This window comes from Heterodontus francisci, chromosome 18, assembly GCF_036365525.1.
Source record: "Heterodontus francisci isolate sHetFra1 chromosome 18, sHetFra1.hap1, whole genome shotgun sequence".
In the NCBI taxonomy this organism is placed as follows: domain Eukaryota; kingdom Metazoa; phylum Chordata; class Chondrichthyes; order Heterodontiformes; family Heterodontidae; genus Heterodontus; species Heterodontus francisci.
The window spans coordinates 48,791,004-48,863,092 of NC_090388.1; the positions used below are offsets into that span (position 1 = coordinate 48,791,004).

Genomic DNA, 72,089 nt, shown 5'->3' on the forward strand with positions numbered 1-72,089 from the left:
CATTGCTGTTTGCTGTGTCTGAGAGAGAGGACAAAAGTATGTTCAGTGTTAGCTGCCTCTACGTTGGCAACATTCTCTCGCCTTTTTGCTATGGTATGCATACATAACACCCTTCTGCTGGTATTGGTCTTAGTAGTTGAGACAGCTGTTGTTGCTTTGCAGGTGGTTTCTTGGCACATGAGCGATGAATAGTGTTCACAGGAGTTGAACTTGGAGTGTGGTAGCTACCATTAGCAGCCTCAACTTCAATACCTTTGGACTCTGAGAGCGATAGTGATCTTGCTAACCCCAGCAGCTCTGACAGCTTTCTGTCTTTCTTGAGTGCTTTTTGGCATAGTTGACAGGAGAGACAGTCTTTGTGTTTTGATTTCCTGTTCACCATATTCAACATCACCGCAGTCACATTTGCTTGCTAGATGCCTCAATCGCATGCAATATTGGTCAATTGTCTCGTTTGGTTCTTGCTTAGTGCATTGGAAGACAATGGTTTTGTATATGGTATTTTCCGAGTGTAAAGTAGGTTGTCAGCACATTTTTGCTGAGTCGTAATCATTTTGCTCAGGCGTAAATATCTCAAAGATGTCTTCTAATTCTTCACCTCCAAGGTGAAGAAGTAAGGTCATTTTCTTTGCGTCATCTGTGATTGCAAAACCTGCCATCGTGCTTTCGAAACATCGCAGCCACTTTTGCCAACATGGGAATACAGATGATGGCTCTGAATGCACATCAAAAGGTGATAGATTGGGCATAGACAATGCTATATTGATCAGCAATGCAGTGATAATGCATGATCAAGGATCCGGGATTGCGTTCCTTTCAGTGGAAACTTATCTGCAATGATCTGAGATCATATACTTTTTTATTGGATGGGTATTTTGGAGAGATCAGTGTGTGCATATACACTGTACAAGCTTGTGTGTGTCTCTAACAGAGTCTCCAACTTAAATTGCTGTTTTCAGAAAAGGAGACGAAAAGCCTTCCAAAAAGTTTCATACCTGAAAGCAATGTTTCCAGTTTTTCACCATCCTTTTTCTATTTACTGTGTCATCATTGTGATGTTTCCGGGACTGGAGTGAGGTTTAGCCAAGTTTAGTAAGAAATATGAGGCAGAGACTGAGACAGCATGCTGCTGAAAAATGGAGTCTTTTATTCTGTTTTACTTTCACGTTTTCTTTTGGCTCCCTCTGCTGGCCCATGTGTGCATTGTAGCCTAAAGTGAACAATATGTACAATGCAATTCTCAAAACAGTACAGAAGGGATCATACGAAAATCTACACTCGTGTGTGTTAGCAAGGTGTTTTACCATATGGCCGTGTAAAAAGTAAATATTGCAAAAGCTGGAAACCAGAAATAAAACAAAATACTGAAAATACACAGCAGTTCAGCCAGCATGTGTATGGAGAAAGAAAGCAGATGAACGTTTCAGGTTCATGAACATTCCCTGATTCTGAGCAATATTTGCAGCACTTTTGCTTTTTCTCCAACATGTGTGCACTGCGTCGAAGCACAATCATGACCTCACTCTATATCCACAACATGTTAAATTAAACTGGATGGAAATATTCACAAAATCAATGCAGAATTCACTCAGCATGTTCAGGGGGAAATTTTAATCTGGAACAGTGCATGAGTTTGAGTTTGGGTGTGGGTGGGGGCGAGGGGATTAAAACTGGCAAAAATGCAACTACGTCGAAAAGCTAGCTCTAACCTGCCAACTTCCCCATGTAACTCGAGCACGCTAGGCTCATTGCGTGAAATTCCCTCGAGAGAGGCTGGTTGCCAAATAATATATGCTAACCACTCAATCAGAGCGATATGTCAACTCACTTTTAAATTTAATGATGCATCCAGCTTCCCAGGCTTCCTGAAACTCGCCAGTGAAAGCAAGGTAGCAACTGAGGGGCTGAATACAAACTCATTACTCACCAATGCTTTCTTATCTGCTTGTGAGAAAGGGTTTCTTCACAGTACTTTCACTGAGAGTTTGCTTTCTACACCGAAGGTTTTTCTGAATCATAGCAGGATGGGTGACGCTTTGGATGAGGACCAATGTGACCAGCACCAGCAGCCTGCTCTTGAGAGACCTGCAGCTGAACAGCAGAGAGGAGCAGCAGAGAGGTCAGCAGAAGCAGAGAGGGCAGCAGCAGTGAGGCAGAAAGGTCAGTAGCAGCAGAGAAGGGAGCAGCAGAGAGGGCAACAGCAGAGAGGGTAGCAACAGTGAGGGCAGCAGCAGAGAGGGCAGAGAGGTCAGCAGCAGCAGAGAAGGGAGCGGCAGAGAGGGTAGCAGTAGTGAAGGGAGCAGCAGTGAAGGCACAGAGGGCAGCAGCAGCAGAGAGGGCAGCAACTGAGAAGGGGGCAGCAGTGACTCCAGCAGCAGTAAGTGCAGCAGCAGAGAGGGTAGCAGAGAGAGGGCAGCAGCAATAAGGGCAAGAGGGCAGCAGAAGAGAGGGGAGGAGTAGGCAGGTGCAGCTGACAGGAGGCTTTACTCAGGACACAGGGTGTACAGGCACAGGCTGAGTTTCCTCAACATGTCCAAACAGCAGTGTTGCAGGGGGCTCAGGTTGTTGCATCAGGTGATGGCAGACAGCTGCAGCAGTCTAGAAGGAGAATTGTTCCCTGCTGGGCCTGGTGACCATGCTTAACCAGTAGCTGTCAAAGTCACCACCACGCTCAACTTTTTACCCTCTGGATCCTTCCAGGGCTCTCCTGGAAACATACAAGGATATCCCAGTCAACCACCACATAGGACTGATGGGTTGTTTGTCAGGGTCAGCTATTATGTGAAATTCACCAGTGATGACGCCAGTCAGAATGAGCAGGGACTTGGGTTTGCAGCTCTGGCTGGCTTCCCACAGATGCAGGGCATCATCAACTGCACATATGTGGTAATGCAGGCATCCCGGAGGAGGAGCAGATGAAAGAAGATGAGAAAGATGAGGAGGAGGAAGGTGATCCATTGCAATGCAATGCACTACCTGCTATGCACATTACTGCCTAGGATGCCAGGGCTGCCCTTATTAATGGGGCAGCACAGTGGCGCAGTGGTTAGCACCGCAGCCTCACAGCTCCAGCGACCCGGGTTCAATTCTGGGTACTGGCTGTGTGGAGTTTGCAAGTTCTCCCTGTGTCTGCGTGGGTTTTCTCCGGGTGCTCCGGTTTCCTCCCACAGCCAAAAGACTTGCAGGTTGGTAGGTAAATTGGCCATTATAAATTGCCCCTAGTATAGGTAGGTGGTAGGGAAATATATAGTGACAGGTGGGGATGTGGTAGGAATATGGGATTAGTGTAGGATTAGTATAAATAGGTGGTTGATGGTCGGCACAGACTCGGTGGGCCGAAGGGCCTGTTTCAGTACTGTATCTCTAAACTAAACTAATGCACCAGTGGATCGATGTCAGAAGCACAAGCAATAACAACTCTTCCAGAAGCCCCAAATCCTGCAGTCCTGCAAACAACTAACCATCCCTTGCACATCCCCCCATTGGTCCCCATCAATTCATGTCTTCCCATTCACCATCAAACAAATTAAAAATGAAGAATTGGCAAGACAGGAAAGTGGTACAACAGAACACAATTTAAGTGCTTTAACTAAACAACAGAAATTTAACAATATAATATTTTATCATACACCCATGTGAATACCCTTGTGCAACCATAAAGCATTTCTCTTCCTTTCTCTACTATTATGTGGTCCAGCCCCTGTGGCTTGAGCAGGGGTAGAGGCCAGCTGCTCAGATCCCTGCTCTTTGCTGAAGACCTCTGGGTTTTGGAGCCCATGAAGGCCCTGCAAAAGACTGCTCCACCTGTCCCTGTGCAGGAGCAGACTTGGCCAGTGGAAGAGGAGGCAGCATGTGATGTATCAACTGGTCGGGGTCAGTAGGGTGGCGCATGGCAGCAATGGGTGAGAAGTGGAAGCACTTTGGTGGAGTCCCCTTTTGCATAGTCCTTCTCATGGCCCAACTACATTTCTCTGCTACCACTCTGCTGTAAAGCACTTTGGTGCAGATCAATGTGTCATTACAAAGCCAAGGCTAAGGTATTTATCATCCTACTTAAGATGGCAGACATGTCGTCATCCAGAGTCTGCATGGCTGTGGTCAAGGCATGCATGGAATCATTTAATATTCCATGTAGCTGACTACGCTATCCAAGGGAGAGGACATAATTGAAATCCCCTGCAACATCAGCCCACTCATGCTTGAGGTGGACTCCTCCATTCTCTCTGCAATCATGGTCAGAGTGCTTGGAAGGCCTGTCAGTACATCATACATTCTCTGTTGCTGTTCAATGAAATCCATTTCATCAATGCCCCCCAGGATACAACAACTGTGTCCAACTGAGCAGAGCTAGAAGAGGGCTGAACTCTCCAACACAGACTCTCCACTGCTGTTCCTGCATTTGGTGTGGAGGACAATTAGGGAGAAGCATGAAATTGCTTAAGGATGAGGCTGGGTTGCATTGGTAGAAGCATAGATGGGGATTAGGAGTTGCATAGAAAGAGAAGGATGGGTGAGGCAAGATAATTGGGTGTGAGGAGTGATGTGATGGGTTAGGCTTGAGAAGGCAGAGTGAGTTGGTGAGGTGATGCACACAGCTGGATGTAGGTGAATGCGCAACTGTACTCATCTTTCTTGACCTGCTTATGTCACTCAAGCACTTGCTGCACTGAATCTATAACAGTGGCACATGTTTCTGCTCCTGACTCCCTTGGTCACCTCCAGCCATGCTTTTTTGATGTCACTGACAGGTTTCTTCCTGCCATTGCTAGGGCAGATTATCTCTCTGCACCTGCCCTCAGCCCACAGCAGCAGGTCAAGGGAGGCATCAGTGAAGCACGGCATAGTTTTTGCCCATTTGGAATCCATTCTTAAACTTCTTGGCCCTTTAAGTACTTGAGTTGAGATGTGCATCCCCATCACACTGCCACCCATTGAACGATAAACCCGGAAGTAAAACGCTGGTGATCTGACTGAGTTAAAAAGCCACTGACAGAGGTGATGATCTTTCTGCCAGGTTTCCCATGCGATATTCGACTATCCTGCTTCCAATGTATCTCCCTGGTAATATCAGGGCCTACATGTTCCCTTCCCTTTCCTTTTTGATGTGTATTTTTCCTGCCATTCTGCACATTATAGGTATGGTAGCATTGTGGTTATGTTACTGGACCAGTGATCCAGCAGCCTGGATGAATAATCTGGATATTTGAATTCAAATCCCATCACAGCATCTGGGGAATTTAAATTCAGATTAATTAAATAAATCTAGAATCAAAAAATGTTATCAGTAATGGTGACCATGTAGTTACTGGATTGCTGTAAAAACCCATCTCATTCACGAATATTCTGCAAGGAAGGAAACCTGCTGTCCTTATCTGGTCTAGCCTATAAGACTCCAGACCCACAGCAATATGGTTGGCTCTTAACTGCCCTCTATTGTAACAAAACTGCTATGAAAAGCTATAATCCACATAGACGATGGTGCTTCAAGAAGGTAGCTCAACACTGCCTTTCAAGGGCAATTAGGGGTGTTGCCAGCAACACCCACATCTTGTGAATGAATAAAAAAATCTGCACAATTCATCTTGGCTCTTCAGGTAGGTTTCTCAGTTATTGATAGTAGAAAACAACAACTCAAAATGCTGGAAACACAGCAAGTCAATCAGCATCAGATCGAGTATGTAATTGCAAATGAACTTCAACTATGACTTGTATTTATATAGCGCCTTTAACAAATAAAACATCCCAAGGCACTTCAATATACATATGTATGAGGTAATATATTCTGGTGGGAAAAATAAGATGGCCACATGCTTCTTTGAAAATAAGTGTCCAAATGGGTTAGAGGAACAAAGGGATCTGGGGTACAGATACACAAATCACTAAAACTACACTGGTTAATAAGACCATAAACAAAGTACTGGGGTTCATTTCTAGAGCGATAGAATTGAAAAGCAGAGAAGTTATGTTAAACTTATATAGAACTTTGGTTAGCCGTGTTACAATCAGGTGAGGAAGGGGTCTTGGGCTCCCCTCTTGTTTTATCTTTTAAAACACAGTGATTTTTAGCATACCACCTCAGTGAGTCTTTGCTCACTGCTCTCTAATTGTAATTGCAAATGAGCCAATCAGACAGGCTTTCTTTGGTTTGAACAAGAACAAAGTGACTCCTGACTATGCAGACCAGCGTCGACATCATCAGAGCGCGCCCAGCTTCACACATGCGCAGAATGGACCCTTGCTGTCAGTATGGTACTGTGCATGCGCAGCCTACTTGCCAGGACTAATTCACACATGCACGTGAAAACGTCATTCACGTATTTCAACGTCTGCTCGACACTCGCTCCCGGCCTCGCCACTTCTCCTCCCTCGGCCGCTCGCTCCCAACTTCACCCCCACCCCACTCCCCACCCCACGTACCTTTGGACCACTCGCTTGCAGCCTCAGTACTTCCTCCCCTCTGCCCTGCCTCTGCTCCTCGCTCCTAGTCCCCGCTCCCTCCCATGGTCGCCACCTTTCTTCCCTGCACGGGGGAAGAGGCAGAGAGAGAGTGACACGGTAAGCAGGGGTGTGATCGGGAGGGAGCGGGGAGTAGAAGCAGGAGGGAGCGGGGAGCAGAAGCAGGAGGGAGCGGGGAGGAAGCGGCGAGGCGAGTGGGGGAGAAGTGACAAGTGGCCGGGGGGGAGAAGTGGTACGGCGGGGAGGGAGCGGCGAGCAGACGGGTGCAGGAGGCAGCGGCAAAGAGAAACGCTGGAGCGGGGTACCGTTGGGAGCAGGATGGAAACGGCGTTCGCAGCCACTGTGGCCATTTGGGTTTCATTTGTTTTCATTTTTGTGATAAATTGAGCAGCGCCATCTTTAATCCTGGCAGCTGCCAAAAATGTTACAGTGATGTTTCAATGCATGAAGCTGCATTTGCACATGTGCAAGTACTGCGTCACCTAGTGCTTGTGTTGTCAGCAAACTCAGCCAAGCAAGAAAGATGTAAGTTTATTAGCCTGATCACCCTAACTCAATTAAAACTACTAAAGTATGCAATGCAACCATGCTAGCATACATACGAGAGAAACACACACACAAATAGATACAGAGGTGAGAAAGAATTCGGGAGGGGGGTTGAAGTAAAGTTGGAAACAAATGGAATACAGTTACTGTCTCTTATTTTTGATGTAAAGTCCTTGGTTGAAGTGGAGGTCTTGGCGTTCTTGCTGGGGCCCAGTGCACAATTTCAAGCTTGCTTCTCTGGTACCAGAAGGCTGAAGAGGTGCTCTGTCTTGAGGCTTAAGCTGCTACTGTGGGTCCCTGGGACTTTGCTTGAGAGAGAGACATAGAGAGGGAAGCCTTCCACCTTTGTTCTCAATTTGCAGTCTATCACCTTTCTGTGAGGCATAATTCAAACAGTCCCCAGTCTGGCCAGCAGGTAGGTCATGTGACCATCTCTTTGTTTGAGACAACATCTTCTGGGAGGGTTGTTGATTTCAAAACTTCCCAGAGACACACGGTGGTGTGTGGAGTTTTGGCTCTTACACAGACAAAGAATGTTGATTATCATAATTGCGCAGACCAATTTTGTTAATTGAGGTCCAACCAGTTCCCATCCACCACCACCCTCCTCCGCCTGGCTGAACTTCTTCTCACATTGAACAACCTCTCCTTCAACTCCACTCACTTCCTTCAAGTAAAAGCTGTTACTATGGGTACCCGCATGGGTCCTAGTTATGCCTGTCATTTTGTGGGATATGTCGAACATTCCTTGTTCCAGTCCTACTCAGGCCCCCTCCCCCAACTCTTTTTCCCATACATTGATAACAGTATCGGTGCTGTTTCCTGCTCCCGCCCCGAACTGGAAAACTTTATCAACTTTGCTTCTAATTTCCACCCTTCTCTCACCATGGTCCATCTCCGACACTTCCCTTCCCTTCCTCGACTTCTCTGTCTCCATCTCTGGGGATAGGCTATCTACTAATATCCATTATAAGCCCAGCGACTCCCACAGCTACCTCGACTACACTTCTTCACACCCTGCCTCCTGTAAGGACTCCATTCCATTCTCCCAGTTTCTCCGTCTCCGACGCATCTGCTCTGATGATGCTACCTTCCATGACAGCACTTCTGATATGTCTTCCTTTTTCCTCAGCCGAGGATTCCCCCCCACTGTTGTTGACAGGGCCCTCAACCGTCTCGCCCATTTCCCACACCTCTCACCTCACCCCTTCCCCTCCCTACCAGAACCGCGACAGGGTTCCCCTTGTCCTCACTTTTCACCCCATCAGCCTCCATATCCAAAGGATCATCCTCCGCCATTTCCGCCACCTCCAGCGTGATGTCACTACCAAATGCATCTTCCCCTCCCTTCCCCGTCAGCATTCTGAAGGGATTGTTCCCTCCTCGACACCCTGGTCCACTCCACCATTACCCCCACCACCTTGTCCCCTTGCCACGGCATCTTCCCCTGCAATCGCAGGAGGTGTAATACCTGCCCATTTACCTCTTCTCTCCTCACTATCCCAGGCCCCAAACACTCCTTTCAGGTGAAGCAGCGATTTACTTGTACTTCTTTCAATTTAGTATACTGTATTCGCTGTTCACAATGTGGTCTCCTCTACATTGGGGAGAACAAACACAGACTGGGTGACCGCTTTGCAGAACACCTCCGCTCAGTCCGAAACCATGACCCTGAGCTTCCGGTTGCTTGCCATTTCAACACTCCCCCCTGCTCTCATGCTCACATCTCTATCCTGGGATTGCTGCAGTGTTCCAGTGAACATCAATGCAAGCTCGAGGAGCAGCTTCTCATTTACCGATTAGGCACACTATAGCCTGCTGGACAGAACATTGAGTTCAATAATTTCAGAGCATGACGGGCCCCCATTTTACTTTTATTTTTAGTTATTTTTTCTTTTTTCTTTTTTATATATTTTTTGTTTTATTTTATTTCATCTTAGTTTGTTCAGTTTGCTTACCCACTGTTTTTTTCATGTTTGTACTTGTGGCTGTTCAATTTTCAGTCTGTTAACACCCTATTTGTACTAATGCTTTGTCTTTCAACATACCATTAACATATTGTTTGCCTTTGCTCCATGACCTTCTGGTCAGCTATTCTGTGACCTTGTCCTATCTACAACTTCTCCTTTGTTATCTCTTTTTCCACCCCGCTTTACTTGCTTAAAACCTTTCACATTTCTAATATTTGCCAGTTCTGAAGAAGGGTCACTGACCTGAAGCGTTAACTCTGCTTCTCTCTCCACAGATGCTGCCAGACCTGCTGAGTATTTCCAGCATTTCTTGTTTTTATTTCAGATTTCCAGCATCCGCAGTATTTTGCTTTTATTTTATTGTTAATTGAATCAGTGAGCACTCCCATTGTCTCTCTATTCAACTGTCTCTCAGAGTGCAAATGTGCAACCATGTTTTCAGCTGTTCAGCTCTGTGGTCTTTTTAAACAAGTTATGTGCAATGTTCAGTAATAAAGTTTCAGTAGTGTCCCACATGACGAAATTAATATGTTTCCATTTGGCAGGTGTGGTTTCCGTCACAGTCTGCTCTTGAAGTACGGTAAACAATACCAGTCTCCATATTATGAAGACATACTGCGGAAGGTGCAAAAAAGATTCAATAGAATGATACCAGAGCTAAGAGGTTAAACCTATCATAAAAGATTGGGACAGGTTGGGGCTCTTTTCTCACATGACTACGGCAAGCCAGGAGACACATTAGTGCAGTATTGCATTTCTATCCCAAACATCCCCCTTTTCATACAAAGAAAAATTTGCATGCATTATCATTTATACTGTGAGTTGCCCAAGTTACCACCATGCACTCAACTGTTCTCATGCATTAGTAGTTCGTCAGTCTCGTCAGTCTCTGCACATGCCTTGCACGCATAGTCATTAAATCGTGCCTGTCTCTTAATGGTGCGCGTGCGCGTTGTCATTAGTTGTTCATCTGGTTGATTTTCCTTTTCCGGCGAGTGTCGTTCCCTTGTCACTTCTTGCCGCGATAACTGTTGTCGTTCCATTTCCGTTGTTGGGGTGCTGTGGACCTCTGGGGCTGATGGTTGTTCTGAGGTCTGTGCAGTTGGTGAGTGCTTATCTTCCTGATTGCTACCTGCTTTGATGGAACAGCTTCTCCAGATGTGCGTATGTGCCTGCGGTTATAACGGTATATCTGGTCATTCACTTCCACCGCCTACAATTGAGGTGACAAGTGTTCTATGCAGGTCCCAAGTTGACATTTGGACTGACTCTTGTTGACAGCATTGAACATTTGTACCCTGACTGGCTCTCCAATGCTCAATTCTGGCAATGGTTTTGCAGTTTTGTCAAAGTGAAATTTGACTGTGATTTTGGCACTCATGCCTGTCACTGCTTCTGGCTTCAGTAGCTTTTTTGCTATTGGAAGAGTAGTTTGGGTGTGGCGTGACATTAGTCTTTGTACCAAACTACTTTCCATGCCCTCGGTAGGTGTGTTTCTCCGCTCGAGGAATGCCTTCCAAATGCCTGTGCCAGATTTGCTCAATTTCTTTATGATTCCTTTGGTGATTTTCACTGCTGGCTCAGCCTTTCCATTGGACTGGGGATAGTGTAGAGATGATGTACGGTGTTGAATTTCCGAATCCTTTATGAAGCGGTTGAATTTTTCACTCGAGTACCGAGGGCCATTGTCAGTCATCACAATGTCTGGAATGCCCTAATGACTCTAGTGTGCTTTCAGGCATTCTACAATCTCACTGGCAGTCATTGAGATCAGCTGGTCTACCTCCCAGTAGTCAGAATAGTAGTCTACGGTAACAAGATAATCAGTTCCTGTGAGTGTGAAGAGGTCTACTCCCAGCTTCATCCATGGTCTGTCTGGGACATCATGTGTCATCAGTGGCTCTTTAGCTTGCTTAGCTTGGTATTTGTTGCATGCACTGCACTGGCTGATGTGGTCCGTGATTTCATTGCTCATGGTTGGCCAGTGGAGCACTTCTCTTGCCTTCCTCAGACTTGGCTCAATTTCTTAATGGTTTGCACGGATGAGCTTTATTATCTCTCCTCTCAACTCTTTAGGGATGATGATTCTATTTCCTTTGTACAAGATGCCATCTTGGGCTGTCATTTCATCTCTATAAGCCCAATACGCTCTTGTGACCACAGGAGCGTCCTTGATGCTGTCAGGCCATCCTTTCATCACTACTTCTTACAACACTTCCAGAGTTGGATCTAGTTGGGTAGTTCGCTTGATTTGAGCAAGGCGTGTGTCTATCAGATTCAATGTCTCTGCTGGGATGATGACTTCCAGAGTAAAGGCCTGCTCAGGTCAGGAAAAAAAAAACCCGACCCGAACCCGGCAGAACCACATCGGACCTGAGCCTGACCCAGCCCAAGTCCTTCCATTTTTTTCCCACGCCCGACCCGAACCGAGCCCGAGCCCGACCTGACCTGACCGAGCCCGACCTGACCACCTGAATGTTCACTTTACCTACCTTCCAATTCCGAATCCGTTTTTCACTTTTTCAGTTTGTGCAGATAAGCAACAAAAACTGTAATTGAACGTGAAAGGTTGTTTAAAAATATGAAGATTAGAGCCACAAAGTCAGTGATTGTTTGGTCACGAGTTAAATAGAAACCCATGGAGTTGTGCCCAAACAGTATCTGTATTGCTTAAAATAAACACAGCAATTGCCCAAAGGCTCAGAAAATATCATTATACATTACCGAGACTCCTGCTTTACAGGTTTGAAATACTTGCTGCAAGTTTATCCAGTGAGCACCTGAGATGCAGAGACCAGGAAGGTCCTCAGTGATTATTATAAAATATACAGTATTTATATAAAATATATAAAATGATCACCGTCAGGACTCTAGTCTAGTACAGTACAGTATTGTATGTGTGTAGACTAGAGTCCTGACAGTAATCATTTTATATTTTTTATATAAATACCGTATATTTTATAATAATTATTCACTCAGGACCTTCCTGGGCTCTGCATCTCAGCTGCTCACTGGATAAACTTGCAGCAAGTATTTCAACCTGTAAAGCAGGAGTCTAGGTAATGTATAATGATATTTTCTGAGCCTTCGGGCAATTGCTGAGTTTATTTTAAGCAACACAGATACTGGTACAGTGTGGCACAACCTGTCTGGGCACAACTCCATGGGTTTCTGTTTAACTCGTGACCAAACAAGCACTGACTTCGTGGCTCCAATCTTCATCTTTTTAAACAACTTTTCAAGTCCAACTAATACTGTGTGTGTCCGACCCGACCCGACCCGACCCAAGCCCGAAAGCTGGACCCGGAGGAGCCACCCGACCCGACCCGACACATGTCTTCGGGTTCCATCGGGTTCGGGTCGGGTAGCAGGCCTTTATTCCAGAGCATGTCGAGCTGCAGCTTCATGTTGGATTTGGAAGATTTCACACTGTGTCGTAGCATCCTCTACTTTCTTCATAGTGAGTGCAGCTCGCAACAGCTTGTCAGTGATGTACATCTGTTTCCCTTGCTTGTATGTCACATTCAGACGATATCTCTGTAACCGGAGTAACATCCTTTGCAGACGCTTTGGAACAGATAGTTGCAGCTTGAGGAAAATATTTTGAGGTGGCTTGTGGTCAACTCGACTGTCACTTTGTCTCTTCCAAATAGGTATTGATGAAAATGTTCACGAGCAAAGACAATGGCCAGGCACTCTTTCTCGATCTGCGCATAGCATCGTTCCGTTTGCATTAACGCCCTGGATACAAATGCAACCAGTTGTTCTTGCTGCATTAGGGTTGCTCCATGTCCTATCTTGCTGGCATCACATTGCAGGGTAACTTCATCTTTTACGTCATAGTATGTCAGCACTCGTGTTGCAGTCACTAGTTGCTTGATTTTAGTGAACAATGCAAATTCTTCTGTGCCCCAATACCACTGCATGTCCTTGGCAGTGAGTTGGCGTAATGGTTCATACTCCGACAACAAATTGGGCAAGAATTTTGCTAAATAGTTGATGAATCCAAGAAATCGTTGCACTGCTTTTAAATTTGTTGGTCACTGCATCGCTGCTACTGCTCTCACCTTTTCAGGATCTGGGCGAAGACCTTTTGCTGTCAGTACATCACCTATGTAGTTGACTTCAGGCATCTTTAATTGCAATTTATTCTTGTTCGGCTTCAGGTTCATCTGGCGAGCTCTGTCCAACAGTCACAATAGATTTTGATCATCGTCAGTAAAGGCTTCTTCCATTGTGTCTTCACATCCATAAACTAGATAATCCACCATAGCTTCCACTCCGGGAAGATGCTCATGCTGCCTGTGTTGTTTCTCCTCTGGAGGCATGGAAATGCCAAACGGCATGCTCAACCATCTGTATCTCCCGAACGATGTCCAGAAAGTGGTTAGAAAGTTACTGCTTTCATCCAGCTTCACTTGCCAGTAACCATCCTTCACATCTAGGGTAGAGAAGATTTTTGCCTTTGCAAGTTGTGGCAAAATTCCTTTAATGGTTGGCATGGGGTAGTGAGATCTCTTCAGAGCTTTATTTAGATCCTTTGGGTCGATGCGTACTCGCAGCTTTTCAGGTTGTTTCACTGCTACCATGCTGCTAATCCAAGGGTTGTCACTTTCTTGATTACTCCCTTCTTTTCCAGCTCTTCTATCTTGTCTCTCAGGTTGGCCTTGAGGGTAGCAGGAATTTTCCTCGTTAGATGCTGAATTGGTCTTCCCTCTCATCTACTTCGAGATGATATTCGCCAGGAAGACATCCTAAACCTGTAAATACATCTTTGTACTCCTCTAGGATTTGTTCTGCGGTCAATGGTTTAGTGCGCTGCGACACATTGAAAATCTCTTTTTGCACATTGAGGGTTACCAGTCCAAACTTTAAACTTGCTTCAGCAGAGATGCTTGCCGTCTATTCTCTGGAACTCCAGATCTTCGTTCTTGCCATTGCATTGGCTCTCAGAGTAACTTGGCCTCTTGGCACTAGTATGATGCCATCATATAGCCTCAACCTTACTTTCGAGGGCTTCATTTTTGGATTGTCACTTTGCACAAGTCTGTGACGGTCATGATGTTGCATGACGCACCAGTGTCTATCTGGCAATTTATGTAGACTTGATATTCTCCTTCTGTAGCCATCATTCCAACAGTCAGAAACCATTTATCGACCTGACTAAACCAACCTGTTGTATGGTGTTTAGTGATGTGTCAGAATCTTCAGCTGACATCTCTCCAGTGGTCATCCGTACCTGCTTGTTGTGCTTTCCTTCTAGCCAAACACTTTTGTGCAGAATGATTCAGCTTCTTGCAGTGAGGACACTGCTCTCCCCATGCTGGACATGCCTTCTTTTCCTGTGCGTGATGTCCTCCTCAGTATTTGCATCCTGCCTTTTGTCTGTGATCTTTCTGCCCTTTTGGCCTATAATGTCTATCAGCATAATGCGAGGCCTGGTCTGTTCTGCCATGAGTATGGTCTCGCTGCTGATTTACACCTTCTGCACTTCTGCACATGTCAATTGCTTCCTGAGAGTAAGTATGTCAGGATCTCTTGTGCCTAATACAATCCTTTCTTTAATTAGATCATCTTGTAGTTGCGCAAATTCACAGGATTCTGCGAGCTGTGTTAATGCAGTCACATATTGATCAATGGACTCTTTTTCACCTTGGGCCCTAATATTGAACACATACCATTCATAGGTTACGTTCGCTTGGGGTTCAAAGCATGCCTTCAAGGCGTTCAAAATTTCTGCCATCCGTTTTTTTTGTTCTTCAGAGAGATTTAGGGTGGAATACATTTTGTAACAGTCTCTCCCCAACAATGATAAAAGTATAGCTACTCACAGCCGCTCTGGTTTGTTAATTTAATCTGTCGCAATTTCGTAATTTTGCCATTGTGAGTGGAAAAACTGCCAGTTTTTGTTTCATATCACCTTTCATTTCTACCGGCATAGGCGGAGGAAAATTTGCAGCCAATGTCTTACCCTGCGCTTTCAGCTGTTTCTTTGTTCCTTTTCTGAGGCTTCCTGTGGCTTTTAGCAGTTGTGACCATTCTTGTGGCCTTTGTTCCGTAGCTATGCTTCTTCACCACTCAGTCTCAGCTCCACTTCTGACACTATGTTATGAGCTCACAGGACACTACTCTGATGTGGACTCTGTCTTTCATGAAACAAAGTGATTCCTGACAACGCAGCCGGCCGCTGACGTCATCAGACTGTGCAAGCTGTGCACATGCGCAAACGGGCTCCTGCTCTCTGCGCATGTGCGGCGTCCCGCATTGCCAGGGCAGGTTGGCACATGCACAGATGATGTCATCACGCAACGCGGGCAAGCGGGGAGAGTGGGGGAAACAGGGAGAGGGGGGAAGCGGGGAGAGAGCAGGGGGGAAGCGGGAAGAGAGCGGGAGGGAAGCAGAGAGAGAGCAGGGGGGGAAGCGGGGAGCGAGCGGCCTTAAGCCACTGACTGCAGGCCACTCGCTCCCCGCTCCCCCCCCTCGCTCGCTCCGGCAGCTCAGTCCCTGCTCCACCCCACCCGTTCCCTGCCTCCTCCCCCACCCGCTCTACCCCTGCCCGTTCCCCCGCCCTCCCTCTCCAGCCATTGTGTGCTGCCATGGGTTTACATTGCCTTTCTGTGATTATTTGAGCAGCACCATTCTTTAGTTCTGGCAGCTGCCTGAACATCGCAGACTTTGACGTTTTAGTGGAACAGGCAGCATTTGCGCATGTGTCAGTACAGCGCCACCTAGTGGTTGCATTGACAGCAAATGCAGCCTTAATGAAACTGGCTGTGATGGCTGCCTCCAGTCAAAGTGCCTCATGGTACAGCAAGCCAGGAGGTACATGAGTACAGTATAGTAAAAGCAAAATACTGCAGATGCTGGAAATCTGAAATAAAAACAAGAAATGCTGGAACCACTCAGCAGGTCTGGCAGCATCTGTGAAAAGAGAAGTGTTAACATTTTGGGTCAGTGACCCTTCTTCGGAACTGACAAATATTAGAAAAGTCACAGGTTATAAGCAAGTGAGGTGGGGGTGGGGCAAGAGATAACAAAGGAGGTGTAGATTGGACCAGGCCACATAGCTGACGAAAAGGTCATAGAGCATCTCTTGCCCCACCCCCACCTCACTTGCTTATAACCTGTGACTTTTCTAATATTTGTCAGTTCCGAAGAAGGGTCACTGACCCGAAACGTTAACTCTGCTTCTCTTTTCACAGATGCTGCCAGATCTGCTGAGTGGTTCCAGCATTTCTTGTTTTTATTTGAGTGCAGTATAGCATTTCTATCCCAAACAAGTGTCACAAATAAATCCAATAGGGAGTTCAGGATAAGCCTCTTTACCCAGACAATAGTTAGAATAGTTAGAGCCAACTGTGCAACAGCCCCGACAAACAAATTTCTCTGCAGCACCTGTGGAAGAGCCTGTCGCTCTAGAATTGGCCTTTATAGCCACTCCAGGGGCTGCTTCACAAACCACTGACCACCTCCAGGCGCGTATCCATTGTCTCTCGAGATATGTGGAACTCACTATCACAAGGGAGTATTTGAGGCAAATAGCACAGATGCAGTTAAAGGAAAACTAGGTAACACATGCGGGAGAAAGGAACAGAGGGTTACGTTCATGGTATTATATGAACAGAGGTAGGAGGAGGCTTATGTGCAGCATAAACTAGCATTGACCTGTTGGGTCTAATGGCCTACGTTTTGTGCTAATCATACTTAGTGGTCATACTGTTCTAATGAAAGGTCACAGACCCGAAACGTTAACTCTGCTTTTTCTCTCCACAGTTGTTCCCAGACCTGCTAAGTACTTCCAGCACTTTCCATTTTCACTTCGCACTTGGTGACCTCTGAGCAGAGTGGCCAAGGGGGCGCGGCTTCTTGTGGAAGGCGGAGCTTGCAGAGAGAGGGCGCGAGGCTGAAGACGTACGCTTGCGCATAAATTGTAAGGCGATGCGCAGGCGTGAATTCGTTGCCTGAGGTAAGCCTGTGACGGACAGTGCTGGAAACGGCGGTTAATCAATGAATGAGTGTATGGTGGTGGAGGTTGGATAGTGGGGAACGAGAGGGCGGCGGCAACGTCTGAAGCAGGTGACGTCGCCAAGCAGATCAGTCGCTGCGCTCGGGTAAGTGCACGACAAAACTGCGGGTACCGGCAGACTGTGCGTGTTGTTGCACATGCGCAGAGTATGGAACACGGGGACGCATGCGCAGTAAGAGGTCTGCTGACTCGGAAGCTGCAACAGTTTATTTCCCAACCTAGACAGAGAGCTGACAGCAAAGCCGCAACCCTGCCCACATCTACATGGATACTGGTAAACCCTGGTATTAATGGACTTTTATACATGTTTCTTTTTGACTGTTAAATCTTATGTCCATCTTCTTCATCTGAAGTATAGTGTTAGCACCTATAGTTCGCCCATAAGGGTAACCAAAGCAGTCGTTGTGAAAGAGTTAAACGTACTCTGTTTGAAAACAATGGCTACCTGAAGGATTCAGATAATCTTTTTTTTATTCATTAATGAAATGTGGGCGTCACTGGCTATGCCAGCATTTATTGCCCATTCCTAATTGCCCTTGAGAAGGTGGTGGTGAGTTGCCTTCTTGAACTGCTGCAGTCCATGTGAGGTATTTACACCCATATCATATGAATTATAGGCTGTAGTCTATTTGAGGGGTTCAGATGGCCTTTTGAAACTGGAAATCAGCATCCATTCAGGAACTCTGAGTACTTAAAGTGTAATGGTCACACAAGTCGCAATTAGTGTTTTGGCAGACAACTGCAGTTAATTTCTGAGAAAAGTAAACTTGAGTATTGCTGAAAATAGAGATGTGTTGAAGTTTTTGTCTTGCACTCATCAGGACAATCTGAAAGAATACCAATGTAAGGGAAAACAACGACTTTATACCGCATGAGCAGAGCGTGTTGATTGGGAAATGAACTCTGATTGAGGCGTTGCCATGGAGAATGTACCAGTTACGATGACTGACAGTTAACTGCCGAGTTTTGTTTTGAAATTTAAACCAGGCAGCTTGACTCTTTTTATTGGTCAAGGTGTTGCCCTGAGGAATGAACCAGTGAATGGCTGTCACTTATTTTGTTTAGCTGGAATAGGCGCAATGTTTGTACATGTTACTTATGTCTGCAAAAAACAGGGCCCTGTGTGCTAATATATGTAGCTTCCAGTACGTGCAAATGTGCTGCACTGCGAGCCTTACTGACAATCTTAACTTGGTTGTTAGCGTAATTCCTAGCACGCTGAGGATTGTTTAGCAAATGCTGTCCAATTGCAGATTCACATCTAATGTTGGATACTGCGTTTTGAGCTTTGCAAGCACGGGCTGTTTGAGTATGGCCTGTGCCTTCCCCGTTGCGAACTGCAAGAATTTATAATGGGAAATAGAGAAATGGCAGAGAAGCTAAATGATTACTTTGTGTCTGTCTTCACTGAGGAAGAATTAAAGATCCAAGGGATTAGGGAGAATGAGCAAGGAAATTAGTATTCGGCAGAAGTTTGTATTGGAGAAATTAATGGGGCTGAAGGTTGATAAGTCCCCAAGACCTGATATCCTACATCCTAGAGGGTTAAAAGAGGTGGCTATGGAGATAGTGGATGCATTGGTGATCATCTTCCAAAATTCTATAGATTCTGGAGCAGTTCCTGCAGATTGGAAGGTAGCAAATGTCACCCCACTATTTAAGAAGGGAGGGAGAGAGAAAACAGAGAATTACAGATCTGTTAGCCTTACATCAGTCATTGGGAAAATGCTAGAATCTATTCCAAAGGATGTGATAAATGGACACTTGGGTAATAATCTGATTGGGCATAGTCAACATGGATTTATGAATGGGAAATCATGTTTGATGAACCTATTGGAGTTTTTTGAAGATGTTACTAACAGAATTGATAGGGGAGTTGGTGGATGTGGTATACTTGGATTTTCAGAAGGCTTTTGATAAAGTCCCCCACAGGAGGTTGGTTAGCAAAATTAAAGCACTTGGAATAGGAGGTAATATACTGGCATGGATTAAGAGTTGGTTAACGGGCAGAAAGCAGAGAGTAGGAATAAGCGGGTCATTCTCACATTGGCAAGCTGTGACTAGTGGGGTACTGCAGGGATCAGTGCTTGGGCCCCAGCTGCTCACAATATATATCAATGATTTGGATGTGGGGATCGAATGTAGTATTTCCAAGTTCGCGGATGACACAAAACTAGGTTGGAATGTGTGTTGTGAGGAAGATGCAAAGCGGCTTCAAGGGGATTTGGGCAGATTTAGTAAGTGGGCAGGAATGTGGCAGATGGAATATAATGTGGAAAAATGTAAGGTTGTTCACTATGGGAGGAATAGATGTGCAGAGTATTTCTTAAATGGTAAGAGATTAGAAAGTGTTGATGTACAAAGGGACCTGGGTTTCTTGTTAATTAGTCACTGAAAGCCAACATGCAGGTGCAGCAAGCAATTGAGAAGGCTAATTGTATGTTAGCCTTTATCGCAAGAGGATTTGAGTAGAGGAGTAGTGAAGTCTTGCTTCAATTATATAGAACCTTGGTTAGACCACATCTGGAGTACTGTGTGCAGTTTTGGTCCCCTTACCTTAGGAAGGATATTATTGCCATAGAGGGAGTGCAACGAAGGTTCACCAGACTTGTTTCTGGGATGGCGGGACTGTCCTATGAAGAAATTGGGCCTGTGTTCTCTAGAGTTTCGAAGAATGAGATATGATCTCATTGAGACCTACAAAATACTTAAAGGGATAGACAAGGTCGATGAAAGTAAGATGTTTCCCCTGGTTGGGGAGTCTAGAACCACGGACACAATTTCAAAATAAGGGGGAAGCCACTTGGGACAGAGATGAGGAGAAATTTCTTTACTCAGAGGGTTGTGAATCTTTGGAATTCTCTACCCCAGAGGGCTGTGGCAGCTCAGTCATTGAATATGTTTAAAGCAGGGATTGACCAATTTCTAAATACCAATGACCTAAGGGGACATGAGGATAGTGTGGGAAAAAGGCATTGAAGTGGATAATCAGCCATGATAGTATTGAATGGCTGGGCAGGCTCAATGGGTTGAATGGCCTACTCCTGCTCCTCTGTTCCTATGATATGCAAGGCCTGTATGGTCTTTGCACATGTGAAGGAATCGTTCACCGTGCATGTGGAGAACTTGCTCAAAACTGGTTGTAACAATTCGCCCAACCATTTGGCCAATACCTGTTGTGCAGAACTGTCTTAGATAGGGCATAGAGGGACATCACTTTTGTGTTGCATTCTCCATGGCAACGCCTCTACCAATCAGCACTCCTCATGCAGTATAAAGTCATTGTTTTCCCTTACGTTAGTATTCTTGCGGATCGTCCTGATGAGTGCAAGACGAAAAGCTTCAACAACATGTCTCTGTTTTCAGCAGTGCTCAAGTTCTGTACTACCAAACGACGAATAGTAAACTTGATTACCTCTCCTTTTCTTGTTTATAGTTTTCCAACATTGAATTAAAATGATGCCGAAGTACTTCACTGAAGGACAGGTGTACACTGTTCCAATCATCCAGTCAGATTTGCGACGTGAGGAAGCTATTCACCAGATCAGTGATGCCCTTCAATATCTCCAAAAAATCTCCAATGATGTTTTCACTAGGTATGGACCATAAAGGGCATGAGTAATGAGAAATGTGTATAAATATTGGGCTGTGTGTGTTCCTGAGCAGGAGGATTACTCCACAGATTTATTTGTGTTTTTGCCTCTTGAGGTGCTAGATATTGTGTTTGTGACAATTGTAAGAACAAGCTAGTAAACTCAGTTGTTGCAATTTTTTTTTTTGCTAGTTTGGATAGGCTTTTTTATTTCATAAGGAAGCATAGAGAGTACTTTGAAATGGAGAAGTGCCTGTCAGGCAATAAAATATCTTGCGGCATGTCATAATGAAGGAATGAATAGTAAACGGTAAAAGGGGAAGTAACCAAAATGATGGGTTTGAGGAGGCTTTCAAAGACCAAGATGTAACAAGATAGTTGTCTTTACGGAGGGGGAGGGGAGTTCCAATGAACGGGGCAGATTTTAAATTTGCCTCTGCAAAGATTATGTGAAGTAAGCACTGGAGCCTGGTTATATCAGGAAACAAGTGAGATGGATACAGAGCTGGAGAAAAAGGTTTATAGAAGAGTATAATTGATATGGTTGGGATGTATTTCATTGATACTGAGATTGGATGAATTACAATGATCTTTATCAATCCTCAATCTACCTTTTCTAGGCTGCTGAGATATGGAGGGTTAAGGCTGTGGAGAGATTCATTGAGAATGAAGATATTGAATTGATTCTGTTGGGCACCAACATACCAGTTGAGGTCAGGAGGAAAGATGAGTGCATGACAGAATTTGGTTTTGTAAGTTATGAAAGATGGAGTTCAAGAGGCCAGCAGTGGTTGTTAAAGAAACTAAATTTGGAGCTAATGGAAACACAGATGAGGGTTTCAGTGAGTGCAGTGGATCAGTATGAGGCTAGTTCCTATGCTCCGTAAGTATCAGAGTGCACCTTCACTGCTCAGTTCCAACCTGTATGAAATTTTAACTTTGATGCAACAATGATGATCACTTTGGTTATCTAAATTAGATATTCATGTCTTTTGCATATGCTGCCAAGTGCTCCTCCAGTCTTTCTGAAGGTGGATTGAGCAAATACTTCGTAAGATGAGGCCAGATATGAATTGTCTCATTTTATTTCAGAGCAGGTGAACATACAGAATAACAGTTATGATCAGATCCATGCAACTGGGTCGTCCTGCTTGACTTGAGCAAAACAATTCCTAACTCCCCTCCAGTATTCTCCCACTCACTATTGCTGCTTTTCTGTTTAAAACTTGATTGATTTTGCAGCCTTTATTGGACTTGACTGCCTGTGTCTCTACTTTTGTCCGAGTTCACAGACAAAAGGGAAGGCCTACCAGACAATGCTTGCCAAATGCCCAGAACCACAGAATTCCTATTGCATTGGGTGTGAGGTTTTTATTGGTTAGCATTTTAACCACCCATCTTTGTGCTTCTTTAAATATTTTGTATGCGTACACGTTGCTATTGAAAACCCAACATTTACAAGTTACTGTCTTCAACCTCTAAATGGACAAAAATCCAGAAACATTATTGTGGGAGAAGGGGGCAGATGGTTCTAGTCTCTATGGCACAAGGTCACAAGCTCGTTACTGGAGGTGAAAATGGAGGAAGAAATCAAAGTGGTCAGAGAAGATGGCTGGTTATTGAGAGAAGAGGTGATGTGCTATTTACATTCTGGTCTACTTCCCTTGAATTTGAAGGACTACAAACCGTTGGGGACCTTGAGTGATTTAGTGTTGCTGACATCATGAAGGGGGCGTAGGAAGCTGTTGTGTATGTCAACCTAAGCTGGAGGGAGGAAGGAGATGACTGAGAAGCAGTGGGGAATGGCAGGCAACAAGGCATTTTATATGCCTCTTGGGTGGGATAGAGAGATAAATCTGAAGAATTTTTGACCTAAATCACTTTCCTAAAGCATCGTGCTGCTATTGATCTGTCTTTAGAGTCTACAAGTTTGGAGCAGCTTGGAATTTGTGTAGTCTTAACCCTTTCACCACATGTAAATGAGTTTACTTATCCCCACAAATGTGTCCTGTAAATTAGTTTACTTGTCCTGGTGTGCTCAGGCTATGCTGTTTTGGTATCAAAAAAAAGTTATTGACCTCATTTCAGGAGGGATGGGAGAAAAAGTGGAAAAGGTGCAAATCTTTATATATGCCTAAACAAAGAAAAATTAAAGTTTTTTGAAAGGATGGAGAGAGAAAATGGAGACAACTGGGACAGCAGAATTGGAAGTATTTCAAATTTAAAAATTAAGGTTGTATTTTAAGTGTTCTTTCAAGTTAATAGTACAGAGACAGCTCTGTTATGGAATAATGTTTGTTTCAACAGCATGGTGCCTGAACTGGAAACTTTGAAATTGGGTGGTTCAAGAATGTAGTAATCTATCTTGACCATCTGGCAATATAGGGCTTAATTCAACTACAAAATTATTTTATTCTGCTCTGAGTGAGTGTCTGTAAACCTTGTTACTAAACTTGGTTAATATTTTTATTCTGCATTATCTGCACATACTTTGGCTTCATTGGCATGTTGTCATTCTGCGGCGTTGAGAAGATTGCAGTGTGGGAGCGTCATCTTTCCGCCTGTTCCCAATGGTGGAAAGGTTTTGAAAGGCTTTTGCACTAAATGCTACCAAAGCCATTGTAACTGTCAAATGGCTATTGGTTTTCTGAAAGTGGGTCTCTAAAATTGTAGCTCCATTGTATAGTGTATTAAATGTGATCCAGTTAACTCTACACTTATTGGTGGATTCAATCCATGCAGTGCAACGTGCAGCAGAACCGGGCAAAAGGTTGCTCAGAATGAGACCTCTATTATGAATCCTGTTATAACCTGTGAACTTCTATCCATGCACTCTATATATGCATCCCAGTGTAACTTGTTGTTTTGTGGTTTTCTAATGCTGTGCTTGTGTCTGTAATGTGCTAGAGTCCTGTATGTGTGAAATTCACTTGGCCCATTAAAGAGCAGAGAAGTGTCATGGAGTTGCTAGCAAAAAACATAATTAGTACAGTAAGGAGCATAGTGAAGCCTAGTCTCCCATTACAGAACTGATCTTTTTTTTCCTAAATAGCAAATACAAATGTTTGGTGAGGAGTGCTGGTTAGATACTAGCTTTTCACTTCTGGATCCTGGGTTGGAATCCACTCCAGAATGAACAAATGAAAGTCTGCTTACTCTGACTGCAGGGCTCTATGTCTTAATTCAGTTCCTCGTGATCATGGCACAAAAAGGATTGCCTTTGTCTTGAATCCAACACACTATATTTTTAGTACTTGAGGGATTTGATACAGAAGATGTCAACACTTGAGAGCAGGATTTCAAAGTAGATGCACTTAAGCTGTCTGGTAGGGTTTTCTCTCAACACTGACAAAATGAAGTTTGCAGTAAAAATTGCCATAATGCATTGTTATTACGACAGCATTTAAAATGAAAGGAACGCTTTTAAAATATTTAAAACTCTGCTCTTCCCATCACAATCTTGTTTCATGGTGAGAACATTCAAAAGCTTTTAAAGCATTCTTATCCATGTCTTTGCATACAAAAGAACCAGCTAAAATTTTTGGAGCCTCCACAAAGGGCTGCAAACAAGCACAATTAGCAGAAAGTATCAATAATTGATTTATCCTTTGGGCGTGGTCACTTTTGTGGCCAGGGCCAATTTCTGGTGCAAAGTTTTTAAAATTATTGCAAAAGATCACTGGACATAATTTTCACTTAAAATTCTGCAACCTTTTGTGCAGCTTATGCCGATTTTGGGCAAATTCCACTGAAAAATCTGAGCAACCAAGCAGAAACTCTACTGCTGTGTTTCTATTCACTCTATTTTGTGCTTTCATAATATTAATCACTTCTGTCAAATTGCTGCGTAACCTGCATTGCTCTAATGAAAAAAGAGCCAATTTTTCAAGTCTCTTATTTATATTTCTTCATCCCAGGCAGCATTTCCTGTGAATCTATCTAAAATCTCAATGTTGAACCCATTACTGCACACAGTTCTCTATTTGAGGTCTAATAAAGATTTTTATATAGGCTCATCATTACCTCTTTGTTTATGTTTTCTATACTTTGAGATAAAACCTAGAATTCCATTAACTTGTGTCACAGCCTTATCAACTCATGGTGCTGTCTTATAATGTTCAGTAAACCTGTACCCCAGAATTCCTCTGCTGTATCACTCCATCAAGCCCACCTCTGTTCAGAGTATAATTTGTTATTTTGTTTCACCAAAATGCATCAGCTTACACTTTGTGACACTGTATTTGAGCTTTTTAAGCCCATTCTCTAATCTTATCAGTATGCCTTTACAAATTCCATTTAGTCTTCTAAAGAATTAACAATACTATCTATTTTGTTACCATTTGGAAATTCCCTGTTCCCTCAAATAATTGATGTACAGAGTGGCCCCAGAATTGAACCCTGTGGGAACCCTGCTAGCCACTTCCAACTACCCTTAACCCTTACTCTCTGTTTTTACCATCTAACCAATTATGAATCCACTTTTCTATGCTCCCCTTAATTCCATACATCTTAACTGAGTAGTGGCAAATATGTTTATATTAGTGTTTCTTCATTTAGAAAAAATCTTAACAGTAGGATGTCTTGTTGCAGGGTTTCCCAAAACGTAGCGAGCAACCAAACTCGCTTGCAGTCGATTAATGACCGGATCAACTTGGCACAAGCTAAGATCAAGAAAATCAAAGGCAGCAAGAAAGCCACTAAAGTAAGGGCTAATTTTCCAATGTTTTCTGGGTGAGGATGTGATTCTGGACTCTTTCTTCATGGAAGTAGAGATTTGTGAATTGAGAAAAATATTCCTTCAGTGTGTAGCCGACCCTCTTTTTGTATGATTTGAAGTTAAATGATCTGACTTTTTCAATGTAAAATGCTAATTAACAGCACTTCAACTCCAGTTGCCTCTGATTATTTTCTGCACTTCCAGTCAAACTATTTAACCTTTTGTACACTTTGGAGAGCCAGTAACCATGCAAACTTAAGGTGTTATGCAGGTTCCACCAACCCCCCCCCCCCCCAAACACCCCCGGCAACCTGCCAAGATTGAGGCATATTAATTTTGTCATATGAATATTGATTTGAAAACTGTTGGAGTGAAGAAAGGACTTGTTTTAAAAAGAAAAATCACCAGGCCCTTGGCTGGAAATATATTTGCATATTAACAGACAGTGCTTGTGGAGACCCTTATCCAACTTAACCCACAATGTACTTTAAGCACCAGACATTGAAGGTGAAGGAGCTCAAATTTCAGGATGACTGCTGGGATGATCGAATCCACAAACCGATGTGGTCAGACCAGCTGGTCACGTGACTAGCCTGCTTGGCAACCTGGTTTTTCTGAATTGTACAAACAGTTTGATCTCCAAGACTGCAGAATGCTCCTGGACTGAAGAACACCTCTTCTGTCTGCCAGCTCCCATCTCTTTCTCACAGAACTCCAAAACCACTGAAGACACATGAACCCCAAGAGAGAAAAGTCTCCTACAGCGAACAAGGTTCAAGAAGAATACTGGGCCCCAACGAAAAGCAAGATCTACCCACAATCAAGGACTCTACAGTGAGCTCGAAGAACTGTAACAAAACCCTCTTCAGATATTGCTTCAAACTTTTCTACTTTATTATTTTTTTTCTGTCTCTGCATGTGTATCTGTAGGCGTTAACCAAATTAGAGTTTAAGTTTAATAAAATTTCAACCTTCTTTAAACCTAAGAAAACTGTTTGTGCTGGTTTCTTTGCCTTATAATTGAAAGCAGTGAACAAGGATCACCAAGGGGGAGCTAAATACACGGTGTGTTAAAAATAAAACCCTGTTATGGTAAGACCAGGTGAAAGTTGAGAGGGAACCCTAGACACCTTTCTTAACTGTTCGTAACATAGGCTAAATAGATCTTCCAATTAATCATTCTAGTTCGTTGTTCAGTTTGACTTCCTTCGTTACCTACTGAGGTGCCATTGTGAACAGTATTTGAATCTGAAATGACTGCTGTAGCAGCATCTAAGTGGGGTCAGTTTGTCCATTTCATATCTCAATGATAGATTTTATAGTATTTGAAGGGAGCTCTATTTTAAATCAACTGTATGCATGTGATTTGAGTTTTTTATGTGTAATGTATCTTCTGCCATATTTTTATCCAGTGGAACAAAGGAATTGCAAAAAGGCAGCAGTGTACAGTAAACAATAGTTAGAGCTAAGGCACAACGTAACCATACATTGCATTCTGTTCATAGTGCAAACTTTAGAATTTGGTGAGAGTAGGACTTCGGAGTAGTAGGGAAATGAGGTGCTTCTTTTTGGCTTTAACACTTAGTGGTTTTTGTAAGCTCGAGACAGTAAGTATTGCAGCTAATATAAACGGTGCGAGAGGCTCTGCTTCTCCTGGCTATCTGGAGAAGCAGCGCTGCAAGCACCAGACAAACGGGGGAGGGAAATTCAGTGGCGTCAATGTCCGCGCAGATTGTGGAATAGTGCAGGTATGTTACAGATAAGTATTAAGTTTCTTGGTTAGTATTTTTAGTGGTTAACGATCTTTATTTAACGATTAGTTTGTGTTTTGGTATAAGCTAAACAGCCTTAAAGTTTTAAAAAACTATGAATTTTATCTTTAAATAAATGTACGGTAAGATATGGCAGAGCAGGTTCGTTTGGATTGCAGATGTGGAGTTTGTGGACTGAGATTGTCCCAAGCGAACGCTTCTGTAGAAGATGTCTTCACCTCAGTCATTGAGCTGGAGTGCCAGTTGGGGACACTCTTGACACGTAAGGGAGGGGGAGGAGTAACTGGACAGTTTTCTCCAGGCTTTGGTCATGCATGGTAGAGAGATGCGAAATCAGAACTATTAGTGTGACCACTAGCATACAGAGTAAGGGGAACCCAGGTGAGATGGAAAACGAAGATCCATAGAAACTGAACCTGTTGGATAGGATCAATGTGGTTGCTACCTGTGAGGATAGAATAAAACTGGAAGACAGCCAGAATGCTGACCATGTCACCTTGGAGCAGGAGGTTGCCCAGAGGGAGGAGGAGGGGAATCGTAATGTGGTAGCTACAGAAGATTCAATAATTAGGGGAGTGGGTAGCATCCTTTGTAAGTAAGATTGAGAGTCCTATGTGGTATGTTGTCCACCTGGTGTTAGGGTGAAGGACATCTCAAACGAACTTGAAAGGATATTGGCAGTGGAGCATCCAGTTGTTGTGTTTCATAGTCATTTACAGCACAGAAGGTGACCATTCGGCCCATTGAGTCCATGCCGGCTAGCTATAGAGCTATGCAGTCAGTCGCACTCCCCGGCTCGATCCCTGTAGCCTTGCAAGTCTAATTCTCTCAGTTGCCCATCCAGTTGAAGTCCGTGATTGTCTTCACTCCCACCACCCTTGTGGGTAGTGAGTTCCAGGTCCATTACCACCAGCTGCCTTCTAAAAAAATAAATAAATAAGTGGTTCCTCCGGTTTCCCCTGCATCTTTTGCCCAAATCTGTGTCCCCTGGATCTTGTACTTTTAATGGGAACAGTTTTTCCTTGTCCTTGGCCTTTTTTTTTGTTATTTTGGGACCAACAACATAGGAAAGAGCAGGCAAGAGGTCCTGTTCATAAAGTACCAGGAGCTAGAACCTCAAGGGTTATTGCCTGAACCATGTGCAAAATGGCATATGGATCATGGGGAGGCAGTGGCATAGTGGTATTATCATTGGATTAGTAACCCAGAGACCCAGGGTATAGATCTGGAGATATGGGTTCGAATCCCACCACAGCAGAAGATGGAATTTGAATTTAATTAATAAATCTGGAATTAAAAGCTAGTCTAATGATGGCCATGAAATCATTGTCGATTGTTATAAAAACCCATCTGGTTCACTAATGTCCTTTTAGGGAAGGAAATCTGCTGCCCTTACCTGGTCTGGCCCACATGTGACTCCAGACCCACAGCAATGTGGTTAACTCTTACTTGCTCTCTGAAATGGCCTAGCAAGTCACTCAGTTGTACCTAACAACAGCTACGAAATCAGTAAAAACAAATGAAACCGACGGACCACCTGGCATCGACCTAGGTACCGGAAATGACAATGACAAACTCCTGTCGACCCTGCAACGTTCTCCTTACTAACATCTGGGGGCTTATGTCAAAGTTGGGAGAGCTGTCCCACAGACTAGTCAAGCAACAGCCTGACATAGTCATACTCACGGAATCATACCTTACAGACAATGTCCCAGACACTGCAATCACCATCCCCGGGTATGTCCTGTCCCATGGCAGGACAGACCCAGCAGAGGTGGCGGGACAGTGGTCTACAGGAGGGAGGAAGTCGCCCTGGGAGTCCTCAACATCGACTCCAGATCCCATGAAGTCTCATGGCATCAGGTCAAACATGGGCAAGGTAACCTCCTACTGATTACCACCTACTGCCCTCCCTCAGCTGATGAGTCAGTACTTTTCCATGTTGAACACCACTTGGAGGAAGCACTGAGGGTAGCAAGGACACAAAATGTACTCTGGGTGGGGGACCACTACTGACTGAGCTGGCCGAGTACTAAAGGACATAACTGCTAGACTGGATCTGCGGCAGGTGGTGAGGGAACCAACACGAGGGAAAAACATACTTGACCTTGTCCTCGCCGATCTACCTGCCGCAGATGCTTCTGTCCATGACTGTATTGGTAGGAGTGACCACCGCACAATCCTTGTGGAGACGAAGTCCCACCTTCACATTGAGGATACTGTCCATCGTGTTGTGTGGCACTATCACCTTGCTAAATGGGATAGATTTCGAACAGATCTAGCAATGCAAAACTGGGCATCCATGAGGTGCTGTGGGCCATCAGCAGCAGCAGAATTGTACTCAACGAGAATCTGTAACCTCATGGCCCGGCATATCCCCCACTCTACCATTACCATCAAGCCAGGAGACCAGCCCTGGTTCAATGAAGAGTGTAGGAGGTCATGCCAGGAGCACCACCTGACATACCTCAAAATGATGTGTCAACCTGGTGAAGCTACTTGCATGCCAAACTGCATAAGCAGCATGCGATAGAGCTAAGCGATCCCATAACCAACAGATCAGATCTAAGCTCTGCAGTCCTGCCGCATCCAGTCGTGAATGGTGGTGGACAATTAAGCAAATAGCTGGAGGAGCTGGCTCCACAAATATCCCCATCCTCAATGATGGGGGAGCGCAGCACATCAGTGCAACAGATAAGGCAGAAGCATTTGCAGCAATCTTCAGCCAGAGGTGCCGAGTTGATGATCCATCTCGGCACCCTCCTGAAGTCCCCAGCATTACAGATGCCAGACTTCAGTCAATTCGATTCTCTCCGCGTGATATCAGGAAACGACTGAAGGCACTGGACACTGCAAAGGCTATGGGTCCTGACAATATTCCGGCAATAGTACCGAAGACCTGTGGTCCAGAACTTGCCACACCCCTAACCAAGCTGTTCCAGTAGAGTTACAACACTGGCATCGACCCGGCAATATGGAAAATTGCCCAGGTATGTCCTGTACACAAAAGCAGGACAAGTCCAACCCTGCCAATTACCGCCCCATCAGTCTACTCTCAATCATCAGTAAAGTGATGGAAGGTGTCATCAATAGTGCCATCAAACGGCACTTGCTCAGCAATAACCTGCTCAGTGACGTTCTGTCAGGGCCACTCAGCTCCTGACCTCATTGCAGCCTTGGTTCAAACATGGACAAAAGAGCTGAACTCTGTGAGGTGAGTGACTGCCCTTGACATCAAGACAGCATTTGACTGAGTATGGCATCAAGGAGCCCTAGCAAAACTGGAGTCAATGGGAATCAGGGAAAACTCTCTGCTGGTTGGAGTCATACCTAGCAAAAAGGAAGATGGCTGTAGTTGTTGGAGGTCAATCATCTGAGCTTCAGGACGTCACTGCAGGAGTTCCTCAGGGTAGTGTCCTAGGCCCAACCATCTTCAGCTGCTTCATCAATGACCTTCCTTCAATCATAAGGTCAGAATTGGGGATGTTTGCTGATGATTGCACAATGTTCAGCACCATTCGTGACTCCTGAAATACTGAAGCAGTCCATGTAGAAATGCAGCAAGACCTGAACCATATCCAGGCTTGGGCTGATAAGTGGCAAGTAACATTTAGATTTATTTTTTTGATTTAGATTTAGAGATACAGCACTGAAACAGGCCCTTCGGCCCACCGAGTCTGTGCCGACCATTAACCACCCATCTATACTAATCCTACACTAATCCCATATTTCTACCACATCCTCACCTGTCCCTATATTCCCCTACCACCTACCTATACTAGTGGCAATTTATAATGGCCAATTCACCTATCAACCTGCAAGTCTTTTGGCTGTGGGAGGAAACCGGAGCACCCGGAGGAAACCCACGCAGACACAGGGAGAACTTGCAAACTCCACACAGGCAGGACCCAGAATTGAACCCGGGTCGCTGGAGCTGTGAGGCTGCGGTGCTAACCACTGCGCCACTGTGCCGCGCAATGACCATTTCCAACAAGAGAGAATCTAACCATCTCCCCTTGACATTCAATGGCATTACCATCGCTGAATCCCCCAATATCAACATCCTAGGGGCTACCATTGACCAGAAACTGAACTGGGGTAGCCATAGAAGTACCGTGGCTACAAGACCAGGTCAGAGGCCAGGAATCCTGCAGTGAGTAACTCACCTCCTGACTCCCCAAAGCCTGTCCACCATCTACACGGCACAAGTCAGAAGTGTGATGGAATACTCTCCACTTGCCTGGTTGGGTGCAGCTCCAACAACACTCAAGAAGCTCGCCACCATCCAGAACAAAGCAGCCCGCTTGATTGGCACACTATGCACAAACATTCACTCCCTCCACCACCGACGCACAGTGGCAGTGGTGTGTACCATCTACAAGATGCACTGCAGCAACGCACCAAGGCTCCTTAGACAGCACCTTCCAAACGCACGACCTCTACCACCTTGAAGGACAAGAGCAGCAGACGCATGGGAACATCACCACCTGCAAGTTCCCGTGCAAGTCACAAACCATCCTGACTTGGAACTATATCGCCGTTCCTTCACTGTCGCTGGGTCAAAATCCTGGAATTCCCTTCCTAACAGCACTGTGGGTGTACCTACCTCACATGGACTGCAGCGGTTCAAGAAGGCAGCTCACCACCACCTTCTCGAGGGCAATTAGGGATGGGCAATAAATGCTGGCATAGCCAGTGACGGCCACATCCCATGAATGAATAAAAATAAATAAATAAACAGATTAGGAAGGTGAACATGTGACTGAAGGAGTGGTGTGGAAAACAGAAGTTCCATTTCAGGGATACTGGCACCAGTATTGGGATAGGAAGGAGCTATTCCGTTGGGACGGGCTCCACCTGAAGCAGGCTTGGACCAGGGTCCTCGCGGAAAGGATTAAAAAAAGTGATCGCAAGGGTAAACTATTAACTGGGGTGGAAGGCTTGGGTGGAAAAGGTAGTATCAGTCTAAAACAGATGAAGAGAATAGAGTAATGGTTAGAAATTGTGTGTTAGGGACTACACTGAAATGGCAAATTAAACTATGTGAAGTGATTAAATTAAGAGAAAGAAATCAGAAATATGAGAGAGTATAAGCAACAAATTGAATTGCAGGTGCAAATTAAACTTCGAGGGTACAGCATGGTAGCCAGTACTGAGACCTGACTGTAAGGTGGTTAGTACTGAGAACTGAATATACCAGGTTATAAGATCTACAAGAAGGATCGGGAAAATATAAAGGAGGAGGAATATCCTCCTCCTTAATCACGAAGATACTTCTGTAAGAGAGGATGTAATGAGAGGTAAGCAGGCAGTGGAGACTGTATGAGTAGAATTACAAATAGAGAGTGTTTTAAGATTGCAGTGGGAGTTGAGTGTAAACCTCCTGGTAGCAGCTGTGAAGTGGCAGAATATTAATGCAAAGATTAGCCAAGCATGTAATAAAGGCAGAGTGTTTTTAATGGGGGATTTTAGCTTCCATATAGATTAGCTTAAGCAGATGAGCTAATGTCTGAAAAGTACTGAATTTCTTGTTTTCAGGAGAGTTTTCTGCAACAATATATCCAAGAACCAACAAGGGGGCATGCCAGAATAGATTTAATTATGAGCAACGAGTCAGTTTTAGTTAACAGCCTAATGCTGCATGAACATTTATCTAACACTGATCATAATATGTTTGATTTTGGTGTTGTATTTGACAAAGAGACACAAGAAGCCGTGACTAAGATTCTAGATTTAGGTAAGGCCAACTTCATTGGGATAAGACAGAGGCTGTCTACTGTAAACTGAGCAAATCTGTCGATGGGTAAAATAACGGATCAGTGGGAGATGTTCAAAAAGAAATTGTGATACAGAACCAGTTCATAATATAGGGAGCAAGAGCTCTTCTTGCTTAAAAAAAAAGCCATGGACGCTGGAAGTCGTAAGGGATAATGTAAAACTAAAAGAAAAAGCATACAAGGCAAAAAATAGCAGGTCCTGGCAAAATGGGAAAAATACAAAGAGCAGCAAAGGGTGACAAAACAGTAAGAACTATACAAATGGAATATGAAATGAAACTTGCACGGGATATCAAAATCAACACAAATTTTTAAAAGTATATTAGGGAAAACCGTGTGGTTAAGAGCTGTGTGCACCCCTTACATGCTGCCAATCGTGATAATATAAGTAAACATAAGGAAGGTCACTGACCCGAAACATTAACTCTGCTTCTCTTTCCACAGATGCTGCCAGCCCTGCTGAGTGGTTCCAGCATTTCTTGTTTTTATATAAGGAAATGGTGGCTATTAAATAATTTTATGCCAGAATTTACAGTAGAGGAAGATAGTTTACTGGGCATTCCAAGGAAACTAATATTGAGTCAGACTTGCCAAAATTAATGTAAGCGAATTAACAGTAATGAAAAAAATAATGGCACTGAAATAGTGAATATTCCTAGGACATGATGGTTTTCCTCCGAGGGTTTTATAGGAAGTAGGTGGGAACATTGCAGATGCCCTAACTGTAATCTTCCAAAACGTGCTCTGTTCAGGAGCCTGTCCCTTCAGATTGGAAAATTGCACCTGTCACTCTGCTATTTAAGAAAGATGAGAGGGAAATATGCACCAGTTAGCCTAACATCTGTGGTCAGGAAATTACTCAAATCATTTAATTAAAGATAGTGACTGAACACCTTGAAAATTTTCAGCTGGTCACAGAGAGCCTGCATGGATTTATAAAGGGTAGGTCATGCCTGATGGACCTGATTTGAATTTTTTGAAAAGGTGACTGTAGTAGTTGACAAGGGATTGTCTGTGAATGTAATTTATATGGACTTGCAGAAGGCATTTGATAAGCTGTCTCGTAAGAAATTGTTACCTAAAGTTGAAGCTCATGGAATTGTGGGCAGATTATTGACCTGGTGAGGAGATTAGCTGAGCAACAGGCGACAGAGTAGGAATAATGGGCGGTTATTCTAATTGACAGGATGTGATTAATGACATCCCACAGGGATCTATGTTTGAGCCTCGATTTATTAATGACTGAGATGTGTAGATGAGGGTAAAGCAGTTGATGTAGTCTACATGGACTTCAGTAAGGCTTTTGATGAGGTCCCGCATGGGAGATTGGTTAAGAAGGTAAGAGCCCATGGGATCCAGGGATATAGATGGGCTGGTAAGATGGGCGAAGCAGTGGCAAATGGAATTTAATCCTGAGAAGTGTGAGGTGATGCATTTTGGGAGGACTAACAAGGCAAAGGAATATACAATGGATGGTAGGACCCTAGGAAGTACAGAAGGTCAGAGGGACCTTGGTGTACTTGTCCATAGATCACTGAAGGCAGCAGCACAAGGAGATAAGGTGGTTAGGAAGGCATGTGGGATACTTGCCTTTATTAGCCGAGGCATAGAATAAAAGAGCAGGGAGGTTATGATGGAGCTGTAGAAAACGCTAGTTAGGCCACCGCTGGAGTACTGTGTACAGTTCTGGGCACCACACTAAAGGAAGGATGTGATTGTACTAGAGAGGGTGCAGAGGCGATTCACCAGGTTGTTGCCTGGGCTGGAGCATTTCAACTATGAAGAGAGACTGAAAAGGCTGGGGATGTTTTCCTTCGAGCAGAGAAGGCTGAGGGGGACATGATTGAGGTATACAAAATTATGAGGGGCATTGATAGATTAGATAGGAAGAAACTTTTTCCCTTAGCGGAGGGGTCAGTAACCAGGAGGCATAGATTTAAGGTGAGGGGATTTGAGGAAAATTGTTTTCACCCAGAGGATGTTTGGAATCTGGAATGCACTGCCTGAAGAGGTGGTAGAGGCAGGAACCATCACAACATTTAAGAAGTATTTAGGTGAGCACTTGAAACGCCATAGCATACAAGGCTGTGGGCCAAGTGCTGGAAAATGGGATTAGAATAGTTAGGTGCTTGATGGCCGGCACAGACACGAAGGGCCTGTTTCTGTGCTAAATAACTCTATAATGGCATAGAGAGCCATGTATCCAAGTTCGGCGATGACACAATAATAGCCAGCAGTGTAAATGGAAACACAAAATTACAAAGATATTAGTGGAGTAAGTGAATTGAAATCTATTTGCCCATATAGGCAAGTGTGAGGTCATTCACTTTGGACCTAAATAGAATAGATTGAGGTACTTTTTTAAATGGTGAAAAGCTAGATGCAGCGGAGGTTCAAAGAGTCTTGAAGGTCCATGTGCATAGATCATTAAAATGTCATGGAGAGGTGCAAAAAATAATCAAAAAGGCTAATGGAATGCTGGCCTTTGTATCTAGAGGTCTACAATAGAATCACAGAATAATACAGCGCAGAAGAGGCCCTTCAGCCCATCGAGTCTGCACCGATGCATTAAAGACACCTGACCTGTCTACCTAATCCCATTTGCCAGCACTTGGCCCCTAGCCTTGAATGTTATGACGTGCCAAGTGCTCATCCAGGTACTTTTTAAAGGATGTGAGGCAACCCGCCTCTACCACCCTCCCAGGCAATGCATTCCAGACCGTCACCACCCTCCTGGGTAAAAAAAGTTCTTTCTCAAATCCCCCTTACACCTCCTGCCCTTCACCTTAAACTTATGTCCCCTCGTAACTGACCCTTCAACTAAGGGGAATAGCTGCTCCCTATCCACCCTATCCATGCCCTTCATAATCTTGTACATCTCGATCAGGTCACCCCTCAGTCTTCTCTGCTCCAGCGAAAACAATCCAAGCCTATCCAACCTCTCTTCATAGCTTAAATGTTCCATCCCAGGCAACATCCTGGTGAATCGCCTCTGCACCCCCTCCAATGCAATCACATCCTTCCTATAATGTGGCGACCAGAACTGCACACAGTACTCTAGCTGTGGCCTTACCAAAGTTCTATACAACTCCAACATGACCTCCCTGCTTTTGTAATCTATGCCTCGATTGATAAAGGCAAGTGTCCCATATGCCTTTTTCACCACCCTATTAACCTGCCCTTCTGCCTTCAGAGATCTCTGGACAAACACGCCAAGGTTCCTTTGTTCCTCAGAACTTCCCAGTGTCAGGCCATTCATTGAATACTTCCGTGTCACATTACTCCTTCCAAAGTGTATCACCTCACACTTTTCAGGGTTAAATTCCATCTGCCACTTTTCTGCCCATTTGACCATCCTGTCTATATCTTCCTGTAACCCAAGACACTCAACCTCACTGTTAACCACTCAGCCAATCTTTGTGTCATCCGCGAAGTTACTGATCCTACCCCCCACATAGTCATCTATGTCGTTTATATAAATGACAAACAATAGGGGACCCAGCACAGATCCCTGTGGTACGCCACTGGACACTGGCTTCCAGTCACTAAAACAGCCGTCTGTCATCGCTCTCTGTCTCCTACAGCTAAGCCAATTTTGAATCCACTTTATCAAGTTACCCTGTAACCCATGTGCATTTGCTTTCTTGATAAGTCTCCCATGTGGGACCTTGTCAAAGGCTTTGCTGAAATCCATGTAAACTACATCAACTGCACTACCCTCATCTACACACTTGGTCACATGCTCAAAAAATTCAATCAAATTTGTTGGGCATAACCTCCCTCTGACAAAGCCATGCTGACTATTCCTAATCAAATTTTGCCTCTCCAAGTGGAGATAGATTCTCTCCTTCAGAATTTTCTCCAATAGTTTCCCTACCACTCACATGAAACTCGCTGGTCTGTAGTTCCCTGGCTTATCTCTACAACCTTTCTTAAATAGTAGGACCACATTAGCTGTTCTTGTCCTCTGGCACCTCCCCCGTGGCCAGAGAGGAATTAATAATTTGGGTCAGAGCCCCTGAAATCGCCACCCTCACCTCCCACAGCATCCTGGGACACAAATCGTCTGGACCTGGAGATTTGTCCACTTTTAAGCCTGCCAAAACCTCCATTACCTTGTCACTCCCTATGACAATTTGCTCAAAAGCCTCACAGTCTCTCTCTGAGTTCCATATCTACATCCTCATTCTCTTGGGTGAAGACAGATGTGAAGTATTTGTTCAACACCCTACCAATGAATACATGGGGGTAGATGTCCTACTACATCTATACAGAACTCTGGTTAGATCACACCTGGAGTCCTGTGAGCAGCTCTGAGCACCGCACCTGAGGAAGGATATTTTGGCTCTGGAGACATTTACCAGACTGATACCTGAACTCCAAAGCTTAAATTACAAGGAAAGATTACATAAAATTTAGAAGCTTAAGATGTGATTTAATTGAAGCACTCAGCATGTTATGGGGAACTAATAGGGTAGATAGAAACAATTTCCACTGATTGGGGAATCTAGCTCTAGAGGACGTTGGCTCAAAATTAGAGCCAAATCTTTCAGGAGTGAAGTTAGGAAACACTTCTACAGTGATGGTAGAAGTTTGGAACTTCTGTAAGTGGGAGCTGATGCTGGATCAGTTGTTAATTTTAAATATAAGATTGATAAATTTCTGTTAACCTAACACATTAAGGGACCTGGGGGAAAATGTTTGTATGGGGTTAGGCCACAGATCAGCCATGAGTTCATTGGCTCGGGGCAGGGTCGGGATGGGGGCGGTGTTCAATGGCCTACTTCTATTATAAGTGAAATTTCAAATTAATCTTCACACTATGCCATGAAGCGTGGTTTACACGTGGTCCTTGGTGCATCTAGTTTCAGGTCACAGTTTTGGTGAGAGAATGATCATCACCGACAGCATGTCTCCTCGGGGCAGCAGTGGGAAGGCGGGTACGCGGCTGCAAAGTCGAGGAGATGAGGCCGTGTACTGTCACTTTGCTAATACCAGCCTTATAGTTTTCATATGCCTTTTGTTCTCTTCTGTTTTGTGCAGGTCTTTTCCAGTGCAAAATACCCTGCACCTGACAGGCTTCAGGATTACATTTCCATTTTCACTGGGGTAGATGACCCTGCTTTGCAGAAGCGTCCACGCTACAAGATTCACAGCAAGCTGAAGCCACTGGACGAAAAGTCAGTTCAGGTATATGGCAATCATAGGTTCTTCATGGACCCACAGCATCTCCTTGTGAATTATGTGGCGTTTAATTCAATTTTAATTAAATAAAATATAAGCATCCAAGTTATTACTCCAATTTTGTTTTTACCATTCTGATAATCCTTTTTGCAAGCTGTGTAATTATCAAAAGCTGTGCAAATGGGTATGAATGAACTGAAAAACTCAAGTCACTTTACTTCAAAATACTGTGCAGTGTATTAATCAGAAAGGCATTGCAATAATCAGTCTAATTAGGCAGTGGATTATTTATTTACAATGCAAAATGAATCAGACTAGAAAACTATTGGAACAGTGTGTTGTTCATTTTTCAATCCTCCAGCTCCTAGATTTTGCCTGGAGTCCTGCAAAGCAGACTTTACACTGGATTTTCCGTTCTTTTCCCTAACCAAGTATAGCAGCCATACACTACCTTTTTGTCTTCTACTTTCTATCTCAAATGCAATCTTATTTTAGGAAATGAATGTTCGAAACACTTTTTTTTGAATAGAAAAGATAGCAGGTGATCCATACATTATGCCACCTGGTGTGTAAGAACACAATCCACCACTTTCTATTCCTGTGCGGTCTTTATTTGCACGTTTGTATTTCCAATTTAAAATATACAGACCACAGGAAGAGATTTCTCAATTTTTCCTCTACATAAGCAATAGTCCTAATTGCATGTATCCATTTGTTTCTATATTCCCCTTTCCTATATTCATTTTCTCCCCTTTCCTTCAACCATCTATCTAACCTATTATTGGCATGGTCTCTGCATCAATCACTAACTCCAGTAGTATATTTTTGAAATCATAGAATGTCTACAACACAGAAGGAGGCCTTACAACCTTATCGTGTCTGTGCCTCCTCTCTGCCAAAGCAACTCACGTGGTCCCACTCAGTGGCCTTTTCTCTGTCGCCTTGCAGATTTTTTTAATCTTCAGTTAATTGTCCAATTCTCTCTTGAATGCCTTGATTGAATCTGCGTCCATCACTCTTTCAGATAGAGCATTCCAGATCCAAACCGCTTGCTGCGTAAAAATAAGTATTTCCTCATGTTACTATGGCTTCTTCTGCTAATCACCTTAAATTGGTGTCCTCTGGTTCTGGATCCTTTGGCCACTGGGAACAGTTTCTCCTTATCTACTCTGTCTAGACCCCTCATGATTGTGAACGTTCCTATCAAATCTCTCCTTAATCTTTTCTTCTCCAAACAGGCCCAACGTCTCCAACCTATCCACAGAACTGAAGTTCCTCATCCCTGGAACCATTCTTGTGAATCTTTTCTGCAAAAGATGGTTGTTTCAATGCTATTGCTACTGCCCTATTATTTCCAATCTATGTCTCATCTCAGTTGAGGTGACAGTGAGGCCTTTAAATGTGTTAGAGCTAGGGAGGCAAAATATCAGCTGGAATTCCTATTCTTCATCACTAACCAGTGAACACCCCCTCCCCCCAAAAAGTTGAAAAGACATGAGATGAATGTCAAGCACATGGGTTCTGCTGTGATTGCCCTCCCACAGTCAGTTGCTGAAATTCATTGCCAGAACTCTTGAAGGCTGGGCAAGTTGGTCATATGATTCCTCCTCTGACATTAAGGATCAATCTCATCAGTGCAGTAAAGTAAACATCTAGAAATCAGTCTAGTTATAGGAAGAAATGTTTCCAAGCTGAGATTTGAAGGTTGGACTAATTGAGAGATTTTTCTTCCATTCCTTTAGGAGAAGGCAAAGCATTATCCTGTGTGTTTGAACACAAAGTCACGGGAGGAGAATGAGACTGAGGAAGGGTTGGGAAGTCTTCCTCGAAATATCACCTCTATCAGTTCTCTGCTACTTTTCAACACCACTGAAAACCCGTAGGTGTCATTAACCCTGTTAAGAGAAAGGGAATAGTTTTGTTTTTATTGGTATATTTGTTCAGTATGTGAGTTATACATGCACATACCAACTGCCAGTGTGGTCTGTAGTAGATGACATTCACAGAAGATGATTAACTGTTACGCATAGCAATTCTTGCAGAACAGCAACCTGCAGCTTATTCAGAAAAAAATATATATTTCTGGTGTTTATTGCAGTTTCTGTGTATGAATTCTAAATACAAAATATCTCCAGGTTTGAGTGTAATATCACATTTAAACAAATGGAACAATTCTATAAATGTGTAATCATAGATATGTTGTTCTCCTGGCCAGCTCATGCCGTGATCAAAATGGGTAAGTAAACTTATTTAATTGAAAAAGAAACAAACTTATTTTAATTGACAGCACCATGAAGGAATAAAGTAATTGTACTGTAATTTTGGTCAGTATGAAGACAGTTGGGAGCTGGGTTTTCATGATTTGTGAACTTCTGAATTCACTTTTTTTGAGGAAAAAAATTATGAAAATATTTTAATGCTATTAACAAATGATAAATGTTAAAGTTTTGAGAGATCTTTTTTCATGAGAATATCTTCATAGTATTTTAGGTTTGTACAAGAGAGCTCTGTGTTTCCTGCCATGAAATTCTGTCCTGTCTTTCTTAAAAAGAAAATACATGATTCAGCAAAAGAAATCCTATTAAGTGTTGCTGTACTGTCTGGAGGTGATTATCAATTATTTAGAGCTTATTTCAACCTCTCAATTCAGATTCTCAAACTGTGTTCTGGATACATTTTTCTCATTGATCTTAAACTACTCTTCAGATTCCATGTAACTCGTACCAGTTTATGTATTACTGTGAGATGCTGCTGGAGATGGAAGTGCTGGACTGGTTCCAATATACATTAAACACTTATGGATGGCTGAAGTATGAGTATGAATATGAAGTATGTTTGAGTTGCAAAAATTACTTATTTCTCAAGAATATCCAGAAGGAAGTATTGTGTGTTAGATTTGTAGCTTGCTTTATAAGTATTCAGTTTTGCACTCTGTTCTCTAGAATGGGGGCCTAAGATACTGAGCCAGATCTGATTGGCCTGTGACGTTTGATAGTATTCTACTCTTTTTTTTTTTTTTCCTACAGCTACAAGAAGTACGTTCTATTGGACCCATTAGCCGGAGCTGTGACAAAAACTCACACTGCACTGGAAACTGAGAAAGAGGAGAAACCATTTGATGCTCCGCTCTCTATCACCAAGAGGGAGCAACTTGAAAGACGGGTAATTGTGGAGGATTGCTATGCTGAGGTTGGGGGAGCCCATGTTCCATCCACTCTGCTACATAACACACTGTGGCATGATAATACTTTTAATTTTTAAAAAAAATGATGGATATGCAAAATTCCACAGTTACAGTGTGCTGGGCACAGCTTTGAATTATGCACTGATAAAAGGTTGTTGTGCATTTACCTGTCACCAGTCATCCTCTGAAGATTGCCTCTTGGGCATGGGGACAAGAGGAGATGTCCATGCATTTTAATCCATAATTAAAACAACACGGTACTTCAGTCATTTAACAAAAGGGAATGAGTGTAACCTGGTTAATTTCTGTTCTGCAAGGCCTATATCTGATGGGAAGCTGTTGATAACGTTACTTAACTGTGAGTTGTGTTCAAAATTAAATTTTCATTAAATGTTCATTGCTGCAAGTATGTTTGTATTATCACTGAAAGGTTTGCCTTAGCCTTTGTTGGCTTGGCATTGGATTTATTTCCTTGCTCTTTTAATGTAGATAAAGGTTTAACTATGTTCAAGTGGGACCTTAGTCACTTAGTGTTAATGGGGAAAACTGAACTCTAACCTTTTGGTGAACTTTGGAACTTGAGCTAAGCCAGTTATGCTCCCCTCTCCAGTTTCATTGAGCCCAACATGGCTTCACCAGATCTGAAGGGAAATGCAACTGGTGCATTAATGTCCTGCCCCTAAATGTCTTTCTGGTTCATTAATGTGATCTGATATAAAACTTACTGCGAGTCAGGTGGTGCACCTAGTTAGCAAACTAACTCCAAGCTGGTTGAAACTGAGTGTGCAGAATATTTTTCCAATATCTAATTAATATTGCTACAGATATTTTTTGAGTTGTTTTGGATGGGCTTCTGAACAGTGCATTCTTTTATTTCAGACAACTGAAAATTATTTCTATGTGCCAGACCTGGGACAGGTCCCAGAGATTGATGTCCCATCCTACCTGCCAGATCTGCCTGGCATCGCAGATGACCTCATGTACAGTGCTGATCTGGGTCCAGGCATTGCACCGTCCGTCCCAGGAAGCAATATGCCTGAACTGCCCAGTTTCAATACAGAACCAGTTTACATGAACGGGCCAGGTACTGTGTAATAGTCTGCATTTACTGCTTTGCTGTTTGTAGAACTAGCATATTCACCCACTGGAAACAGCTGAGCAAAGCAAAGTTACACATACATTTGGTAGTGATGGTTAGTTTTGTCTTTAAAAGGCTCTTGTGACATTTTAACGATCTCCTGATAGATGCATTATACAAGTACACCAGAGTGACTAGCCTGCTCCATTTATTTCAATTAAAAAGATGCCTGGGACCTCATCTGTCATCCTCCCCACCCTTTCTTTGCATGTTCCACACCTCCTTTGGTCAAGACAGTGAGGCACAAGATGGCTCCCTGGCCACTGCTGATCTCTCTTGGCTGGTCACCATAAGGCACATTCAAACTGTACCCAGAATAAGGAGGGAAAATTAAGAGGAAAAAATAAAATGCATCAAAAATTTATCTCTTAAAATGAAGTCACTATGTACAATATTCTGTATATGTGGAGAAGCACTGCTTTTGAGATATTGCCACTATAAAGCATATGATTTTGCGAGGAGGGAAGAGGAGGACCAGAGGAAGTGTGCAGGATGGTGCTCCATGTTACATCTTTGTTTGGACAAGCATTGTACCTAGTCCTGGCCAATTTTAATAGCAAATCAATTGTTGCCAAACATCAGGAAATGGCTTAAGATCATAACTTATTTTCTTTATTAGTACCATAATCTTCAATTTCTAGAAAATGGTGAGAAAAATGTATTTGTAAAGCAATAATCAGAGTTCAGTCTAACTTTTCTAATCTCAATAGTGATTGTGGTGGAGTGGCTGTCACTCAAAAGTCTATACTTTTTATATCCTCCGTTTCAGATCAACAGAGTCCTGGTCTCCCACTGCCGCCTGTAGAACTCCCTACTCCTGAACTACTGATGCCAGTGAGTGCTGCTCCGCCTCCACCTCCTCCTCCTCCTCCACCTCCACCTCCACCTCCAGTTCAGTCATCTCTGCAAACTAATGTTGGTAACAGTCAACCACCAGGTCTGTTTTTAAATGTGTCTCTTCTTAATCTGGTCTAAATTATGTTTCAGTCAATGCAGGACAATTGTATAAAATTGTGATTCATTATTCTCTCCTGTGACACCATGTTTAGGGATGAATAGCAATGATTGAACGGTCAATTCCATTAACATGCTGCTGGTGGTGCCTTCTTATAGATCAGTGCTACCATCAGCAGGAGTGTAGTTGGACTTGTAGGTCATTACTGAGTGGAATGTCCACTGCACCAACACCCAAACTGGTTTATGCGACTTGAGATAGGTCCTTTGCTTGCGTGACTTTTATTTTAAAAAAAATGTCTTCGGTCTTATGAATTTAAAGGAATACCAGGATTTCTGTTGGAATCTTTTGTTCTAAAGCACTTGCCTTTTAAAAAAAAAAAAAAATCCAACTGATCCAAAGAGGAAGCTGACATGATTAAGACTGCCCTTGAAATTATTCCAATGCAGACTTGATATTGACAAGAGGATGGCAATTTGAAAAGGAAGTTAAAATTAGCAGCAACAGGTTATTCCACACTAGGAGAATCACAACTTTGCCTGATCATCTCCACAAATTAAATTTTTAACAGAAGACTCTAATTAGAAGCCCCAGCAGTCTTTTTTTTTTATTCTCACCATAACCTAGGGATTCCAAGTCCAGTTGTAATAACCCTCAAATCACAAGGGATCAAATTTTGGGGACCTTCCTTATCTACGTTTCAATCTATAGTGTGGTGTATTATTTGCTAGTCATGTATTGCCTCCAATCCTTCACAAACGCAGGCTTAAAAACCTGGAATTTCATACTTAGCATCGTGGGAATGCCTTCAGCACGCAGACTGCAGCAGTTCAATAAGAAGGTTCACTACCATCTTGTGGGCAACAAGGGTGGACAACAAAAAACCAGAAAATGTTGGAAATATTCAGCAGGTCAGACAGCATATGTGGAGAGAGAAACAGAGTTAACCTTTCAGGTCAATGATATTTCAAGTCTGACAAGAGGTCATTGACCTGAAATGTTAACTCTGTTTTTCTCTCTACAAATGCTTCCTGACCTGCTGAGTATTTAAGCCTAATTCCAGGATTTCAGCACATAATCTGGCTGACACTTCAGTGCAGTACTGAGGGGCAGTACTGAGGGATTACTGCATTGTTGGAGTTGTGGACTTTCTGTTGAAACATTAAAAAAGGGTCCTGTTTGCCTGTACGTGGAATGAACCCAATATTCTGCTCAAAACTCTTGCATCACGAACGCCACCAAAAACAGATAAGTTGCAAATGAGATGAATAATTTTTTTATTCATTCATGGGATGCGGGTGTTGCTGTTTAAAGCCAGCATTTATTGCTCATCCCTAATTGCCCATGCCAAGGTGGTGGTGTGCTCACCCTGAATACAACTGAGTGACTTGCTCAGCCATATCAGAGGGCAGTTAAAAGTCAGCCACATTGCTGTGGGTCTAGAGTCACACATAGGCTAGAATTCCTTCCCGAAAGGACAGTGAACCAGATGGGTTTTTCTTACCATACGATTTCATGGTCACCATTACTGATATTAGCTTTTTATCCCAGATTGTATTTAATTTATTGAATTTATAATACCCAGCCTCTGTGGTGGGATTTGAACTCATTTGTCCAGGCCTCTGGATTACTGGTCTAGTAACATAACCACGATGCTACAGTACCTCTTTGTGGGATCTTGCTGTTTGTGAAATGGTTGCATGTCTGTCCACATAAATTACTTTAAAAATTCATTGAATATGAAGTGCTTTGTGATGCCTAAGAGAGGGAGAGTAAATTCCACTTCAACAGGGATGCAAAATGGACAGTAGCAGATCAGCTGCCTACTAAACATCCCGTTGATCATCCCTTCCATTGAAGACTGGCATGGGCACAAAAACAAAGTTCAGTCATATCCCTATAAAATTAATCTCCAATCAATAGGACCCAAATTGTGAAAAGCTCTTTTATTGACTTCTACTTTCACTAATTGTCCTTCAGAAGCTGGCATTGTTCAGGGAGCACCTCAGGAGGTTGTGAAACCCTCAAATGGAAGAGCCAGTCTGCTGGAATCTATCCGCCAGGCAGGTGGAATCGGGAAAGCGAAACTGCGCAATGCAAAGACTATTAAAATGGAAAAGAAGAAGCAGAAAGAACAGGAACAAGGTATTTTTTCCATTTAACTCCTTTTTTTTTGTTTCAGATAATTGGCTAGAACGAAATGTGTTTCAGAAGGTATGTAAAACCATTTTACATTTATATGGGATTTTAAAAGCTTTTGAAGTTCCTGAGCAACACATGGGATTGGGGGTAAGGTACTGACATGGATAGAGAACTGGTTGGCAGACAGGAAACAGAGTAGGATTAAACGGGTCTTTTTCCGAGTGACAGGCAGTGACTAGTGGGGTACTGCAGGGGATCAGTGCTAGGACCCCAGCTAGTCACAATATATATTAATGATATAGATGAGGGAATTAAATGTAAGATATCCAAGTTTGCAGACGACACAAAGCTGGGTGGGAGTGTGAGCTGTGAGAAGGAAGCAGAGAAGCTCCAGTGTGATTTTGGACAGGTTGAGTGAGTGGGCAAATACATGGCAGATGCAGTATAATGTGGATAAATGTGAGGTTATCCACTTTGGTGGCAAAAACAGAGAGGCAGATTATTATCCGAAGGGCAATAGATTGGGGAAGGTGCAGCGAGACCTGAGTGTCCTAGTGCACCAGTCGCTGAAAGTAAGCATGTAGGTTCAGCAGGCAGTTAAGAAGGCAAATGGTATGTTGGCCTTCATAGTGAGAGGATTAGGGTACAGGAGCAAGGATGTCTTGCTGCAATTATACAAGACCTTGGTGAGACCACATCTGGAATATTGTGTGCAGTTTTTGTCTCCTTCTCTGAGGAGGGATGTTCTTGCTCTGGAGGGAGTGCAGCGAAGGTTCGCCACACTGATTCCTGGGACAGCAGGACTGACTTATGAAGAGAGCTTGGGTCGATTAGGCTTGTATTCACTAAAGTTTAGAAGAATGAGAGTGGATCTCATAGAAACCTACAAAATTCGACCAGGACTGGACAGACTAGATGCAGAAAGGATGTTCCTGATGGCGGGGGAGTCCAGGACCAGGGGGTCACAGTCTAAGGATAAGGGGTAAGCCATTTAGGAGATGAGGAGGTATTTCTTCACCCAGAGAGTGGTGAACCTGTGGAATTCTTTACCACAGAAAGCAGTTGAGGCCAAATCATTAAATAAATTCAAGAAAGAGTTAGATTTGGTTCTTGGGGCTAAAGGGATATGGGGAGAAAGCGGGAACAGGGTACTGAGATTGGATGAGCAGCCATGATTATATTTAATGGCGGTGCAGGCTCGAAGGGCTGAATGGTCTACTATTTTTCTATGTTTCTATGACCTTCATATTTGCCTTTTTCTCGATGCTGGCCTACAAAGGCATTCTTTGTTTAATCTTTAGTTAAATAGTGACCCTGCGAGAAAGGCAGCAAATTTCCCAAACATTCAGGAATACTGAGCTGGTGCCAACCCTGCTGTCAGTTTGGAAAATATTTTTATCCAAGTGAAAGTGAAATATGCCAGTTGCACATGTGAGTAGCTTTTTGTACCACAGATCTTGATGGTTGCAAAAGCAGCATCATTTGTTGAGAATCTGAATAGCAGAATCATTCCACGTGATGTGCTTTTAATTTAATCACCTTGTCCTGTTAATTTGTTAATGGGGAGTGTGTTGGAAACTTAGATTAGAAACCTGTATAATGTACTCTCTTGATGCAGCTATGTTAATGGAGCTATCTTGAGTGTGGGCAGGGGAGGAAATGCACTGACCTTGACCTGTATTATGTGTTCTAGGTGGAACAATGAAAGGAGGTGGGGATCTGATGTCTGATCTCTTCAACAAGCTTGCAATGAGGAGAAAAGGTACAAAACCCAGTGCTGACACAGCTTTACAAATTAACAGTGATTGTAGGGTCAGTTGATGTCAAATCATGAGTGACAATATCTAAAAGACTGACAGATTATATCCTTACTGTCTGATGTTACTTTGCTATACACAAAGTGTAGAAAGTATTTTAATGCATGGTAAAGCTTCCTGTGCTTTGGCCCTAACTACATGAGTGACATTTCCACAGTAGCCATTCTTGTGACCTTTCCTCATGAGACCAACAGCTTTTCGTACTGACCTAAGGGCAAGTTTATGCTGCAAGTTCAGCCAACTGAACTGGTTTGAGAATTACCCCAAATTACTTTCACACAGGTCCTTTTACATCCAGCACCTTCCAAACCCTACCACCTCGAAGGACAGGAGCAGCAAATGCATGGGAACATCACTACCTGCAAGTTCCCATCTAAGTCACACACCATCTTGACTTGGAACTATATCGCTGTTCCTTCACTGTCGCTGGGTCAAAATCCTGGAACTCCCTTCCTAACAGCACTGTGGGTATACCTACCTCACATGGACTGCAGCGGTTCAAGAAGGCAGCTCACCACCACCTTCTCAAGGGCAATTAGGGATGGACAATAAATGCTGGCATAGCCAGTGACGGCCACATCCCATGAATGAATTAAAAAAAAAAAAGGATATCTGCTACCATTCTGTATAATTAACTGGATTAAAACTTGTACGTCTTATTTTACAGGTATTTCAGGTAAAGGTCCTCAACAAGGTGAGGGTAGCAGTGGTGGAGGAGCTTCTGGTGATGTTCCTGTACCAGGTGGTGCTTTTGCTCGAATGTCTGATGCCATTCCACCCCTCCCAGCTCCACAACAGCAAACCGTGGAAGATGAGGATGACTGGGATGCATGAGATTTGCTATCTGATTTGGCAAAGATGTCTGCATTAAGTCTCTGGTTCCTGTGAAACCTTGAACTTTTCTTTCAGTTGTGTTAAGTCTGTTTGTCAATTCCAGCTCAAGTTTGGAATTCTAAACAAAAAGGGAGGGGAAAGGTTTGCTTGTGTGTGACTTCCTTTTTACCCAATTTGTGAGAGATGGGAATAGAACAGTCCAGTCCATGCGGACACAATCACAGGAATGTTTGCCTACCTGGCACCCATCAGCTACGGAGATAAATACATAGCTAGCCAAAGATCGCAACAATTAAGCAGTAGAATTTCCATCATAACATTATTTCATATTCCTTAAGTGTCCTCAGCTGCAACATGAGCACTGATATCCATTATGCTAGAATTGTGCTGTGAGCGGAAGGCAAATCTAAACTACACCTAGTAAAAACAATGTAAGTGACTATTGTTTTAAGCAAAATTTGCTCTAATATTTAATCCTTTTATAATCTAGTTTTAGATTTGAAAACTAACATTTTGCAGACAGCATTAACCTCTGTGTTTAAAAGGATGTGAAATTTACATGGCTACATACCTCTTGCTGGATGACTTCCAGTCATCCTCCAATGCTGCTTTACCAGTTGTCAGAAAGCAGGTGACGGTGGCCCTAATTTCCTACCCATAGAAAGAGGCCGGTTCCACTACTCTGATGCTACAGTGTATAGCACTGCTTGAGGAGGGGCTATTGAATATTTAACCCAGAATTCAACAAGGATTTGAGTAACAAAATAACAAAACCATATATGTAATTCAAATTTTAAATTCACAATAACCCAAGCTTTGCATTTTCCTTAGAGCTTTTGCATAATTATAGAAGAGCAATAAAGTTTAATCTGCTGTTGAATAGATGTAAAATTTTGGAATATAAATGGCTGTTACAAATAGTCTGGAAGTAGTGTGATTTCTACACAACTCCATGCTTGTGCAGGTTTTAAGTAAAGCAGAAAGTGTGATACTCGAGTGTCCCTGTTGCATAAGTCACCAATTGAATTGGAATGAGGAGCATGTTGGGCAAATCCAATTTATTATCCAAATGAATTGTAAAATGTCATGAAAGATGCATAATTCATGTAGAATGATCAAATTTGCATTTTTGTGTGGGTGAAGTATTTTGCATTTTTGTATAACAGGACATTTTCAAATTCTTCACATACAGTGAAGGTTGGTTTGCTATAGGTTGGCAGAGTGTGTACAGTGAGGAAAATCTGTTCCTGCATAGCTACTCTTTCATTCAAACATTCCTATGAATAGATTGACTATTTTGGGAAATGACTGCAATTTGTCTCTAGTCATGTGCCATTTTGCATCAGAAAATTCCCATTGCAGCAATTTCTTTGAAATTATTCGGTAAGCTACATCAACCCAAAACCAAAATGCCTACCTTTTTGGATTTTTGGGGCGACAGCTGTGATGAGAAAATGGTGATGATTCGTTTAGATACATTTTTGTGTAGCTCATCAGATTGGGATGTACACAACCTACCTTTTGTATTAAAGGATGGTTTGCAATTATAAGTTGTGCTTTTAAGTTTTTACTATTGTTAAACAGGCCTTGGTAAATTTCAGCTATGCTCCAAGTGCAGAAATGCTGTCCCTGATTCATTATCGCAGCTGTCATTGTATTTGCTAGAGCCATTGTGAAAGACCATTAGGTAAATGTATGAAGTGACCCCATCTACATTGCAGTCCCCTTCATTGCACCTTTTGTTAAATCAGTTGCACTTTACCGCCTTAAACAGGAAGCTGATCATGATAAATGACTATGAAGAACAGTTAACATCTTGCCATGAACCATGTAGAATTGTAAATCTAAATATAAGAACTTTTACTACTTTCCTATGTTGAATGGGATTTTTTTGACCTCAGTAGAGTCACATGACATTATTAATTTGCCTTTCAAAGTTTTGGATTGTTACGGAGCAGATAAGCAAAGGGAATCATTGTTCAGCTCCATTGAACCCTTCAAACCAGAGTTCACATGAAAAATACAATGCATTACTTTATCCCCATGTTAAAAATGCCACCATAGTTTACACACCAGCTTTGCTTCCTAAATTGCCAAAGTATAATTACTCCTGGTTTGTCTGGCCATGTTTCATGCATGGTGGTTAAATCTGTGATTTTTCTCCAACAGGAGAAATTGTTGAAATCAAAGCTTCACAGGTAGCTTTGCTTGTTTTCTCTGCCATTGGTTTCACTTAGCAGACCTGCTTAGTGTGTGCATGGAGCCTCAGGTGTTCATGTACGTGGATCTGCCCTCCTAAGGTGATAATGATCAGAGAAATAGGAATGGGCCATTCAGCTGCTTAAATCTATTCTGCATTCAGTCAGATCATGGCTGATTGGTACCTCAATTCCTTTTACCTGCCTTTGATCAATATCTCATGATGCCCTTGCTGAACAAAAATCTATTGATCTTGTTATGATCCTGTAGTTTTTTTCCTGGGAAGTATGCAGTGTACCTTTTTAAGGCTGTAACAGGATCAGTATTGCTTTAAGGCAGCAAGCTCCAGGGACTGAGTCAAAGAATGCGTTCTCGTTGCCATAGGATACAGTCACTCAGAAACTGAGGATCGAGAGATACATTGTTGATATTTGAAACTAGCTGAAAAACTGGCTTTTGAGACAGTTAACAGATACAGACAGCTGGACCAGCATATACTGAAGCAAATGAGAGTTCTCTCAGGTGATTTAAACCCTATTTATTATACTCTCAGAATTCTGATGTCAAGCCAGATTAATTTCTTAAAATAAAATAACCAATTCCTTTAACTGCTGAACTGTAATTGCTGAAATTCATCAATGGAAAAGAAGAGCATCAATTCAACTGCTGAATTAGACTACGGACTGTTCTACTGCTGAAGAATCCTTTTTTTTTCCCCCATCGGACGGCTGAGGACTTCAAGCAACCTTGGACTCTTCCACATTGGAAGATTTCACTTCAGGAGCGTAAATATGCAAGGACACTAATTTTTCTCTTTTTAAATGTTTATATCTTAGTGTTTAAGAATTTAGTTTTTCTAATTAAACAGTTAATTTGTTGATTTAAAGACACCTGGTTTGGTTAGCCTCATTCGGGGGTTAATAGTACAATTTGACTGGGTCTTAATTTGCAAAGTTTAAAAATGATGTGTTAGGCAATCTGTGGAGGGACGGGACTGAATCAACAGTGCATTTCTCCCACCACAATCAGAATCGTATATTTTGATTGGGGCCTTTGACTTGAACGGTCAGTCATAACATATAAATTGGGGGCTCGTTCACGATTGAATCATAATTAATTAAGTGGCTTGCGTCTGGGATCAGAATCAGACTAATTTGGAGGGCTCGCATTTGAAATCATATTAACTACTCGTCTCGGATATATTTAAATTGGGGTCTTGCGTTTGGCATCATATTTAATTGCCCTTGCGTCTGGGATCATAGCAATTGGAAACTTGATTTTTGGGATCTAAATCTAACACCAATTACAAAGAAATTAAAAGAACCAGGTCTCTTGTATAAATAAGGTGCAGTCTATATCATTGTAATGGCATTAGTGGTTGCAGCAGAGTTTTGGGGAAAGCAGAATGTTACCCTGAGTGACTTGATAACTTTAAGAACAAATTAAAAGAATTGGCAGCGAAAGTGGGGTTAGAATTGAAATTAGGTGCCAAAAAAGCAGAGTTAATTGATATAATAGCCCAACATCTGGAAGTAGTAGAAGATGATGATGAAAAAGAATGAGAGACAAGAAAGTAGTCGTCTGAGAGTGATGCAGTGTTGTTGGCTAGGATTCAGTTAGAAATAAGAAAACTTAAACTTCAAAGAGAGAGTGAAAGAGAAGAGGGAATTTAAATTCAAAGAGATGGAACTAAGACAAAGAGGTAGATTAAATCCAGGGAAAATTCTGGTCAAAAAGAATCTGAATTTAGCTCAGGACCTGGCAAAATGATGTTTAAATTTATACAGGCTCTTCCTAAGTTCGAGGAAAGGGACGTAAAGGCATTTTTCATATCTTTTGAATAAATAGCCAAACAAATGAAATGGCCGAAAGAAAGCTGGACATGGCTTATGCAGGGCAAGTTGGTAGGCAGAGCTCATGAAACTTATGCCATGCTTCCTGAAGAGGCTTCTACAGATTGAGATGACAAAAAAGGCTAATCTCGCTGCGTATGAGTTAGTCCCTGAAGCTTCCCGTCAGAAGTTTAGGAACTTGTGGAGGTTGGCTGGGCAGACATATTTCAAATTTGAGATGGTGAAGCAAATGAATTTTGACCATTGGATATGGCATTGAAGATAGAAACCACATATGAGAACCTTCGAGAATAGATTCTCTTAAGAGTTTAAAAACTCCATTCCTTCAGTTGTGAGAACTCGTATAGATAACCTAAAAGTTTTGAAAGCTAGGCAAGCAGCAGTAATTACTGCTGATTTTGAGCTTGTGAATAAGCCAACCTATTTGTCCGTCACCCCCATAAACCTGAGAAGGATAGAAAGTGAGAGAATGAAAGGAAGGCAAGTAACGGGACAAGAAGCTACAGCTGGGAATGCCTCAGGTCAGAAAGGAGGGTGCTGAGGATAGAAGTGAGGTTTGCAAGCCGAAGTGTTGTCATTGCAACAAAACGGATCATCTTGGTTCAGAGTGCTGGAAATTGCGAGGTAACCCCATAGGACTTGTTGGGGTATGCAAAGTTAGTGCAGAGGAAAAGACTCTGACTGAGAGTATAGCAGACCAGGCTACAGCTTTAACGACAGCTGTGAAACCAGATACTAAAAGTAAAAGGAGTGTAGAGGTAGTAAAATACCTGAGAGTTATAATGAATGTTTGTCAAAGGGGAGAGTAACTCCGTAGTCTGTAAGTGAGGCAGGAAAGCTTATCATTATACTCTGGGACACAGGAGCAATCCCAACACTCTTGCTGGAAAAAGGTGTAATGTTTCCACCAGAGAGCACCTTGAACGCTAAAGTTTTAGTTAATGGAATTGGCAGGGAGTATATACCCGTATCTTTGTATAAAGTACGCCTAGAGAGTGGCTTAATATCTGGGATAGTAACTGTAGGTGTTGTCCACAGTTTACCAGTAAAGGGAATTGCTATACTCCTAGAAAATTATTTGGCAGGATCAAAAGTATCAGTTTCTCCTATAGTTACAGAGGAAAAAAAGTGAAATTAAGGAAATGGAGCAAATACAGGAACAAGTTCTGGGAATATTTCCTGCATGTGCAGTCACCCGAGCAATGGCTAAACAGAATCCATTGTCGGAGGTAAAAGGGGCACCACAAATAGCTGAGTATCTGACATCTTATTTGGGGATTTAGATAACCCAAATGAGTTGTTTAACAGATCATCTATCATTGCAGCACAGCAAGCTGATCCAAAGATATACCAAATGGCACAGATACCTTTGTCAGAAGCTGAGGTAAAAGGAGTTCGGGAAGGCTATTAGATGGCAAATGGGCTTTTGAGGAGGAAATGGAGACTGTCTCGTAGGCCTGCCGACAAAGACTGGCCAGTTGTTGAACAGATGGTGGTACCACCTAAATATCAACACGGATTATTAAGGTTAGCACATGACATTCCTTTTGCAGGACATAGGGGAATTCGGTAGACCAAATCACACATAAGCAAACATTATTACTGGCCAGCTCTTACAAAGGATGCGAGACAATTTTATGGGATATGCCATACCTGTCAAATGGTGGGAAAATCGCAACTTACCGTAAAACCAGGGGATGAAGTATTAGTGTTGTTACCATCACAGGGAGAACCATTAAAAGCATAGTTCAGTGGCCCATATAGAGTGAACATAAGAGTGGGTAAGGTAGATTACTTGATTAGCACCCCTGATCGCTGGAAGAACTGGTTGTGTCACATTAATATGCTCAAACAAAATTACCGCAGGGAGGAGCATAAGCCTGTATAGGTATGCCAGGTAATCGGGACTGCTGAGAAGGAAAAGGAGAGTGACGAAAAGGCAGAATTAGGCCTAGGAAATTATCAGATGGAACCTCCAACTATCCAATTAGCGAATATAGAATGACTAGAAATTTAAACAATAGGCTTTTACACTTGGAGGCAAAACAGCGTGAAAATCTAACCAGGGTTTTCATAAATGTTTCAAAAAGTTTGCAGAGATACGTCAGGATATACAACCAAAGTCATTGGCAAATAGGATTAAGGAAAATCCCAAGGCTTTTTATACATCTATAAAGAGCAAGAGGGTAACCAGGGAAAGGGTCGGCCCACTCAAGGACAGAGATGGGAATCTGTGTGGAGCCAGAGGAAATGGGCGAGGTGCTAAAAGTACTTTGCATCAGTATTCACCAAAGAGAAGGACTTGGTGGATGATGAGCCGAGGGAAGGTAGTGCAGATAGTCTCAGTTATCTCATTATCAAAAAGGAGGAGGTGTTGCGTGTCTTGCAAAGCATTAAGGTAGATAAGTCCCCAGGGCCTGATGGGATCTACCCTAGAATACTGAGGGAGGCAAGGGAAGAAATTGCTGGGGCCTTGACAGAAATCTTTGCATCCTCATTGGCTACAGGTGAGGTCCCAGAGAACTGGAGAATAGCCAATGTTGTGCCTTTGTTTAAGAAGGGTGGCAAGGATAATCCAGGAAATTATAGGCCGGTGAGCCTTACGTCAGTGGTAGGGAAACTATTAGAGAGGATTATTCGGGACAGGATTTACTCCCATTTGGAAACAAACAAACTTATTAGCGAGAGACAGCATGGTTTTGTGATGGGGAGGTCGTGTCTTACTAATTTGATTGCGTTTTTTGAGGAAGTGACGAAGATGACTGAAGGAAGGGCAGTGGATGTTATCTATATGGACTTTAGTAAAGCCTTTGACAAGGTCCCGCATGGCAGACTGGTACAAAAGGTGAAGTCATACGGCATCAGAGGTGAGCTGGCAAGATGGATACAGAACTGGCTCTGTCATAGAAGAGAGAGGGTATCAGTGGATGGGTGTTTTTCTGAATGGAGGGATGTGACTAGTGGTGTTCCGCAGGAATCAGTGCTGGGGCCTTTGCTGTTTGTAGTATATATAAATGATTTGGAGGAAAATGTAGCTGATCTGATTAGTAAGTTTGCGGACGACACAAAGGTTGGTGGAGTTGTGGATAGTGATGAGGATTGTCAGAGGATACAGCAGGATATAGATCGGTTGGAGACCTGGGCGGAGAAATGGCAGATGGAGTTTAATCCGGACAAATGTGAGGTAATGCATTTTGGAAGGTCTAATGCAGGTGGGAGGTATACGGTAAATGGCAGAACCCTTAGGAGTATTGACAGGCAGAGAGATCTGGTCGTACAGGTCCACAGGTCACTGAAAGTGGCAACGCAGATGGATAAGGTAGTCAAGAAGGCATACGGCATGCTTCCCTTCATCGGTCAGGGCATAGAGTATAAAAATTGGCAAGTCATGCTGCTGCTGTACAGAACTTTAGTTAGGCCACACTTAGAATATTGCATGCAATTCTGATCGCCACACTACCAGAAGGACGTGGAGGCTTTGGAGAGGCTACAGAGGAGGTTTACCAGGATGTTGATTGGTCTGGAGGGCATTAGCTATGAGGAGAGGTTGGAAAAACTCGGATTGTTTTTATTGGAACGACGGAGGTGGAGGGGCGACATGATAGAGGTTTACAAAGTTATGAGCGGCATGGACAGAGTGGATAGTCAGAAGCTTTTTCCCAGGGTGGAAGAGTCAGTTACTAGGGGACATAGGTTTAAGGTGCGAGGGGCAAAGTTTAGAGGGGATGTGCAAGGCAAGTTTTTTTTGCACAGAGGGTGGTGAGTGCCTGGAACTTGCTGCCAGGGGAGGTGGTGGAAGCAGATACAATAGCGACGTTTAAGAGACATCTTGACAAATATATGAATAGGAAGGGAATAGAGGGGTATGGGCCCCGGAAGTGCAGAAGGTGTTAGTTTAGGCAGGCATCAAGATCGGCGCAGGCTTGGAGGGCCGAATGGCCTGTTCCTGTGCTGTACTGTTCTTTGTTCTTTATTAGCCACACATCATGTGGGTATAGGGGAAACCATTCCTTTAAAACAACATCCTTGTCGCTTGGGTCCAGACAGACAGGCCCAAGTGGAAGCAGAGGTACAATGCATGCTGAAGGGCAGCTTAGTTGAACCTAGTCAGGTCAGCTGGAATTCGCAGCTGGCCTTCATGTCCAAACCTGGTGGGTCAGCTCAAACTTGCATAGATTCTAGAAAAGTCACTGTGGTAAAGAAGGCAGACTCCTACCCAAATTCTCATTTAAAGGACTGATTGGACAGATTGGGCAACACCACGTGTCTTAGAGACAGATGTGTTGGAGGGATACTGTCAAATTCCTTTGACACCCCAGGGTAAGAAAAAATCAGCTTCTGTTACACCGGAACGGGTCTTCCAGTGTCAAGTGATGCCAGATAGGTTAAGGGGTACTCGAGAAACTTCTCAGAATAGTGAACCCAGCAATGTTCAGTGCTCCTAGCTGTGCAGCTCACTTGGCTGAGGTGATGGCCAATAAGGACACTTGGAAGGAAAACACAAAACAATTGGAAAACTATGCTTGGAAATTTGAAATGGGTCAATTGGGACGACATTTTAGAAAAGTGTATGCCTGTAAATGTGAGAAAAAAGAGTTAGCTTTTTTTGTCAATTTGTATTTTTCTGCACGTTGTAATGAAACGCATTTCAGAAACAACATTTCATTCCGCCAGGGGCAAATGTGTTATGATCCTGTCGTTTTTTTCCTGGGAAGTATGCAGTGTACCTTTTTAAGGCTGTAACAGGATCAGTATTGCTTTAAGGCAGCAAGCTCCAGGGACTGAGTCAAAGAATGCGTTCTCGTTGCCATAGGATACAATCACTCAGAAACTGAGGATCGAGAGATACATTGTTGATATTTGAAACTAGCTGAAAAATTGGCTTTTGAGACAGTTAACAGATACACAGCCAACTGGACCAGCATATACTGAAGCAAATGAAAGTTCTCTCTCAGGTGATTTAAACCCTATTTATTATACTCTCAGAATTCTGATGTCAAGCCAGATTAATTTCTTAAAATAAAATAACCAATTCCTTTAACTGCTGAATAGTAATTGCTGAAATTCATCAATAGAAAAGAAGAGCATCAATTCAACTGCTAAATTAGACTACAGACTGTTCTACTGTTGAACCTTTTTTCCCATCGGATGGCTGAGGACTTCAAGCAACCTTGGACTGTTCCACATTGGAAGATTTCACTTTAGCAGGAGCATAAATACGCAAGGCTGCTAATTTTTCTGTTTTAAATGTTGTTTATGTCTTGGTAGTGTTTTAAAAATTGTGTTTCTAATTAAACAGTTAATTTATTGATCTAGAGACACCTGGTTTGGTTAGCCTCATTTGGGGGTTAAGAGATGGTACAATTTGACTGGGTCTTTCCTTAATTTGGAAAGTTTAAAAACGATGTGTTAGGTGATCTGTGGAGGGATGCGACTGAATCAACAGTGCATTTCTCTCACCACAATCAGAATTGTATACTTTGATTGGGGCTTTGACTTGAGCTGTTGGTCATAACAATCTCAATCTTAAAAATTTCATTTATCCTTGCTTTTTGGGGAGAGATTTCCAGATTTCCACTATACCATATGAGTAAATGCTTTCTAATTTCATTCCTAAATGACCTATTTCTCTCATTTTGATTTCACGCCCTTGTGTGTCAACTGTGGTTCAATTGGTTGCACTCTTGCCTCTCAGTCAGAAGCTTGTGGGTTCAAGTCCCACTCCAGAACTTCAGCACAACAACCGAGGCTCACACTCCAGTGCAATAGTAGGGGAGTGCTGCACTGTCAGAAATGACCTCTTTCAGGTGAGATGGTAAACAGAGGCTCGTCTGCCCTTTCAGGTGGATGTAAAAGATCTCATGGTACTAGTTTGAACAAGTGCAGGTGAGCTATCCCCGGTGTCCTGGCCAATATTTATCCTTAAATCAACATCACCAAAACAGATTATCAGTTTATTATCGCATTGCTTTTTATGGGAGATTGCTGTGTGCAAATTAGCTGCCACGTTTCCTGCATTCCAACAGTGACTGCAATCTTTGGGATATCCAGTGGTTGTGAAAGGCGCTGCATAAATGCAATTCTTTTGTTCTGGATTCCCCCAGCATAGGAACTACTTCTTTCTTCTTTGGCCTACTTGTCTCGAGAGACATTGGATATGCACCTGGAGGTGATCAGTGGATTGTGAAGCAGCGCCTGGACTGGCTATAAAGGCCAATTCTAGAGTGACAGACTCTTCCACAGGTGCTACAGATAAAATTGGTTGTCGGGGCTGATACACAGTTGGCTCTCCCCTTGCGCTTCTGTCTTTTTTCCTGCCAACTGCTCAGTCTCTTTGACTCGCCACACTTTAGCCCCGCCTTTATGGCTGCCTGCCAGTTCTGGCGATCGCTGACAACTGACTCCCATGACTTGTGATCAATGTCACAGGACTTCATGTTGCATTTGCAGACGTCTTTAAAGCGGAGACATGAACAGCCGGTGGGTCTGATACCAGTGACGAGCTCGCTGTATAATGTGTCCTTGGGGATCCTGCCATCTTCCATGCGGCTCGCATGGCCAAGCCATCTCAAGCGCCACTGACTCAGTAGGGTGTATATGCTGGGGATGTTGGCCGCCTCAAGGACTTCAGTGTTGGAGATACGGTCCTGCCACCTGATGCCAAGTATTCTCCGGAGGCAGCGAAGATGGAATGAATTGAGACGTTGCTCTTGGCTGACATACGTTGTCCAGGCCTCGCTGCCGTAGAGCAAGGTATTGAGGACACAGGTTTGATACACTCAGACTTTTGTATTCCGTGTCAGTGCACCATTTTCCCACTCTCTTGGCCAGTCTAGATATAGCAGTGGAAGCCTTTCCCATGCGCTTGTTGACTTCTGCATCGAGAGACAGGTTACTGGTGATAGTTGAGCCTAGGTAGGTGACCTTTTGAACTACTTCCAGAGCGTGGTCGCCGATATTGATGGATGGAGCATTTCTGACATCCTGTCCCATGATGTTCGTTTTCTTGAGGCTGATGGTTAGGCCAAATTCGTTGACAGGATTGCGGCTGCCTGCAATGAGTCTCTGCAGACACTCTTCAGTGTGAGAAGTTAATGCAGCATTGTCAGCAAAGAGGAGTTCCCTAATGAGGACTTTCCGTACTTTGGTCTTCGCTCTTAGACAGGCAAGGTTGAACAACCTGCCACCTGATCTTGTGTGGAGGAAAATTCCTTCTTCTGAAGACTTGAACGCATGTGAGAGCAACAGGGAGAGGAAGATCCCAAACAGTGTAGGTGCGAGGGCACAGCCCTGTTTCACGCCACTCAGGATAGGAAAGGGGTCTGATGAGGCGCCACTATGCTGAATTGTGCCTTTCATATTGTCATGGAATGAGGTGATGATACTTAGGAGCTTTGGTGGACATCCGATCTTTTCTAGCAGTCTGAAGAGACCACATCTGCTGACGAGGTCAAAGGCTTTGGTGAGATCAATGAAAGCAACGTAGAGGGGCATCTGTTGTTCACGGCATTTCTCCTGTAGCTGGCGAAGGGAGAACAGCATGTCAATGGTGGATCTCTCTGCTCAAAAGCCACACTGTGCCTCAGGGTAGACACGCTCAGCCAGCTTTTGGAGCCTGTTTAAAGCGACTCGAGTAAAGATTTTCGCCACTATGCTGAGCAGGGTGATTCCATGGTAGTTGTTGCAGTCAGCACGGTCACCCTTGTTCTTATAGAGGGTGATGATATTGGCATCGCGCATGTCCTGTGGTACTGCTCCCTCATCCCAGCACAGGCAAAGCAGTTTATGGAGTACTGAAAGTATAGCGGGCTTGGCACTCTTGATTATTTCAGGGGTAATGCCATCCTTCCCAGGGGCCTTTCCGCTGGCTAGAGAATCAATGGCATCACTGAATTTCAATTTTGATGGCTGTACGTACAGCTCATCCATGACTGGCAGAGACTGGGCTGCATTGAGGGTGCACTCAGTGACAACATTTTCCCTGGAGTACAGTTCCAGGTAGTGCTCCACCCAGCGGTCCATTTGCTTGCATTGGTCAGTGATTGTGTCCCCTGATCTAGATTTGAAGGGGGTGATCTTCTTAATTGTTGGCCCAAAAACTCTCTTAATGCCATCATACATTCCTCTGATGTTTCTGGTGTCAGAGGCCAGCTGAATATGACTGCATAGGTGTTGCCAGTAGTCATTTGCGCAGCGCCTGGCTGTTTATGCAGCGCTTCTGGCTACTTTAAGTGCTACGGATGTTAACTCGCTGAGGGCTTTCTTGTAGTTCAGGAACAGGAGTAGGCTATTTAACTCCCTGATCCTGGTCTGCCATTCAGTGAGATCATGGCTGATCTGCAATCTAACTCCATATACCTACCTGTGCCACATTTCCTAAAGATATTTGCTAACCAAAGCAACAATTGATTTAGCATCCATTGTCATTTGTGGAAGGAAGTTTGAAACTTCTACCATCCTTTGTGTTTGGAAATGTTTCCTAATTTCAATCATAAAAGGTCTGGCTCTAGTTTTTAGACTACCCTACTCCTAGACGGCACAACCAGCTGAAATAGTTTCTATCCACCTCATCTGTTCCCCCTAACATTTTGAAAACATCAATCAAATCACTCCTTACTCTTCTAAATTTCAGGGCTTATTACCCGAGTTTGTGTCATCTTTTCTTGTAATTTAATCCTTGCAGTCCAGGTAACCTTCTGGTAAATCTATGCTGCATTCCCTCCAAGCCCAATATATCCTTCTCAGATGTGGTCTGATCAGGGCTTTGTATAGCTGAAGAATGACTTCTACCCCTTTAATATCTTAGTCCTCTAGATATAAAGGCCAGCATTCCAGTAACTGGTTCATGTCATTTTAATAACCTATTATCTGGACCCCCAAGTCTCTTTGGACCTTCACTGTTTCTAGTTTTTCACCATTTAGAAAGTACCCTGTTCTATCCTTCTTAGGTCTAAAATGGATAACCTCATTTGTCTATAATGAAATCCATTTGCTATAGTTTTGCCTATTCACTTAATCAATATCTTTATAATTTTATGCGTCCATCTACACTGCTGACAATACAATTATTGTGTCATCAGTAAATTTTGATATGTGGCTTTCTATCCCAACATCTAAGTTGTTAATAAGTACAATAAGTAGTTGAGGCCCTAACATAGATCCTTGGCAGAATGTGACTACTGGTGCCTGCAATTAGATTATCTGCCCATTATCCCTACTCTCTGCCTCCTGCCATTCAGCCAATTTCCTAGCCAGGCCAATAATTTGTCTTCAGTTCCATGAGGTTGAACTGTAGCTGGCTGTCTCTTATGAGGGACTTTATCAAATGCCTTCTGGAAGTCCACATAAGTAACATCCATAGACATTCCCCTGTCCACTGCTTTAGTCACCTCTTAAACCTGATTTGTTTGATCAGGCATGGACTACTCTTTACAAATCCATGGTGATTTTCCGTGATCAGCTGAAAATTTTCAAGTATTCAGTCACCCTATTCTTAATGATAGATGGTAGCAATTTCCCAACACCGGATAATAAAAGCAAGATACTGCAGATGCTGGCAATCTGAAATAAAAAGAAATGCTGGAAATATTCAGCAGATGCTGCCAGACTTACTGAGTATTTCCAGCATTTCTTCTTTTTATCCCAACAATGGATGGTGGGCTAACTGATCTTTAATTCCCTGATTTCGCTCAGTCACCTTTCTTAAATATGTCACACACACCGGAAGAGTTATGAAAGACGGACTTTGTCTTTTAAAAATTAATCTTTATTTTAGCTGCTGTAGAGAAAGGGTTTGGCCTTTGTGTATTCACTGTCTGACAACGACAAAGGATAAATCTTCAAAGCTAAGTGGTGTCAATTGCACCCCATCCTAAAACATTCCAGAATTGAATGTCGTCTTCTGAAACAAGGAAGGTCTGAAGTAGCCAAGTTCTGGGCCATTGTGCAATCAGAATGGGGAAGAGATCAGAACTCCTACCAGGAGGTGAGAAGTAACACAGCTTTACCTTAAAAAGACAGCCTAAAGAGAGAGAGAGCGAATAAGAGAGAAGCAACATCCAGCAGCTTGTTTTCCAGCAAGCCAGAAGGCACGTGACCTGCTGTAGAACCTTACATCTACATTAGCCAGCAATGAGCTAGAAGTGATCCACTGTCTGTGACTGAACTTTCAATTGAGAGAAATCTACTATCAGCTCAAGTCTGCACCCATCGAGAACTTGATTTCCGAGAGAATTCATCAGGCTTATCGTGACCTCTGCCCTCACCACCCCCCCACTAAAAAAAAATCACCACGTTTTTTTCCCTCTCTGTCTGTCTTGTGTGCATGTACAAGTGGATAAGCCATATTGATCAATAAACAATTGATTTTGTTTCGTTTTTAAACCTACGAGAAAACCTGTCACCTGTCTGTTAATTTGAAAAATAAAACACCAAGGGGTTAAACCCTAACAACAAAACACTTGCTGCGGTCAGGTGGGGTGTTGAACAGTGGGAATCACAAATAGCAGACTGACGTGATTTTCCAATCTGAAGGAATGGTTCTCAAATTGAAAGAACTTTGGAAGATTATAGTTAGGGCACATGCAATTTTTTCACCTTCTAAAACCCTAGGATGGAAACCATCTGATCCTGGGATTTGTTACTCTAGTGCCATTATTTTCTTCATTAATATTATTTTATTTATGTTAATATTGAGTACTTGTCCCTGATTCAATATTAGTTTCCTTCGTGATGGAGTCCTTATGTGCACATTATGTTCTGAGCTGAGCTGTTGAAAGGACTGTCAGGCGCTATGACTTTGGATTCAAAGCTTGTTTTTTTTTTCTGAGACTTTTTTCTTTCCAAAATATACTTTATTCATCATTTTTGCAAAAATACATTACAATTCAAAACTTTCAAATTTCCGAAAGTACAAGAGATCAGATTTCTCCGATACAGAAAAACATGAAGTGCCTCACAATTCTTACTATTCCATTTTAAATGCAATGTACATTGGCATTACATGATAAAAAAACATTTTGGTGCATACAGCCCCAGGGGTTTTTCACAGGTTCCATCACTGGGAGTGAAACTGAAAACTCTAGAGAGTTCTAGGAAAACAAGGCTGGTCCTTGTTGTGGTATACCTTTAAGTGGGTGTGGTTATGTTTTCTGTATACATTAGAAGGAAATGATGCAATAGATCATGTGATTCAGACTGTCTCAGTCTGCTGTGAGCAACCAGATCAGACATGTGTACAAGTTCTCCTACTTTGTTCTGCTGCTACCAACTCTTCAACTCCTTAATAAATGAATCTACATATTTGTGTTAAACAATCCCATATGCGTGGTTGGTGCCTTGATGTTTGTTAGTGAAAAGGAGAAAAATACACAACAGTTCTATTCAGTTTGAAACACAGTCTTATGGTCAGAGACATGTGACTGGAGCTCAGGTTTCAGTTCAGAAGAATCCCCTGCAGCGTATGGAAGCAAAAACAGCCAGCTGTTGTTTAAAAGAAACAAGCTGGGAGCTATTGGGGTTCGGGAAGTGGGCCCTCGGCGAATACAAGTTGCTACGGCTGTTTTTGATGACTTAAAGAGTTACTTAAGGCAACACAGTTGGAGCTACAGAACCACAGAGGTTCCGGAAGGGTGTACAGTTTTGGTTGAGACGGTATTGGAGTTTGGATTGCAGGGGAACTGCCATTGAATGGAAATTGGCAACTGGGAAGACAGGATTTGGAGACCGACTTGAAACGTTCAAAGATCAGAAGGACTTTGTGCCTGTAATTGGTGCTACATTTGCTGAGAGGACTATCTAGAAGAATTGTGAGACTTATTTTTGTTGTATTTGATAATTAACATGTAACCTTTAAGATATATATTAACTGTGATTTAACTGTTAGTTCATGTTATGTTGGTTTTGGTTTGTGTGTTAAGGTAAAATTTATAAAAGTGAGATCTTGTCCATTTGTTTTTTTTTGCTTCCCAGATTGGTCAGTCGATGGATTCGATTCTCTTTGTTTATTGATGGTCTCCACGGGTATCACGACACCTTGAATGTCTGGCATTCTGACCTCTTTTTCTATTGTAAATACTTACACAAAAGTATTATTTGGCATTTTTACCATTTCCTTATTTTCCTTGACAATATCATTAGCATCAGTTTGCAAGGGGACCACATTGCTCCTTGACCATCCTCTTTTCCCTAATTGTAAAAATCTTGTTGATTTTGATATCCCTTATGTTTTTCATAGTTGGAATCAGTCATTTATGGTACAGGAGGCGGCCATTCGGCCCATCGAGTCCATGCCAGCTCTCCAAGGAGCTATGTGGTCTGTCCCACTTCCCAGCTTGATCTCTGTAGCCTTGCAGGTCTATTTCTCTCAGGTGCTCATCCAACTTCCTCTTGAAGTCATTGATCGTCTCCACTTCCACCACCCTTGTGGGCAGCGAGTTCCAGGTCATTATCACCTGCTGTGTTAAAAAGTGTTTCCTCATATTCCCCCTTTTGCCCAAAACTTTCAACCTATGGCCCCTAGTCCTTGTACCATTTGTTAATGGGAACAGCTTTTCCTTGTCTAACTTATCTAAGCCTGCTATAATCTTGTACAATTCTATTAAATCTCCTATCAATTTCCTTTGTTCCAAGGAGAACAAACCCAGCTTTTCCAACCTAACATTGTAACTAAAATCCTCCATCCCTGGAACCAGTGTGGTAAATCTCCTCTGCATCCTCTCAAAGACCCTTACATCCTTCCTGAAGTATGGTGACTAGAACTGGACACAATTCCTGTTGGGGTTTAACCAGAGATTTATAAAGGTTCAGCGTAACTTCCCTGCTTTTGTACTCACTGCCTCCATTTCTGAAGCCCAAGATCTTATATGCTTTACTGCCACTTTCTCTATGTCCTGCCACCTTCAAAGATCGATGCATATGCACCCCCAGGTCCCTCTGTTCCTGCACACTCTTTTAGAACTGTGCCATTACGTATATATTGCCTCTCCCTATTCCTTGCACCAAAATGCATCACCTCACACTTGTCAGTATTAAATTCCATCTGTCATCTCTGTTCATTCTGCTACCCTATATCCTGTCCCAGGAGATTCATATTATCCAAGTTTTCCAAGTTTGTCGTCATCAAATTTTGAGATTCTACTTTGTATTCCAAGATCTAAGTTATTTATATGCAGCAAAAAAAAAAGCAATGGTCCCAGCATTGACCTTTGGGGAATACTACTCGAGTCTGAAAAGCAATCATTTACAATGACTCGCTGTTTTCTGTTCTTAAGCCAATTTTTTTTTTAAATCCAATTGGACACTGACCCTCCTATGGCATGAGCCTCAATTTTCTTAAGGTACTACATAAAGTGCTGTTTATCAAATGCTTTCTTTAAAATCCATATAAATAACATCCACCACATTCCTTTCATCAACCTTCTTTGTTATTTCATCAAACAATTCAATTAGATTAGTCTGCCTTTTACAAATCCAGCTGGCTCTCCTTAGTTAACTCGAACCTCTAAGTGTCCTTTGATATTTTCCCTGATTATTGTTTCTAAAACATTACCCACCACTGATATTAAACTAACTGACCTGTAGTTACTCGGATCGTCCTTACACTCTTTCTTGAATAAGGTTGTCACATTTGTCACTCCAATCCTCCGGCACCTCTCCCACATCCATAGAAGATTGGAAGATTATGTAGCTTACTGTTTTATCACCCTTTGTTTTTCTTTGTATCTTTCCCATTCTCCAGGATGTGCTTTTTGTTCTGCATTTTTTTGTGCTATTTTTCTTTTTAAGTTGTCTCTTCAGTTGCCCACAGCTGTGTTTTTTTGGCTAGTAGAAATGTTGTCCTTTGGAGGCATAAACTGGTTCTGTATAACAAATTATTTTTTGAAAACCTCCCACTGATCTTTTGTCATTTTATCCATTAACATTCTGCCCAGTTTACTGTGTACAGCCTTTGTCTCAGTCCAGAGGTCAGCCTTGCCTAAATCTAGAATCTTGTGGGGGGTTTTTTTGTTTCCCCCTTTCAAACACTACCTTGAAATCTATCATATGTATGATCACGATTAGCAATATTAGTGATTACAGTTAAGCTGTTAACAATTTGGTTCATTACTAAATCTAATATGGCATTGGGGTGCCTCAACAGCAGATCCTCTGAAGTATAGACTCATAGTACCTTCTGGATTTCGGCAATATTCTGTGCATGTACAGACTCCAAATTTCAGTTGAGTAATGTCGCGAATGCCAACAATTTCACGGTCATTAACACCCCAAAATCCGGGCCAATGTTTTTTCCCCGTTGTCAATTTGCAATGCATCACAAATGTCTGTGATGTACTTGGTAGTGGAGTATTTGAGATAACAAAAATGTAAAATTTTTTGGGGGCTTCCTTATTGAAGTTAAGAGATTTCTCTTCCCTCTCCTCAACAACGATCGTTGTTTACGTTTACAAAAAACAACAAGATTTGACTCTCCATCATTTTATTGTACATCTTATCCATTGCGTTATGATTTTTAAATTCACAATTCCTGTTTCATCAAATTAAAAATGTGAAATATTCCACTAAATTAGCTGGAGAGAGATAAACAAATGCCACAACTCATTGGAATAAACAAATAATTAGTAATATCTGATGGAATTTCAGGTTTTCAGAACTGAAAATGAAATATTTAATTCAGTATTCGTGTTGTACAGCAAGCCTGAAAATCAAATTTTCACCAAAAAGGTGCATGAATTTTAATAAAAAGATAGCCAGTCCGTCCAGAGCATTTTTCCTAATTTAGCCCATCAACATCAAGGAGCTTCCATCAGCCTTTTATAACTGCAATAGGTCGCAGTTTAATAGCTTTTTTGCTGATCCCTGCATCATGACAAGTATTCACAACATCGGTTACATTCTTGTAGGATTCAGGAGCCTAGAAGTGAAAAAGGTACTTTTTTTAAAACAGTTGACGATGAGTTTTACATTAGTATTGTTCTTTGCAATATAATTAGAATAGGAGTCTGAACCTGGATCACAATTCTTTTGCAAGACATCAAATGACAATAATGGATTTAGTTGTGAACTGAAGTATACTATTTTAATACCAACAATGGTTCAAAAAACAAAACACAGACCCACCAACATTTTAATTGCCAACGTGAGGATATTCATTTCATGCACTAAACATCAAAGAAACTAATTTCTAAATAACATTTATCTTACCCGCTTACAGAGAAATTAGTTAACCATAGCCACCTTTAGTATCGCCCTATAGAAACAGAGGGGGCTGACTGTACTTGGCAAGACTACACAACAATTTGGAATCATTACTAAGATGATTATATACAAACTGTTTACTATAATGGTGAATTTTAAGGAACAAGTATATTAAAGCACAAATAATATTGTGTCAGAGTAACTGAATGCAGATTTGCAACCATGGTGAGTTCCTTCTTTCTGTCAGAAGATGCCTGGAAACAGGCACTTCCCCAGAAAGGAGGAGCCAGTCACCCCAGAATTCTCAAGTATAGTAGCATTGGCAGAGGCCATTGAGCAGGTCTCCATCAGATACAGTGACTTTGAATTATGCATATAGTATCAGAGGAGGAAAAATATATACAGTTCTTCACAGCTTTAGTGAGAGTTAGCCAATCTTAGCTGATAAGGTATTAGGAACGCTACAATTGACCTTAACACCTGGGATTAGGGATAGGAAAATTGGCTCATGACTGATCATTAGCAATGCCTTACTGCAATGCATATGTGGACGTAGGATGAGAAATCAATTGTGCTTGGTTATGAAGCATCTCCTTCAACACCCTACCAATAGTAACTGGGCTCAAACACAAATAATGGGCATCTGGGGAAGGTCCTAGAGGGCTACAAATGCCCTTTTAACCATAGTAATTAAGAGGGAAGATGTTTTTCCACTTCATGTCAAGGTAAAAATAGTTATTTCTAGTGTGGACTGGGTTTGGTCACATTTATAAATCAAGTTTGAGCTAAGTTGTAAATTAATAACTATCACATCAGGATTCTCTATATTCAGAACTCTAATTCACACATACACATCTCTATTTTCCTCACCAATGTCACCTAACATGCATAGGAAAAAGATTAAGGAAGTAATCTGCACCCACAATATTGAATCAACTTTTAACAGAAATCCCAAAAAAAGACAAAAATATAAGTGCAGCTCTTACTTCTTCCATTACGAGTTTAGGTGAAGCAACACGAATGGCAATTCCCTTATCTGCTAGTTTGTCCAACACATCCTGGAAATCAAGGTTACGTCGGGATTTTGCACGTGACAAAGCTCGCCCCTGGAAAGAAAATTCTATTATATTCCAACTCCTTACTTGACATAGGCGAAGTGTAATAATCTTACAAGGTTGCAAGCAACAACTGTAATCTCATTGAGCCAGAAGTTAAGCAGGGCTCTTTTTTCATGTCCCATTTTCACACCCATGAAAAAAAGTACTTTAAATAATAATTTACTAATGAGACTGCAACTTTAACAGAGATTTACATATTATGCACTGAATTTGTCCAATTGTTTGATTGGTTAGGAACTACAGCTAAGTTCTGATGCCTAGGTTGTCCAACACATTAGAATGAAGTTGTGAAATGTTTCTGTACTGACTCATGTTACACTTAATAAGCCCATTTGAACAGGCAAAATCTTCTGATTTCTAAGTACAGGTCACTCAAATCAGCAATATAGAGGCTACCAACAGAATAACTTGAGGTAAGCAGATGCTGCTTTAAGTGCTCATCTCTGTAGCTGGAGACCATGGTAGGACACTTGTAAAACAGCTGTTGAGGCAAAGAGTGGGTATATGGTTGGATGGGGTGCGGAGCGGCGGGAGGGTAGTGGTGTAAGGAAAGAGCTTTCAGCCAGCAAAAAGGTTGCATATTAATTGTGCCAGCATTAGCTAATATCTTATCATTGGGAGAATAATGGAAGCACAAGAGAAAAAGACAGGATCAAGACAGCATGGATAACTGAGGTTGATGGTCTATTTATATAATGTACGCAACAAAATATGCCTGAAAAATATTAAAACTGAACATTCAAGGAAGTCTATCGACATAACTTAAAATCAGAAGACAATCAGGCAAGGTCAAACATTTATTGCACTTTGAAAGTCTACACTGATTCATATAATTCTAGGAAGGGGAATCCTTGAAAATGTAACACAAAGTTACATGCTTCACTTCATCATTCCTTACCGCTCCATGGCAGGTGGTTCCAAACGTTTCGGTCATGCCTTGTTCAGTACCAGTAAGGACATAGCTACATGTTCCCATTGTTCCACCAATCAAAACAGGCTGTCCAGTCAACTAAAAAAGGTATTAAAAATAAAGATAATTAACAGGAAAAAACATAAAATGCATCAGTTGTACTTGCATGAAAATTCTTCACTAGAATACCTGCTGAATGGTAATCCATATAATTTTTTTTTTTAAAAAGTGAATCATCTGTGCATTACCAATTTGGCTTGTGGAAGTCACATGGCTACTAAATCTGAGCTCTGAATGGTCACAGATACCTAAGCACATGCCCAATAAGATTCATCATCTTTTACCCACCTCCTACATAGCCCAACACACTGTTCCCAGTATTTTCCCTCCCATGCCCAACCTCCCACTTTGTCCTTCCTTCACAAGCCTCAATATGAACCAGCTGCACTTCAAGAGATATATGCAGATAAATTAAATGCATTATAAAGTTGTTGGAAGCCAAATTAGGAAAATATCTTTAAAATGATAAGAAAAAGCAGCGAGTGAAATATTGTGCTGAAATATGTTTAAATCACAAGTCGAGTGGAAGTTACATTCCTTAATTTGTTTGTTATACATTACTTCATCAGCATCAGAATTTCTAACCCCAACTACTTCATATTCCTTGCCAGTTTTAAATGCCACTTTACTGTTTCCTATACTATTCTCAAATGTAGTGAGCTGCAGTCGATCTATAGATATATAAATAAAATGCTACAATGTGCCAGCTACTCAAGTTTGAGTACAAGTAGTCTGTATAATGAGTGGTAAATTATATTTAATGTAGTTTAAACAATAAAAGCAGGCCATATCCTGGCTAGTCTTGCATTGATGTTCAAGTATTATACTTAATGGATTTTATATTGTATGGTATGCACATAAATTAAGGATTTTGCAGCACTGAACAATTTTATGAAGTAACACATGGGCGGCACAGTGGCGCAGTGGTTAGCACCGCAGCCTCACAGCTCCAGGGACCCGGGTTCGATTCTGGGTACTGCCTGTGTGGAGTTTGCAAGTTCTCCCCGTGTCTGCGTGGGTTTTCTCCGGGTGCTCCGGTTTCCTCCCACAAGCCAAAAGACTTGCAGGTTGGTAGGTAAATTGGCCATTATAAATTGTCACTAGTATGGGTAGGTGGTAGGGAAATACAGGGGCAGGTGGGGATGTTTGGTAGGAATATGGGATTAGTGTAGGATTAGTATAAATGGGTGGTTGATGGTCGGCACAGACTCGGTGGGCCGAAGGGCCTGTTTCAGTGCTGTATCTCTAATCTAAGCTAATCTAACTTTTCTGCATCAGCCAACCAGTGAAGAGAGCAGAAATAAAAACAAGAAATGCTGGAAACACTCAGCAGGTCTGGCAGCATCTGTGGAAAGAGAAGCAGAGTTAACGTTTCGGGTCAGTGACCCTTCTTCGGAACTGACAAATATTAAAAATATTTGAGAAAAAAAAAGAGCAGTGTAGATCAGATACCAGTGCGTGTGTTTTTAAAAAAAACATACATTTTAATTGCCAAAAAAAAAAGTACAAAAAGTCAGCATTAGAATTTCAAACCTCCCATTTTTCAAAAAAAGACAACTTGTACAACAGCATGGTATCATTTTAAACAAGTTTCAAATTGAATCACACTTCTAACATGAAAGCTCAACTTTAAGCATACCTATCAAGTTTCCAGAGCATACCAAACCCAAAAAGACATTTTCAAGTGGTCTTTAACTAAATGATCCAAGAATTAATTGCGCAGAAAGTCAGCTTCCCAACTGAGCAGCTTGAGAAATGAATGGGCTGCAAGGGTTCTGATGTGAAGATTCAATGCAGAGTCCCATGTTCAAATTTCATGATTCAAAGTGGAGTTTAGGCTGCCAGAGCAATGTTGTTTCAATTCTCATCATTCATGCACTTGTATATATGGCAAGACTTAATATTTACTAAAATATACTACTTTTATAGTGGCATCAACACTGCTCCAGCTTTTATAATTGAAGATCTAATTTAAATACTAAGTAGTCCTTTCCATGTTGAGTCTCAACAATCTTGGACAGTTTCTACAGTCCAGCAAAGCTTTTCATATAACTAGAAAACTTCAGAGAGCCCTTATGTTCCAGCGCAGTAGTTTCCATACCTGATAATCAACTGGTATAAGAGGATGGTGTGGCGGGAAGGCCCGAGTGGAACCCTTCCTATGGATCAGCAATGTCTTCTGTTTCCCATCCACCACATGCTCCTCCACTTTGGCTATGTTGTGAGACACATCATAAATTACATGCAAATCCAGATCATCTGGTGTAGTGTTGAAGATTTTGGCAAATGCCTAGAAGAGAGTGGGAGGGAGAGGAAAAAAAAAAAAAGAGGGAATGATGAAAGCATAACAGAGTTAGAGAAACAAGAGCAAGAAAGTTGGAGAAAGCAATTTGGGAAACAATGAGAGACATAAGGAACAAAATAGAGTGAGATAAGGGAGAGAGACACAAAAAAATTAGAAATATGGGCAAGAGAAAAGAGCATGAGAGATATGGGAGAGTGTGCACACAATATATGGAAAATAGAGTGACCATGAGATATGAAGAGACAAGCAGAATATAGGGAAAGAATAGAGCACAAGTCAGAGAGAACAAATGCAAAAAACAGGAAAGAGGTAGGAGAAAGACAGAGGTAAGAGAAATGA

The 72,089-nt window shown here is 42.5% G+C and overlaps 2 protein-coding genes across 5 annotated transcripts in view; one reads left to right on the forward strand and one right to left on the reverse strand.

Moving 5' to 3' along the window:
- The first annotated feature begins 16,866 nt into the window (after nucleotides 1–16,866).
- On the forward strand, nucleotides 16,867–49,979 carry wash1 (WAS protein family homolog 1). 4 transcript variants are annotated; one of them, XM_068050678.1, is made up of 11 exons: nucleotides 16,867–16,938; nucleotides 20,435–20,594; nucleotides 25,181–25,292; nucleotides 37,900–38,046; nucleotides 39,783–39,919; nucleotides 41,067–41,202; nucleotides 42,104–42,308; nucleotides 43,132–43,299; nucleotides 45,298–45,462; nucleotides 47,153–47,221; nucleotides 47,944–49,979. In XM_068050678.1, the coding sequence occupies exons 2-11, from the start codon at nucleotides 20,455–20,457 to the stop codon at nucleotides 48,108–48,110; spliced, it is 1,446 nt and encodes a 481-aa protein (XP_067906779.1). In that variant the 5' UTR covers nucleotides 16,867–16,938; nucleotides 20,435–20,454; the 3' UTR covers nucleotides 48,111–49,979. The 4 variants fall into 4 exon arrangements, with proteins under 4 accessions (XP_067906779.1, XP_067906778.1, XP_067906777.1 ...); XM_068050677.1 differs by lacking the exon at nucleotides 16,867–16,938 and adding an exon at nucleotides 16,945–17,083; XM_068050676.1 differs by lacking the exon at nucleotides 16,867–16,938 and adding an exon at nucleotides 17,168–17,272.
- Nucleotides 49,980–66,621: 16,642 nt separating this feature from the next.
- rtcb (RNA 2',3'-cyclic phosphate and 5'-OH ligase) overlaps nucleotides 66,622–72,089 on the reverse strand; it is an 84,840-nt gene continuing 79,372 nt past the window's right edge. The window contains exons 12-15 of the mRNA XM_068050056.1: nucleotides 71,547–71,735; nucleotides 69,374–69,484; nucleotides 68,344–68,463; nucleotides 66,622–67,073 (exon numbers count right to left, since the gene is read on the reverse strand). Coding sequence (XP_067906157.1) covers nucleotides 66,966–67,073; nucleotides 68,344–68,463; nucleotides 69,374–69,484; nucleotides 71,547–71,735 — 528 coding nt within the window. The 3' untranslated portion in view covers nucleotides 66,622–66,965. The remainder of the gene's footprint in view (nucleotides 67,074–68,343; nucleotides 68,464–69,373; nucleotides 69,485–71,546; nucleotides 71,736–72,089) is intronic.

Coding starts and splice junctions, on each gene's coding strand:
- wash1 (XM_068050678.1), top strand. CDS start 20,455: ATGATGCCGAAGTACTTCACTGAAGGACAGGTGTACACTGTTCCAATC. Junction 39,920..41,066: donor TTCAACACCACTGAAAACCC/GTAGGTGTCATT, acceptor TTTTTCCTACAG/CTACAAGAAGTACGTTCTAT. Junction 47,222..47,943: donor GCTTGCAATGAGGAGAAAAG/GTACAAAACCCA, acceptor CTTATTTTACAG/GTATTTCAGGTAAAGGTCCT.